Source organism: Thermobia domestica, chromosome 3 (genome assembly GCF_964235325.1).
Source record: "Thermobia domestica chromosome 3, izTheDome1.hap1.1, whole genome shotgun sequence".
Taxonomy (NCBI): Eukaryota; Metazoa; Arthropoda; class Insecta; order Zygentoma; family Lepismatidae; genus Thermobia; species Thermobia domestica.
Genome location: NC_137456.1, coordinates 300,551,730 through 300,623,818, shown reverse-complemented (window position 1 = coordinate 300,623,818; position 72,089 = coordinate 300,551,730).

The following is a 72,089-nucleotide window of genomic DNA, read 5'->3' as shown; positions in this document are numbered from 1 at the left end:
TTTATTATTATTACTACTTGCATGCAATGCTTATTACTTACGCTTTATACTTATGACGCTTTATACTTATGAATGTAAAGATAAGGTTATATCTTAAATTTATGATTAAGGAAGAATGTTAGGAAAAATTTACGATCCTTGTAATTGTAAAACGGCTGGAAGAAATGAGATCTCTAGGAACGTAAATTTTTCATAGTGCATTTTGTTATGTCCTAATTCACACTAGCGTGAAACAAGTTAACGAAGAGGGAACCTTATCTTTTCCCATTATCTTAGCATGAACGAATAGGTGACTCATAGGCCAGTTAACAGAGCGAATCGGTCACTCATAGGCCAGTTAACAGTTCCTATCTCACATGAGACTGTCGCAAGTAGGATTATACCTTCAGCATATAGTTAGAGGATTGGTTAATGTAAATGTTGACCATTTTACCATTCTCAACTTGGTCTGCAATCCCTCTGCATATGCATTTTTTTAGTGTTCAATTTTATTTGTTAAAATCAGTTTCATAGATAAATGCGTATTATATCCTCATAGTTATAGAAGTTGTTTATAAAGTTTAGACAGCACGATCTTTTAACCACTGTAATAGAAAAGGCTCCTTTTTTTCAAGCTGCATATAATAATTTTCAGTTTGATTAAACTGATAATTCAATAATCACATTAGTTATTTATAATGTACTCATAGTTGTAGATTATCTTTCTAAGGTTCACGTGAGATAGTCTTTTGATTACCGTAGAAAAAGCTTTCTTTCTGGAAGCCACACTTACTGATTTGCCTGGCGTGACTGTTTGTTTACTGGCATCATTCTTTTCAAATGATTTGGTGTGTAAATACGAGACGTTCCTATTATAAGAATTGGAATTGAAGAAAGTGGTGTAAGCGATTATCCACAATTTCATATATGAGAACGAGGTTCCAGTCCCATGACCGGCAGTCCCGACACACTATTCTGCACAGTCGGTAGCTTACCTCGACATGCCACTCAACGATCAGCATAGCGTTTCATGAAAATTGGCTCCGTAGTGGTCAATTTGCTTCTACATTTTACGTGAATCTTTTGCTCATTGTATACGTTTGGAATAGGGCAAACAGCTATTTTACTTTTGTCATTTTATTATGTATACATGCAGTATTTTATGTCTTGAATTCAATTTGTTTGCTTAAGTAAGTGCTCACATTTGTGGATTTTTTTTAGTTTACATAAATGGCCTTTTGACTACCTTAACAAATAAGGTTCTATTTTTTCGACACTATGTCCGTTGCATTTTGCATAGGCTTTGAGGATTATTACCGTAGTCACAAGGAGTCTACTTCACGTTTAATAGCTTAGTCTGCATATATGAACATTCTTTATGTATTAGGTTTGATTATACTTACTAAATTAAGTTACTTTAAGTGATGGACGTATATAATAAGTCACCTGACGTGACTGTTTGTGATTGTCTAAAGACCGATTTTCACATAATTATGTACCGTATTCTTTTTAAATTGGTTAGTTGATCAAGTAGAAGTTGGAGTTTCATTCAGCAGCGATACTATATAGGAGGTGGGGGGCCGCAGTGGCTCAGTGGTAGAGCGTTTACTTCCGGTGCATGGGCGCTCAGGTTCAAACCCTGCTCCCGCCAAGTTAACCTTGTGGTGGACAAACACCGTGTGCATGGTTTCCTCGGGATTCCCCTGATTCCTCCCACTTTATTCATTCCACTATTTCATTCATTATTCATCATTACTGTCTCCTTAAGCTTAGCCGGCATAACCATGGGACGCTAAACTCAAAAATTTCATTTCATTTCATTTTTATATAGGATGTGGACCTGCAGCTTGACGTGGGATCTGAACCACATAAGCTTTCACCACAAATCTAACCAGATCTCCGCTGTCAAAGACGCCTACACTAACCATATAACAACGAGAAAGTGGATGGAATTGACAAAAAATATTAGATTGATTTGAGAAGTTATCTTCTTGAAGATTAACCATATGTAGTGTGGTAGAGTGGACTATTCGAAACCTTGAACGCTCGAAACCCATGACGGGTGGTGTTGTCCACAAGACGAAGTTTCGGGATGTTTATTCTTGGAATAGTGTCGTAAAAGTGCTGTTTCGTCACTAAAATTCCGTCTCGTCTCATCTTCTCTCCTCTCATAAGCAATACATGTAACCGCAAATCATAAGAATTTTTTCACCACATAATGCATTTACCTTATCAAGGCAATACCGGAAGTATATCAAATAATAAGGTCATTATAGCTTCCTCTTCATCTCTGGCCGTCTTTAATAGAAAAAATTAATTACTCTTATTAGTTGCTGATGAAAATTCTTCAAGGCTAAGACGCTGAAAACAGGAACTTCAATAAAATATTTCGTTCTCATCTACAGTGGTGCCATACTAATTTTATTATTATTATTTATTAAGGTTTTTTCTTTATTCTAGGTACGTTAAGTGCAAAACTAAATCCAAATTCCTTGTATTGATAATGGAAAAGGCAGCTACATGTCCCCTACTTAAGATTTCAATACATCTTCCCTTATGTATTGTCTCTAGAGAAACGTTATTCTTTATTGTGAAACTTTGGTTGTCAACCTCAGAGACGTAAGAATATTAACCACTTTAGTTAACTTCAGAGAAAAAGTAATGGACCGACTTTCTCTCCATAGTCTTAGAAAACAAGGAAAGGAAGTTGTTTATTGCTAGAAATGGTGATTACTCGTTTCACTTCCAAGCTAGCAGATAAGACATAGGACAAATTTTATTCCGTTAGAGCAGAGATTCTCAACCTATGGTAAGCGTAACACTGGTGGTACGCGAGTCGATGTTGAGGGCACGTACGACATATGGTAGTATTGAGTAATGATATGCTTTCGTGGTACGCCGATGGAAAAGGTTGAGAAGCCCTGCGTTAGAAGATTTAGCAGCAAGCTTTATGATTTGAAGAACCTACGGCTTCAAAGAAGCAGAAACATAAGACCACCTCTATTTCCTATGCAGTACTATGTCTTTGTTATCTTTCATTCGATACAAATATGGTAAATGTGTAATGGACACCATTATATCGACAGATATAAGATAAATATTTTACTAAATAGTGCTATGGCACTTTTTTCAAACATGAAACTAGATAAAAATACTCCATACACTATTCCATAAATTGAAATTTTACTTATGATTAGTATGGTGAACAAGGGCATCCCTAGAGATCCTTTGTAGCTATATGGTTAGCTTATGCATCATTGCTACTATGCGTAAGCTAACCATACTATGATTATTACTATATTACAGTATGGCAATATTTTTAAGCAGCAAAATCGTATGTGAACAGACCATTTCATATTTTTTGATAAGATTACCATTAGGCATACACGGACAATTAATTCGGAAACGATAATACGGCATATATGTAAATTAATAATAATAATAATAATAATAATAATAATAATAATAATAATAATAATAATAATAATAATAATAATAATAATAATAATGAGCTTACGTTAAGAAGACGTTCTTAGAAACTGCTCTAATCAAAGATAAAAGATTGTAAGTACTGCAGGATATTTTTTTTAAATACTACACGCAATGACATTAGCAATGTGTGATTACCAAGTTTCGGAAAAAGTTGTAAATAGAAATCTACTAAGATTAAGTAGACTGCCAGACCTAGTTCTGCATTAGATATCACAACCTTTCAAGAAAAAACAATCTAGACACTTGGACTTGTTTTGTAAATTGCCTGTTTCTAATTGGATGTATTGTTCTGTGAACACAATATCCTTGTGTTCTTTTCAATTCCGATTAATTTCAAACTTTTATGGGGTTTTAGGAACTGCCAGCCAATTTAAACGTTTCAATGACAATATGCCATATGCAATGAGTGTTCTCCTTATCTCAAAATTCAGAAGTGAGGTAGAAGATGTGCCACAAAGCGCCTTAGGCTAAGAAAGGAGATTTCTTCTGTAAGATAATCGTGAACAGTATCGCAAATCGTGTTAAGCTATGAATCACTTCTTGCTAGGAACCAAGTATTAAATACTATGACTTACAAAGAACATCATTAACAAGGCAACCGACTAAGCAAGTGTTTAGTATATGTCCTCCAGTTGTTTGACATCGTGTTTTGTTTATATTGAATATACTTTTCCTTAAAATATATATATATTATATTGAATATACTTTTCCTGAAATCTTAATCTGAAGTCCGTTTAAAACTTGTGTCATATCATCTTAATCTTTGTCCACCTCTATTTGCTAAAAACGTTCATATCATTAACCAAATATATTTTCTATTAATTTTCAGTTCTTGAAAGTTCAGTTTTCGAAATTAAAACGATATTAGAACATAACTGCCGTTATTGTAACTATATACAGAGGTGACCATCAAACATGTCAACAGAATATTTTCCATGGAATTGTGAAAAACCTAGCGTGAATGGATAGGCCAAACGCTCGACAAAAAAAAAAAAAAAAAACTACAATTTAGGTTTGAAAATATGGAACTGCCTATGAAGATTATCCCATTTTAGATTTCCATGTGGGACATTGTTCTTTCTGTGGCAGGTCATGGCATGATAAGATCAAGCTAAAATTCAAGCTAAAATTCAGGAACTTTTAAATCAAACTAATACCAAGTTGAAAATAGCATTGTTGTATCAAGCGAGTGTAGTCAAGCGTAAAATAATAGTAAGTTATCAAGATAAAAAAAAATAAGTTTGACATATTACAACGAGATAATTTGTATAAATTGATAATTACTTGTATTTTTGGGCAGAAAGTGCTTCTACCTAAAGCACTATACCAGATATAATGTTAATTTAAAAATAACAAAAGAAGAATATTTTTAATATATGTAAGAAACATTACATTATTATATAATTCGTTGCTATGTAGTTGTTTATAGTTACCTAACAAACATGTACGATTGGAAGACAGTCTATGTGCATATTCGTACAAAGAGAATCAACGAATAAAACTGTTTAATACGTATCATCGTTTTGTAATTTCAGGGTAAAAGGTGAGGATACTAATAAATGTACTCACAGAAGATATTTTGAGGTGTGAATAATTACTACCACAAAAACTTGACTTAAATTATTAGCCGAACCAGGTTAACGATTACCTTGAGTGAATCGTTGTAAAAATTTTGGTGCCTTCATACCGGGATTAGTTAAAAATTTTGGTTTACCTCACCCGGGAACTTGTAAATTCAATTCCCGAAGTAAAGTAAGGGTGAATTTACTTCTGCAAAAAAGTTAATGACTACGAACTTGACAAGACTGAGAAGTGGTAGAATAATCTCAAGAAATATGAACGGTGAGACAATGGAGAAAGAAACCAGTGATAGTGATAACGGTGAACAAAGTGCAGCACTAGGAATGTCACTAGAAGACCGAATCTTACTACTCTTACAACGGCAAGAACAAAGCCGAAAAGAAGATATGGAACGGCTAGAACAAAGCCGAAAAGAAGATATGGAACGGCAAGAAGCCATGAAGCAGGAATTAAAGCAGACGATAGAGCAGATGTCCGAGGAATCCAACAGACGATTGGAGCAGAAGTCAGATGAGACGAAACAATTTATTATTCAGGCGATGAATGATATCACCTCGCAATTTGATGACAAGTTAAAAAGAATATCTGAGGAGTGTCAAGATAGTCACAGCCATCTAATCCAAGAAGTCAGTGGTGTAAAAAGGGATTTAGAAGTAATAGAATCTTCTGTACGTCAACAAAAGATCCAGGTCACAGATAACTCCAATCAGATACGTGCGAATACGCAGTTGATAGCTACTTTACAAGAAGAAATTAGGACACTACAGATCAAGGACAACACATACCACAACAACATGATTAACGATCGTGTGGAATTCCCTTGTTCACAAGAGATGACCTCGCCTTCACCCGTATCTGATGAGGACATTATTTTGGAAGAAAATCATCCGAGGAGTTCAGATGGGCGGAAAAGAGACGGTGCAACTACACATCACGCCATAGGTAGGAATTGTCACTCAACAAGAACACGGAATGATAAAAGGAAGGTAAAGTTAAGCGTAAAGATGAGTGAAATACGTGCCATGAGTAAGTTCAGTGGTAAGTGTAATGAGAATGCTACTTCTTTCCTAAAAAAATTTCAGGACTAGTGCAATATAATGTGCATAGATAGATCACAATATATGAAACTAATCCCTCATTTATTACTCCCACCATGTTCTTTATGGTTTAAAGCAGTACGAGATCACGTTAGTACGTATGAGGAGTTCAAAGCAGCGTTAATCGCAAATTACGAAAATGACTTTTTGCTTGCAAATAGAGACGCCACGATTAGAAACCAACATTTCAATCCTCGTTTGCACAAATCTGTTGTCGAATTTGTTGTAAATACATACAACGAATTAAAAGTCGTAAATCCCTTGCAATCAGAATCTAGAATCATAGCATCAATTCGAAATTTGCTACCGTTTAAGTTACAACAGATCCTATTTTCTACACAGTGTATGAGTTTCAACCACTTATTAATGCTTGTTCAATGTTATGAAACTCAATACCATGCTCTGAATCAACAAGCAGGAGTAGGTAAAAGTAAAAATAATTCAGATCATTTTGTACCTATTCGGAATCTAAATATCCGTAGTGTGAACGATACGGAACACAACCTAAACCGAGTAAATTCAAGCAATCAGAACGAGCAAAATAGGCAAAACTATGTTGGGAATCGACTTAACCTAACCAATCGTGCCCATAATTATGTCAGATCCTTCAACCGAAGTAGACACAAAAACAATAGGAATACATGGCGAAATTCTAGAAATGCTACAAATCCTATGTATAGACATAATTGTTGTTCAAGAGATGGCACTTCTTATCAAAATCAGAATCACGACGCAATACATGTACAAAATAGTACGGAACCTAATCATGATTGTGCAGTACAATGTACTTTATTAGAATCATATGCAAGTACAAATTTAAACTGACTCCAGTTAATGGAGTAAGGCTAAATCCATACCAGCTATAGATTCTTACGAATATTTATTTTTAAGTTTATGTGTTAATATCAATAATGAAAACAATTCTTATGATTTTGAAATACAAGCACTATACTTGATAGAATTAGTTAATGGGCTCATAAATATTTTATCATATTTATTTCAACAAATGATAATTTTCAAATGATTTTAATTCTTTCTTGTTAATATGAAGAATTATAATTCGATTCATTAAAAGCAAAGGTTATTTATAGTATATTTGATTTGTGTTGAAACTTTATTGTCAAAGATTATGTTAAGTATAATGTTCATTATATTAAGCTAATTATCCGATAACTGTCTTCATGCAACATCTTATATGCTACTGGAATAATATTCTTCTATACTCTGACGCCTAATGAATACAATGCATACTGTAAAATATCATTTTAAGTAATTACTATATAATGCGCCCTTGATCATGGTGACTCATGTTTTAAAATGTAATTGCTTCTTACTATTTTGAATTCGTACCCAGTTATATAAATAAGCGACGACGTTTTAATAATAATAAAATATATATATTAATGTAATAAAGGATAAATGATAAAGAAATGAAAGATTTATTATAAATATATTTATATGAATGAAAATAAATAATGTTATATATATGCGAGGGTCGATCAAAATGTAAAGGACGTAATTATGGAATATCGTTCTTATAAACGGACCAGTAGTTCTTAAATATAAAAGCCAAGCTTCCTTGTAACTTTTATATTCAGTCCCATCGTCGGGAGACATTTTATACAACGAGATAATTTGTATAAATTGATAATAACTTGTATTTTTGGGCAGAAAGTGCTTCTACCTAAAGCACTATACCAGATATAATGTTAATTTAAAAATAACAAAAGAAGAATGTTTTTAATATATGTAAGAAACATTACATTATTATATAATTCGTTGCTATGTAGTTGTTTATAGTTACCTAACAAACATGTACGATTGGAAGACAGTCTATGTGCATATTCGCACAAAGAGAATCAACGAATAAAACTGTTTAATACGTATCATCGTTTTGTAATTTCAGGGTAAAAGGTGAGGATACTAATAAATGTACTCACAGAAGATATTTTGAGGTGTGAATAATTACTACCACCAAAACTTGACTTAAATTATTAGCCGAACCAGGTTAACGATTACCTTGAGTGAATCGTTGTAATATCAGGCAACTTAAAATCAAACATATTCAGACATAAACAAATATACTATTTGTGATATATTGAATAGCTGTTTATTCAATCCATGTTAAACGTTTTGTTATTAAGGTCGTTTCTATCGTTTTCGATCATAATCATTGCTGCGTAAAATAAAACACGATGAAATTCGGCGCAAAGTAATACTAAAACTATTTATCGTATTCAGTGCAAAATTTCTCCAGACGCTAGACTCAATACTGCACGTTCATTTTTTTTCAAGTTTTAAACTAGTGTTCATAGTACATAGTATTATTTTAGATAAAGAAATATGACCTCGCTAGAGATAATATACGCAGCATTTGGTGAATGAATGACGTGTCCTTTCTTGACCGGTGGGGGGTACAGCAGGTACAAAATTGATCCTCACAGAGAAATCAAAAGCGGAGCAACAACCACTGCCTCCTACATCCGCTTCATCGAGGAGGCGGTGGCAAGAACACATCGTATACCTAATAATTCGAAGTATGCATACTTTCAAAGTGACAATAGCTTAGTTCCCAGGCATGAGAAGACCGTGAGGCAAGATTTCGAAGAGAAAAGGTTGGGGGAGACAAGACTGATTGCTATCAGAAGTAACAAGAAGTTTAATTTTTCAAACATTTTTCAACCTCTTTTACCGTAACGTAATTAAACGTTTGTTAAACTGTGGTTTGCAGATCTCAAGTAGTTCTCGAGGTCCCCTTAGTTGAATACTAGCACCAAAAAGAAAGAGAAAATAAAATGCAGATCAGTTGTATTACTATAATTGGGAATCTCAAACAGGCATAGATTATACATTGAACTAATAATATGGACGCCAAAAGGGAATGAATACTTGTCCATAAATAGTAGCTACCCGTTAAAGGGAGGTTACAAAAATTTAAATTACTCACAGCTCATGCGGAAATTTGTAAAAAATGAAAATGAAATGAAATGAAATCTTTAGTTTTATGTCCCACGATTATGCCGGTTAGGCTAAAGGAGACGGTGATGATCAGAAATGAATGAAATGAAGAAAGTGAGAGGAAACGGGAGAACCCCGAGAAAAACCACGATCAGGGTGTTTGTCCACCACAAAGTCCACACGGGGCGAGCTGGGATCGAACCAGGGACTCCAAGCACCGGAGGTGAACGCTCTACCACTTTTTTTAACAACTTTTTTATTAACTATAGAGTTGGATACATACGATCGTTAACACAACTGCAGAACAATATAAGTATATACAGCTAATAATGCACAATGTAACTCAAGGGAAGAAAAAAACTGCTTATGGAGCATAGATACAAGTTGTACATTTTGCGCATTTTTTTTTAAAGAACGTATGTAGCATATACACAAGTGTTACAAATGACTAAAAACTCATTGCAATAACAAAGGAGTACAATTTAATTACGCATATATGGTATTGTCGAGAAAACGAGCAAAAGTACAAGTTTTCATAATGGAGCTCATTTTGTCATAATGAGTTTGAAGATATTCAATATAAAACGAAGAATTACCTGCAGTTTCCACTGAGAGTACATACGTAATTGTTTGCGCTATAAGCCAGGTAACAGCATTGTGTTTCGTTTTGGGATACAGAGAATATTCCGGTCGTAACAGGAGATTGACCTCGATTGAGCGACGAGGTTGGCGCATAATAAGACCCAAAAATCGCTGCAATTGGTACCAGATTTGTTTGCTGTTCACACAAGTTGTTAATCTATGACTCAAGGAATCAGCAGCACCGCAGAAAGAACATATTATATCAGCACTAAACCCACATTTATTTCGTTTTACTTTCGTATCTACAATGTCATTCACTACTATGTACCAAAAGGATTTATTTACTGCTGTTAAATATTTTGAGTGTATATTACGAAATATTATATGCCAATTATATTCTGGTTCTCTTTCTATTAATTTGCATGGTGATAACTGTTGTAGGTGATGCATGTACCATTGTTTACTTGTTAAAGTCAAACATCGGGAGTTCGCTGACATTGATAGATATAGGCACACAAGACATTAGTTAAGTAAGAGCAACTGGAGGGGAGGGAAGCGATCGCCAACGGCAGTGTTGGATCGATCGTATCCAATAAATATCGCAGCAAGTGTCTAGTGGGAGAGGGTACATCTTCAACTAAGGCAGTCAAGTTACGTCTTATAAACAAACTCTGAGCCTTGAACTGCACGTGAGTCATGTTAATGCCTCCGTTCGCTACCGATAAACAGATGTCATTATAGCGAACACGAAACACACAATTGTTCCACAAAAACCAACCACAAACACTTTGTAGTTTTTTGCCTGCTGTAGAAGGCAGGGCAAAGACGTTAGCAACATACCACAGTTTACTCAAAATATAAACGTTGAGAAGTCGAGCACGAGACAATAAACATAGTGACCTACATTTATGCAAGAGACTTAAATGCCTGATTTTATTAATGACAAGGTCATAATTATATTTTACTGTTTCAACAAGATTACTCATAAATAATATTCCTAGTATTTTAATCCTCGATTGAAATGCAATGTCCTGAATTTTACTAAACTCCTCAGAATTATATATTATAAGACCGGTTGATTTTTTTCTATTCAAGAGAGCTCCAGACACTTGTTGATAATTAACAACACTTTGCATTAAAAGGTTATAGTCATAAACAGAATGCAGGAAAACATTGACATCATCAGCATATCCACACACACGTAGAGGACGTGCAATAACATCAAAACCCTGAATCTTGCAGGTTTACATCCTACAAGAAGGGTGCAATAGGCAAGGTAAATAATTGTAAGCTTATAGGATCTCCTTGTCGAATACTACGAACTACTTTGATGGGAAGGGTAAGATGACCATTAATATTTAATTTAGTCGCAGCGTCTTTATAGAAGAATTTAAACCATTGTATAATGCGAGCATTAAAACCAAAACCAGTCAAAACTCTCCACAAATATGAATGCTCAATGTTATCAAATGCAGTCTGAAAATCTAAATTAACAATAGCTGCGGTAATCTCACAATCTTGACATATTGTAATATAATCTCTAACATTCATTAAAATCTGATATATATTCTTACCCTTAACTGCAGCATATTGCAAATCACCCAGCAACTTATTCATATATGGAGCTAATCTAGAAGCCAAACAACGACTAATAATTTTAACATCAGTATTTAAAAGGGAAATAGGTCTGAAATGTTCAACCATTGTTGGTTGAGGCACTTTGGGTATAAAAATAGTGATAGCAGTATTGGGTCGACAGATATGTTCGGAAGCAAAAAACCAAGCATTGACCACATCAGTAAGTGTCTGACCTATGACAGGCCAAAGTTTTTGATACAATATACCCGATATTCCATCTTGTCCGGGCGATTTTCCTGGCTTTGCAGCAAATGTTGCCAACTTTACTTCTTCAAGTGTAAAGGGCGCCGTAAAAGACATATTATCATCATCTGTTATGACGTTAGGAATAACTTCAAAAATAAAATTGTCAACATCCAGTCCTCGTGATTCACCAAAAAGTTTTAAATAATGATCATAAAATACCTTCTGAATTGCAAAAACATTCTTGCAGCGATCTCCATCCGGAGTAAGAACCGTCTTAATCAGGCGCCGCTTGCCACGCCGGTTTTCTTGCAAAACATGAGTAAGAGAACACTGTTCAGTTTCATCAAACATAAGAGCCTTACTCCTAATTTTTACACCTTGAACTTGAGTCCTATGAAAATCTAAGAGTTTTGCTTTATATTTTTTAACAAGGGGCAACAATGTTCTGTCGGAAAGAGCATCTCGTTGAGCCTCTAATAAACACCCGTAATAAAAATTATACAATTTCAGGCGATCACGAGAGCGTTCACCAGAGTACCATTTACAGAAGCGTATTAGGTTAGGTTTACAATAGGTAGTCCACCATATGAGAATATTTGGATACCGTTTTGCTTGCTGTATCCAATAGTCCCATTTACTCTGAAACAATGTAAGAAATCCCTCATCTGTTAATAGTGTTTCATTCATATGATAGTAACCACGTCCACGCACAATTTTATCATGTGGAATCTTAACTTTCATCACTAAAGACAGATGATCACTAAAACAAACAGGATAACGGTATATATCAAAAAGCCGAGATTTAAGAGATTCCGTCAAATAGAATCTATCGATTCTCGAGGCACTATTCTGGCGAATCAGGGTGTACCCCAACAGATCACTGTTCCTTAGTTGCCATGCATCATACAAGGGATAATGAGAGATGAGTTCATCAAGAGAAGCACAATAATTAAACCCTGGTTCCATATCTGCTCTATTCAATACACAATTCATATCACCCCCCAAAATGACATGGTCTGAGGCACAACTAAACGATGTCGCAACATCAGTCGCAAAAAAGGTGTTGCGCGCACCACGATTATGACTTCCAGATGGCGAATACACATTGATCATAGTCATACCAAACAAATCACCTCGTATAATTCTACCACTGGGGTGACATTGTATACACGACTCCAAAAGTGCATTACCACCTGCAATTCTCGTTTTCCTGCAATAGCAGGCAACCCAAAAAGCTCAGCGGTTGGGTTGGTTCCGAATTCGAAAGGCGCTGGACCAAACCTCAATTTTGTAATAAATATATCAGTGTGGCAGACTGCAAATGAGGGAATAAAACAAATTGTTAAAAATGACAATAATATTATCATGACGGAGATGGATGACATCAAAAGTTACAAAATGATCTTACTTAAGCAGTTCAAAAAAGATGAATGGCAAAAGACACATATCAGAGGAAAACATTTCTCTCCTCACCTCCCAAAAAAAGAATCTCATAAAAAAGAAAAAGTTACATAAAGTTACGTAAGTTTTAATATAAAAGCCCCACTCTATATTGTGAAAGTTGACACCCGAAAGGCAAGAACAACTGAACCAAAGTCAATAAAATTGTGTACAGATATTGTAGACGTAAAAAGAGGGAATACGAGTTTCGTATTTTCCTGGAAAAAACGGTTGGGTGGGGCACGGACCCCTCCAAACCTTTTATCACGAAATATCAAAACTGCTAGTAACAGTATGTCAGAAGTCTGTAAAAGACATGAATAATTGCAACGGAACATTTTGTATTGAAAATACGCAAAAACTAAAGGAATACGGCCTTTTTAAATTTTCTGCGGAAAAACGGATTTAGGGGCAAAAGCTCCCACCCAAAATTTTGAAACTTGATGTCCGAAAGGCAAGAAGTGAACCGAAGTGAACGAAATTAAGCGCAGATATTGCAAACGTAACATGAGGATACGAGTTTCGTATTTTCCTCGAAAAAACGGTTAGGTGGGGCACGGAACGTGGCACGGAAAATCAAATGTGCTGGTAACAGCATGTCAGATGTGTGTAAAGGACATGAAGAATTTAATCAAACTGCGTCTATGGACAATACGCAAAAAATAAAGGAAAACATTTATTTAAATTTTCTGTGAAAAAAACAGTTTTAAGGGAAAAAAAGCTCAAACCCAAAATTTTGAAAGTTGATGCCCGAAAGGCAAAAGGAAGTGAACCGAAGTGAATGAAATTGTGCACAGATATTGTAGATATACAATGGGGGAATACGGTTTTAGTATTTTTCTGGAAGTAACGGTTCGGTGGGGCACTAACCCCTCCAAACCTTTGATCACGAAATATCAAAAGTGCTAGTAACCGTATCTGAGATGTGTGTAAAGGACATGAAGAATTGCAACGAAACTTTATGTGTGGACAAAAAAATAAATGAATATTGTTTTTTTTTATTTTCCGCGGAAAAACGGTTTTAGAGGGAAAAATTCCCACACAAAATTTTGGAAGTTGACGCCCGAAAGGCAGAAAAAAAATGAAATCTTTCAGTTTTACGTCTCACGGTTATGCCGGTTAGGCTAAAGGAGACAGACGTTGATGATGAGTAATGAATGAAATGGTGGAATGAAGAAAGTGGGAGGAAACGGAGAACCCCTAGAAAACCCACGCACACGGTGTTTGTCCACCACAAAGTTCACTTGGCGGGGGCTGAGATCGAACCCAGGACCCCAAGCACCAGAGGTGAATGCTCTACCACTGAGCCACGGCGGCCCCTGAAAAGCAGAAGTAAACCGAAGTGAATAAAAATTTTCACAGATATTGAATACGTAAAATGAGGATACGAATGTCGTATTTCCCTGGAAAAAACGGCCGCGTGGGGCACGGACCCCTCCAAACATTTGACCACGAAAAATAAAAGTTCTTGTAACAATATGTCAAATGTGTGTATAGGACATGAAGAATTGCAACGAAACTTTGTGTATGAACAATAGGCAAAAAATGAAAGAATACGTTTTCTTAATGTTCTGCAGGAAAACGGTTTTAGGGGGGCAAATGAACCCACCCCAAAAGTTTGAAATTTGACGCCGAAAAAGGAAGAAGTGAACCGAAGTGAATGAAATTTTTCACACATATTGTGAAAATTAAATGTGGGAATTCTAGTTCCGTATTTCCTGAAAAAACTGTTAGGTGGGGCACGGACCACTCCAAACATTTGCTCAGGAAATATCAAAAGTGCTAGTAACAGTATATCAGATTTGTGTAAAGGACATGAAGAATTCCAATGAAACTTTATGTACGGGCAATACGCAAAAAAAAATGGAGAAGGGTTTTTCTGCGGAATAACGGTTTTAGGGGCAAAAGCTCTCACACAAAATTATGAAAGTTGACGCCGGGAAGGCAAAAAGAAATGAACCGAAGTGAATCAAATTGTGCACCGACATTGTAGACATAAAATGAGGGAATATGGGTTTGCTATTTTCCTGGAAAAAAGGAAGTGGGTGCGGCACGGACACTCCCTAACGTTTGATCACAAAATATCAAAAGTGCTAGTATGTCAGATGTGTGTCAAGGACATGAAAAATTGCAACATAACTTTGTGTATGGACAATACGCAAAAAGTAAACGAATACGGGTTTTTCTAAGTTCTGCGGGAAAACGGTTTTAGGGGGCAAAAGCTCCCACCCTAAATTTTGAAAGTTGAACTCGAAAGGCAAACAGAAGTGAATCGAAAAAAAATGAAATGAAATCTTTAAGTTTTACGTTCCACGGTTATGCCGGTTAGGCTAAAGGACACGGTGATGATGAGTAATGAATGAAATGGTGGAATGAAGAAAGTGGGAGGAAACGGGAGAACCCCGAGAAAACCCACGCACACGGTGTTTGTCCACCACAAAGTTCACTTGGCGGGGGCTGGGATCGAACCCGGAACCCCAAGCACCAGAGGTGAACGCTCTACCACTGAGCCACCGCGGCCCCAAGAAGTGAATCGAAGTGAGTGCAAATGTGAACATATATTGTAGACATAAAATAAGGATACGGGTTTCATATTTTCCTGGAGAAAATAGTCGTGTGGGGCACGGACCCCTCCAAACCTTTGATACAAAAAATTAAAATGCTAATAACAGTATGTAGAAAGTGTATAAGGGACATGAAGAATTGCAATGAAACTTTTTGTATGGATAATACGCCAGAAATAAAGCAATACGGGTTCTTTTATGTTCTGTTGAAAAATGGTATTAGGGGGCAAAAGCTCCCACACAAAATTTTGAAAATTGACGCCCGGAAGGCAAAAAGAAGTGAACCGAAGTGAATGAATTTCTACACAGATATTGTAGACGTAAAATGAGGGAATACGGTTTTCTATTTTCCTGGAAACCAGGGTTGGGTGCTGCATGGACCCCTCCAAACCTGTGATCACGAAATATTAAAAGTGCTACCAACAGTATGTCAGATGTGTGCAAACAACTTGAAGAATTCCAACATAACTTTGTGTATTAACAATACGCAGAAAAATGAATACTTTTTTTTTGTTCTGCGGAAAAACGGTTTCAGGGGCAAAAGCCATCACCCGAAATTTTGAAAGTTGACGTTTGAAAGGCAAGAAGAAGTGAGCCGAAGTGAATGAAATTGTGCACAGATATTGCAGACGTGAAATGAGGGTACGAGTTTCGTACTTTCCTGGGAAAAACAGTAGGGTGGTGCACAGACCCCTCCAAACATTTGATCCCGAAAAATCAAAAGTAATAATAACAGTATGTCAGATGTGTGTAAAGGAAATAAAGAATTGCAACATAACTTTGTGTATGGACAATACGCAGAAAGTAAATGAATACGGGTTTTGTTATGTTCTGCGGGAAAACGGTTCTTGGGGGGCAAAACCTCCCAAACAAAATTTTGAATGTTGACTCCCGAAAGGCAAAAAGAACTGAACCAAAGGGAGTGAATTTGTGCACAGATATTGTAGACATAAAGTGAGTGAATACGAGTTTCGTATTTTCCTTTAGAAATCGGTTGGGTGGGGCACCGACCCCTCCAAAGCTTTGATCACAAAAAAATGAAAAATGCTAGTAACAATATGTTAGATGTGTGTAAAAGACATGAAGAATTGCAACAAAACTTTCTGTGTGGACAAAAAATAAAGAATATGTTTTTCTTTTTTGCGGAAAGACGGTTTTAGGGGCAAAAGAACCCAAAACCAAAATTTTGAAAGTTGACGCGCGAAAGGTAAGAAGAAGTGAACTGAAGTGAATGAAGTTTGGACAGATATTGTAGACACAAAATTAGGGAATAAGTTTCCTTATTTTCCTGGAAAAACGGCCAGGTGGAGCATGGATCCCTCCAAACCCTTCATCACGAAATATCAAAATATCTAGTAACAGTATATCAGATGCGTGTAACGGACATGAAGAATTGCATCAAACTGCGTGTATGGGTTGAGTTGAGTTGATTTTAGTTTAGCGTCCCTTTCAGCAGCGAGGCTATATGAGACGAGGACCTACTGATTAACGTGGAATCCGAACCACATGAGCTCCCGCCGGGAATCGAACCCGGGTCTCCCACGCCAAAGGCCCGTACGCTAACCGCTTAGCCACGGAGGAGCTCTGCGAGTATGGGCAATACGCAAAAAATAATCGAATACATTTTCTAATTTTGGTTAAAAACGGTTTTGGTTGGCAAAAGCCCCCGTCTACAATTTTGGAATTTGACCCCAAAATACAAGAAGAAGTGGACCGAAGTGAATGAAATGTCCACTAATATTGTAGAGGTAAGGCGAGGGAATACGTGTTTCGTATTTTCCTGAAAGAAAAAAAATGTGAGTGAACCAAGGCGTTGAGTCGCGGGAGAAATGGACCGAAGCGAAAGCAATTGTATGTAGATATTGGATATGTAAAATATGGCCTCTCGTGTTTCACAAGTGTCCTGTCTCCATCCGATTTCTTCAAATTTGGCAGATCAAGTAACAGCAAACACAAACAGTATAGCGTATTTTATAGTATTTCAGGAGGCACCTTTAACCCCTGCAATGTTTTTTCAGCATAAAGAAAAACACGTGTCGATTTATTTCCAGTTTGCTATTGGTATGGCAAATTTGAAGCAAAGCGGATAGGAACACTTGAGAAACACAAGAGCCCATATTTTACATATAATGTCTACACACAATTTGATTTGCTTGGGTCCTCGTTTCTGAGCTATTACGGTAATATTTCCTTTTTTTTGGGATGGGACCTAGGCCCCAACACTGTTTTTCCGCAAAAATTAAAACACGTTTCATATACTGTTTTGCAAATAGTCCCTTTACAAAGTTTCGTTCCAATACTCCATATTCTTTAGGAACTTTTGCGTATGCTTATTTGCACTTTTGATATTCCGTAATCAACGGTTTAGAAGGTCCGTGCCTCACTCAACCGCTTTTCCCAGGAAAATACGAAACCCAATTATCTCGTTTTTCGTCTACAATATCTGCGCACAATTTCATTTAATTCGGTGCACTTCTTGCATTTTGGGCCTCAAATTTCAAAATTTGGGATGAGGTCTTTTGCCCCCTAAAACCGTTTTTCCGCAGAAAATAAAAGAAAAACCGTATTCGTTTATTTTTTGCGTATTGTCCCTACACAATGTGTCGTTCCAATTCGTCATGTCCTTCAAACACTTCTGTTATTAGCAGTTTTGATATTTCATGATCAAAGTTCTGGAGGTGTGTGTGTCCCACCTAAACGGTTTTCTTTTTTTTTCTCAGGAAAATGAGAAAAACGTATTCCCTCATTTTATGTCGACAATATCTGTGCACAATTTCATTCAGTTCGGTTCACTTCCTCTGGCCTTCCGGGCCTTAACTTTCAAAATTTTGGGTGATAGCTTTTGCCCCCTGAAATCGTTTCTCAGCACAAAATAAAAAAAAACCGTGTGCCTTTATTTTTTGGTATGTTGTTCATACACAAAGTTTCGTTGCAATTCTTTGTGTCCTTTACACACATTTGTCATATTGCTATTATGACTTTCGATATTTCGTGATGAAAGTTTTGGAGGGATCCGGTCCCCACCTAACCGTTTTTTCCAGGAAAATACGAAACACGTGTTCCCTCATTTTATATCTGCAATATGTGTGTACAATTTCGTTTACTTCGGTTTCCTTGGTTTTTGCCTTTGGGCGTCAACTTTCAAAATTGTGCGTGGGGTCTCTTGCCCCTTAAACCCTTTTCTCCGCAGAAAATAAGAAACACGTATTCGTTTATTTCATGTATAGTATCTACCTTCCAAATTTTATCAAGATCGGAGTGTTACACTTCAGAAGTGTTGCTTGTTAATAATAATATTTCTCTAAAATTTTATGAACAAATAGAGGGAATTAAAGCAAAAAATTGGGATCAATTGGAACTTCGGTTCCTACCAACATTGAAAGAAATGACAGCACAAGTATTTAGATGCAAGGTAGACATAAAATTTAGAACTGAGATTTACTATATTTCTGTCATGAACTTCGAAGTTCTTAAATGCTAATTAAGTCAGGATTTCACATCCAAATTAAGTTGCAACATAATAATTCTTGTTAGAAAACCCGAATCGGCAATGCGAATTTAAGATTAGCCGATACTTTAGATAGCATGGGAAAAAGGTGAAGAGTGTAACCTAAGTGTGCTGCCAAGTAAGTTGCGAGGCGGTTTAATAAATTGGATGTCTTCTACTCGGCAGAGTCCACTTCAAACGTTTAATTTTGTTTTAAAACAAAACATTTTTGTCATGAGTTACATTTAGGGATGCGCACGAGACAAATCGAGACAGGATTTTCCTGACAAAATTCGAGTCGAGACATGGCACTTCCAATAGAGAAATATACATTTCTCGAGTCGAGACATCACTTTTACAGCACATTTTCGAGACGAGACAGCCACAAATCTTGTCTCGTGCGCATCCCTAGTTATATTAGCACACACTACGTGAGTGACAATTTATATTATGATAGACTATACTATGAGCTTTAATAGAAAAAGTGTAACACTCGATAATTATTTTATGTAGTAAGATTTCAATAGATTCAGTGCTTGATCGTGCCGTGTATGAAGTTATGAAATATGAATTGGTTTCAACAGGCGCGGATCCAAGAGGAATTTTATAGGGGATAGGGATACAGCCCCCCCCCCCATGACGCTCAGGTGTACACTGGATAGAGTGGGTTTCAATCCTACTTTATTTACACTGGGTAAAGTTGGAAACTATGGTTTAGTCCAGCGTTTCGCAACCTTTTTCAACTTGCGGCACACTTCAGGGTAACTTGAATTCTCGCGGCACACATATTATTATTATTATTATTATTATTATTATTATTATTATTATTATTATTATTATTATTATTATTATTATTTGAAAATATGAAATACTGTCGTATTTTTTTCTGATTACTGACATCCTTCTCACAGAGAAGAAAGCTAGACCACTGTTTTTTCCCCGTGGTAAATCATTATGCTTATTTTTCATTTTAATTTAAAAATAGAAAACAATTACAATCAGATATAGGGCTCAAGTTGTTAAAAATACACTTTTTTTTTCTAAAACTGTATCCAACCTTTCATTAAGAAGGAGGATCACTAAATAACGAACGAACAAACGAATCTCTTTTACTTTTAAAACACAAATATAGGTAACCCGTGTGCCGCAGCACGGGGTAGGGGGAGCTATATATAATAATAATAATCGAAAATAACCAATATTAGTGCCTAATCCATAGTTTTCGGGATCATTCTGATGAACTGTGACATCTTCGATCCGGTTTAAATGCAAAATCAGCTCCGCCACTTGCGGGAAGGGGAGAAAGTGATATATAAAATGATCGATAATGGCCACTATCAGTGTCAAATTTATAGTTTTCTGGGTCACTTAGATGAGCAGTGGTACTTTCGATCATGTTTAAATTCAAATTCAACCCCACAACTTGGGGGAAAGGGAGGAAGAGATATTTAAAGATAATGGAGAATGACCGTTAATTAGTGCTGAATCCACATTTGTGGGGGGTCGCTGAGATGAACAGTGACACTTTCGTTGCCATGGCCCGCAACATAGGGGAGGAGGAAATATATATATAAATGACCGAAAATGACCATTATTGGTGTCGAATCCATGATTTTTGGGGTCGCCGAGTTGATCAATGATCTTTCCGATGCTGTTTAAATCGATGCCATTAAAAACGAAAACAGCATATTTCACGGGTACTAAACACATGAAATACGGAGTTGTGCTTTAAAATTTTCATTTTAACTTAGCAAAGCGGGTAATATATGCTAGTAATACTAATAAAGCTCAGGTACTGTCCTTTCTCTATTTCAAAACCACATATTTTTTTAAATCTCTTTGCTATAATATCTATTACTGGAGCTATCAGTATATTTTTGTTTTTCGTCTTTATACAACACCAAGGTTATAAAGGAAGGTCTTTTATATGTGGGTTCGGAACTTGAATCTGATAGGTCGTTCCCAACCATACTATCTCGCCTCCAGAAAAACTGGATTACAGGGCAGAGTCTAAAGCAAGAAATTTCTCTCTCTTTTGCTAAAAAAAAACTTTAGTTCGCATACTAGTCATAGCACATGTTTAGAGGTTATTCAACGAATCTGTATGAGACGAGACCTGCAAATGACACAATACTGAAAGTTGAGCTTACACCAGGAGTCGAATCTGGTATCATCCTAAAAAAAAAAATCCTAATGGCTGACTACTTTAACGCTCATAAATCATTCTAATGTAAAAAGTTTTGGTGAGCCCGGCCCCCTAGACTCCCCGTGGATACGAGCCTGTGTGACCCCCCACCCTCGAACACAATTTTCTGGAAGAAAGCCTCTATTCTTCCTTTTGTCTGTCTAGTTTACTGAAAACATGAAAAGCAAATTAGATCACAAAGCATAGAGTTGGAAATGATGGACATGTTGCATTGCAGACATATTTCGTACCGTTGATGATTTTGGGAGGTTTTCCAGGGACAAAATTCACCTCGGAGTTATATCTCCTATGGTGCTCAATATGAGTTGAGTTGATTTTGTCGTCCCTTTCAGCAGCGAGGCTATATAAGACGGGACCTACTGATTAATTTACAAACCCGAACTACATGAGCTCTCACCGGAACCGAACCCGGGTCTCTCACGCCAAAGGCACGTACGCTAACCACTTAGACACGAAGAAGCTCGGAGCTCATATTAGAAAAGAAGAAAGCACATTATGGGAATTTCAGTGCAGACAACTAAGTACGACGACTGTTAAAAGAATATTTTTCATCTTGAATATATTGTAATAATGGTCAATCTTATTCGATAATGTCATTTTTTAAAAAATAGCATTCTCTTTTCTGTAACTTACTACAGTATACAAGTTAAATTTCACACAGTGTGCAAAAGAGGGGAGGGATTACAACGTACGATGGGCTTCGTTCGCTTCCTATCCGATGGACAAAACCTTTCTTGTAAAATTCAGCGTTTCAAAGAACCTGTTTGGTTGCTGTTAGCTACACATAAATTGACAGAATTTTAGTACTGTCTGCCTGAAGCAAAGCCTTAATTTTAGTACTGAAGCTGCCTGAGGCAAAAAAGCAAGCACACCGCAGGCGTAGTGGCTTCTGTGCCTCGTAACATTGTGTTTAAAAAAACAGACACAAGGCCACTTGTCAGTTCTTGCAACTGTTAAGGCTTTTTTTCTTTTATACAAATCATATTGTTGTTTGAAGCTTCTTTATTCCTTTCAAAAACAATATAACCAGATTCATGGGAACCCACAGCAATTGTAATAAAAGTTGAAAAAATATCTGTATCATTCAGATACTTTATTATTATTATTATTATTATTATTATTATAACCACATAATATTTTTCGTTAGTCCTCACAGCAATTAATACTTAGCAGCAGGGGTTAAAGTGCGTGGGAACGCGGGGGACCCTATCCCCACCTCCAAAAAACTGTGTACGGCGTCCTCCCACTTCCTAAGCAATTACAATGGGCAAAGATAGGCATGGGGGACGGCGTGACGTCATGACGCTACCTACCGTACCCCTACCTTTTCAGATGATTCCATCCCATCTAGCTTAATCCCACCTCGCCTAACGATTTATCAGCCACTTATATCTCCAAAATAAGAACGTCTGCCATTTTAGGCGAGATGTGAATTTCCATCTTACTTAATCCCATCTCGCCTAAAATGGCGGTAGGATGCAAGGAGGGAATTTCTGTACTGAAGAGGGAATTCCTCTAATAGAATTTTAACCAGATATTTCAATCAATATTGGCAATCTCTGTCAATTACAATATAAATATATAATAAGTACTATACAAGAAGAAAGCATAGGGGGAAGGCGATTTAGTGAATTTAGTTCACTTTTGGTTTATTTTGGGAATACTGGAAATTGATTGGCAAAGAGAAGCTAATCAGAAACAGAATAGAAATATAGAGGGTGTTTCAAAACAACACTTACAACGTTTGAGAGCTCATTCCTGACACCGTGATAAGACAACCTGGTGCACAATGCTTCCTTTTGGCGCTATGACCAGCCAAAAACCAGTCGGAAAAATGCCCAAAACAGCCGTAACTCGAGAACAAAATGTCGGATCGAAGTCGGGGGAAAGGAAATGTATATTATTTTTAGCCATGGCTTCCATTAATGCACAACCCGATATGGTACAGAGGCAGCACAAAGGTCACCTCAAATAAATTGAAGAATTATGGGGATATTTTATGAAAGGGGGTTATAGCCCCACACAAGTTACTGGCACATGCAAGGAGCATTAGAATATTAATTCTGTGACATTTGTGAAAAATCTGACGCTCACTGGCATTTCCGGAACAAAATTTTGAATTTTTATAAAGGTACATCATCTAATGCTTCGTCCGCTGTGCCCCCCTAAGGCGGCGCGTTACCAAAATAGCATTCCATATTTCAAAAATGCATACTCTTTTGCTACAATGACGCCAAATTTCACACTAATTAGCAAAAACACCTTCTTCTCGTATGTCCCTACTAAGGATATTTCTGGTGATTTTCTTACTTTTGAAACGGGGCTGTAGCCCCATTATCAGTCACTCTTACATGTAAGGAGCATTGGAGCATTAATTATGTGACATTCGTGATTAATCTGACGTTTACTGGCACTCCGAAAATAAATTTTGGGATTTGGTAACACATTACCCACCCGTTTATACGGCCCTTGCCCCCCGAAGGGGGGCATTCCCAAATAATGTTTGAGACGGCTTTACTAGCTTTGTGAATGAGTGTTTTTGCATTTCGTAACAAATACAACTCATTTGCCCCAAAATCTTTACGAATAATTATTGGAGAAAACTGCTTCCAAAATTTAACATTGAACCTCCCATAGGGAAAATGAACTTCTGTGTTTACACTTCCAAAAGGGGGGCTAAACATTAATTTTCTGCTATTTCCTTTAGAAATTCGAAAAATTCAGATATTTCTCAATAAGAGTGCCAAATTTTATATTAATGGTGTGAAAACTTCATCTTCTCCCAGTGCTGTAGAAAATTACACGAATTGTATAACAGTCTGTATATATATATATATATATATATATATATATATATATATATATAAAATTCAAAATCACGTTTTCAGTCAAAAGAAAAAAAACATTTCATTTGTTTACCTTTGGAATACCAATATCTAATCTAAATGATCTAGACCCTCAAAAGTATTGTAATATTTATTTTGTATATTACTGTTACGCACACGCCTAAAATGCCATGATTGTTCTTTCATTTTAGTAGATATTTCTTTTAAAGTTATGTTTTTTAAGTAACATTCCGTATTTTGGAATGCAAAATATTGATGATAATGCTTCTACAATAACTTTGTTTTCCTTCTGTCGTATCTTCCTTTCTCACCTCGCAAAAGTCGATTTATGGTCAAAAATGGTTGGAAAATGAAAATAGGGATATTTCACCCTGTTTGACAAGTCTTGTTATAAAATACTGTACTTAGAAGGTAAATTCTGTACCACCAGACATGTCAACTCTGACGCGAAATCGTAGCAGTTATAGTAGTATTAACTGTGGTCGTAGTAGTAATAATAGAAGTAGTAGTAATATTAGTAGTATTACAGTACTTTGCAGTCTTGAATAAAGAGTCAGTTTCCCAAACACACTACGATTAACATAGACTGACAGTAAGACCGTACGAACACGGCAAAGGCAGGGGTAGTGGAGGACATTTAAGGGAAAAAATGACACCATTAGTTTCCAATCCGTCCTTGAGTGCCCGGTTCCAACCCGGAAATACGTGCGCCCGGTTCGGCCCTATAGCATTTGTGTCCGGGCCGAACAGGACACGCCCAGCCCGTGCAGGGCAGAGCCCTGCAAACCCAGGCCCGAAGACGGCCCGGCCCGACCCGAATGGATCTGAATTCTGTGCCCGGCTCGACCCGGCCCGGCCCGGCCCGAATCTCGAGCCGGGTTCTAACCGGGCCGGGCACATTTCGGGCCGAGCCGGGCCGAAACGGGCCGGGCACAAATCGGGCCGAAACGGGCCGGTCCGACTCGGCCCGACTCAGCCCGAACACTGTGAAAGACGGATCGAAAACTAATGTTGGCAGCCTGTGTTAATCGTAATGTGTTTGGCATGGGCGGCGATTAGGGGGGCAAAGGGGGGCAGTTGCCCCCGCACTTTTTTTAAGTAACCAATTAATGTATATAGTTTCGTTTGGAAATGTAACAATTGTGTATGTGTTACTGATTAATAGGAAAAAATGCTGCCATATAATATTTGCTGTTGCGTGAATACGTATTGGTTGTCTTCCCGTGGAGTAAAGAAAGCTACAGTAATTGCGTTTTAATCGCCACAGAAAATAACCCCAAAAAATAACCTATTGGAAAACAATTTCAGCATACTTTCATTTCTTCTTACAAGTGCTCGATATGTTAGTGAGCCGCTTTGAAGCTAATCGAAAGAACATTTTGCAAAAAAGTAGGGCCTATTTCACAAGTTATTCTTTAATTGCACAAAAATTGACAGTTCCTAAAATGTCTTTTCTTCTTTCTAAAGTAAGAAATATCGATTAAAAAGAGCGTGATAAGAAACAACTTCTACCTTTTCCATTGTTTTGTAGTGTAATATACGAGTGAAGTGTTGTGTTTAAGGATGTACGAGTGTATATACAATAAAATTTAGTAAATTGAACATAATTCTAGGTTTTAAGTTTATTTTGTATAACTGAAGTGTGGATTGTAAGTATTGTTGTGTTTTGATGTGTTCCAAGAAAGTAAAATCTGCACCTAATGGCAACGAACATATTTCAAGAAGTTGCAAAAGCAAATATTTCTTTAAATGTCGTAGCATATGCTTGTAGTATTTACTGTCTTTCATTTTCTAAGAGTAATAACATACATTTAATATCATGTTTGGAATTAAATATTAAGTTTTTCATTAATCCTCAGTTTCAATATAACTTTTACAAAACAAACATCATTATTCATTACTATGATTAATATTATCCTTTCTATTTATTTGTTTTGCGAATTTATTAAATAATCTGATCACACAATTTTCCAGACAGAATTTTAAGATGTTCATGAGCAAGGAATCAAATCTCTTCTTACACTTTCGTTCTTTAAGAGTACAAAGGGCTAGTATCTACTTGCGTTGTTCTTCTCAATTTACTTAATAAACTATTATATACGATATACGGTATTTTAACTGAAAATATAGTATCCTATTAGTTATACAACCTTTCGTCAAACAAAATGTTAGAAACAACCAGGAAAACTAACATTTATATACAAATATTCAGATCATGTCTTGCCCCCTCACTTTTAACGTCCAACCGCCGCCACTGGTGTTTGGAAAATTAACTCTTTATTCAAGACTGTAAAGTACTGTACTTCTACTACTCTTATTACTACTACTACTGCTACTGCTATTATTATTATTATTATTATTATTATTATTATTATTATTATTATTATTATTATTATTATTATTATTATTATTACTTCTACTACTACAACTGCTACGAGCGTCAGAGTTGACATGTCTGGTGGTACATACTTTACAATCTAAGTACAGAAAAAATCGAAGAAATACTAGTTATTATGGCCAGTCTGCGTAGTCTGGCCAGTAGAATGCATTCACATCTGGTGCTAGAGGTCGTCGGATCGATCCCTCCTCGTGTTATGTGAGCTTTGTTGTGGACAAAAATCGTGAGCGTGGGAGTTTTCGGATTAGACCGTTTTCGTCCACTGTCTTCATTCCACCAATTCATCCATCATCATTCATACGTCTTGAGCCGTAATTGCCTAAAGAACATATGAGAAACTCAAGTCCTTGACCTACTAATTAGAATTTGTTCCGCTACATTAGACCACGGAGGCCGAAACCATTAACTGGCGTGTTCATAAGATTAGCGCAATTTGTAGTAATGTTCAATTAGCACGGCAGATTCCAAATCATATTACATGTTCCTGTATTCTTTATAATTCGATGCTACAATAATAATAACAAAAAACAATGATCAAATAAATCACCCAGACCCCAGGATCGATGAAGTGTTCCTGGAACGGTGCGTAACAAGTAAATAACAGAGCTATATGACGGAATGCGAGGCAGTAAATCAAAACAAAATCCACACATATCATTGTTGATCAAAAAATACCTCAAAAGTCCCCTGAATGAAAAATGTATAGATATCAGCTATCAAAAATGCCTCTTAACATCACATATAATAGAAGGGATAGTTGATATTAAGAAAATGAAAATATAAGGTTTCCTAAGAAACCAATAGTGCAAAATGAACATCGCTTTACTGTATGTCCTTGTACGCATCGAATAGCACAGAAACAGATTCAACAGTTTCAGGCTTTAGAGCATTTCTCCGTTCCTGAGTACTAAAAGCTCTTTCAGTAGACGCACTAGAAGCAGGGATGACGAGATACTGACGCGTTAATTTACACAATTTTGGTAAAGTTTGTTCTTGTTGCTTCCACCACTGCAGTATATATAGTTCTCTTACACATGATGACATGTTGAGGTAGATGTCTACTTCATAATCAAATTCACCAGAGACTGAATGTCTATCTTCCCAATCCATTAGTTTATTCTTGTTGGTAGGTGGTTCCAAGTTATGCCAACTAGCCTAAAGGAGACGATGGTAAGAAATAAATGAAATAGTGGAGTAAATAAAGTGGAAGGAAACAGGAGAACGCTGCGAACCCCCCACACGGTGTTTGTCCACCACAAAGTTCACTTGGCGAGAGCTCGGATCAAACCAGGGACCCCATACACCAGAGGTGAACGCTCAGCCGCTGAGCCACCGTTCCAGGAACACCTAATCGACCCTGGCGATTTGGTGATTTATTTGATCATTATATTTTGTTATATTTGTAGCATCATACTATAAACAATACATGAACATGTAACACCATTCGATATTTGCCTTGCTAATTGAACATTACTACAAATTGCACTGATCTTATGAGCACGCCACTTTATGGTTTTGCCCTCCGTGGTCCAATGGTAGCATACCAAATTCTACTTACTAGGTCAAGTACTTGACTTTACCATACGTTCTTTAGGTAACTACGGCTCAGGCTGAATGGATGATGATGGGATAAATTGGTGGAAAGAAAACAGTGGGAGGAAGCGGGACCACCCCAGAAACTCCCATGCACACGATGTTTGTCCACAACAAAGCTCACATAGCATGAGCAGGGATTGATCCGACGACCTCTAGCACCAGATGTGAGTGTTTTTTCCATTGAGCCACTATTCTCCCTCGTAGATCAAGCATCGGTTCACATTCTACGCAGACCGGCCATAATAACTAGCATTTCTCAATTTTATTCTGTACTTAGAAGGTAAATTCGGTACCATCAGACATGTCAACTCTGACGCGAAGTCGTAGCACTTGTAGTAGTATTAGCAGTGGTCGTAGTAGTAATAGTAGAAGTAGTAATAGTAGTAGTAGAACTAGTAATAGTAATAGTATTACCAGTACATCACAGTCTTGAATAAAGAGTCAGTTTCCCAAACACATTACGATTAACATAGGCTGACAGTAAGACCGTACAAACACGGCAAAAATAGAGGTAGTGGAGGACATTAAAAAAACAAGTAGGCTGACAACATTAGTTTCCGAACCGTCTTTCAGACTATCGGGCCGAGCCGGGCCGGCCTGGCTCGGCCCGGTTCGGCCCGAAATGTGCCCGGCCCGGTTAGGGCCCGGTCCAGTTTGATATTACTTGAAACGGGTCGGGCCGGGCCCGTGCAGGGCTCTGGTGCAGGGCTCTGATTCATATTTACTGCAAACGCTGTTTTTGTTCCATTTTGACTTTTATTTTAGTACTCAGACGAGAATTGTGTTCTATGTCTTAATTTTCTGCATTCTTTCACATATGGAAAGATTCGTTTACGTATCTAAATGTTTCATTACGTATGGAGAGCTAAATGACAAACAGGCATGTGCTGATATTAATACAAAGTTTCGAAATATTGAATTATTAAGTATTTCAATCAATGTTGCTTTTTTATACAATTAATAACAAGTCTTATTATATTTAAAAGAAGAAACACACATCTGCAAAAATTTTTCTCGATTGCAAAGGTTGACTTCGAGGTTCGAACCTGGTTTACTTTTTCCCGAAGATACCCGAAGCTGGACTTAGAAATTTTTTTCCTTAAAACAGCAATAAAGAATGCCCTCGACCTTTGAGACAACATGTACCTTTCGGGAGTCAACTTTCAAAAGTTTGGTGTGGGTTCTTTTGCCCCATAAAACTGTTTTTCTGCAGAAAATAAAAAAGCATTCCTTTATTTTTTTGCGTATTTGTCCATACAAAAAGTTTCGTTGGAATTCTTCGTGGCCTTTACACACATATGACATACTGTTACCAGCATTTTTTATATTTCGTGATCAAAGGTTTGGAGGGGTCCGAGCTCCCTAGCCGTTTTTCTCAGAAAAATACGAAACCCGTTTGCCCTCAATTTAAACCTACAATATCTGTGCAATATTTGATTCAATTTGGTTCACTTCTTCGCGTCTTTCGGGCGTCAACTTTTAAAATTTTGGGTGGGTCTCTTGCCGCCTAAAACCGTTTTCCCGCAGATCATAAAAAACCCGTACTCCTTTATTTTTTGCGTATTGTCCATACAAAAGGTTGTGTTGCAATTCTTCATAACCTTTACACACATCTGACATACTAGCACTTTTCATATTTCGTGATCAAAGGTTTGGAGGGGTCGGCGCCCCACGCTTCCGTTTTCCCCAGGAAAATACGAAACTCGTATTCCCTCATTTTATGTCTACAATATCTGTGCACAATTTAATTCACTTCGCCTCACTTCTTCTTGCCTTTCGGGCATCAACTTTCAAAACTTTCGTGGGTTCTTTTGCCCCCTACAACTGTTTCTCCGCTGAAAATAAAAAAAAACGTATTCCTTTATTTTTTGCGTATTGTCCATACAGAAAGTTTCTTTGGAATTCTTGGTGGGCTTCACACACACCTGACAATCTGTTACTAGCACTCTTGATATTTCGTGATCAAAGGTCCAGAAGAGTCCGGGCCCCAACTAACCGTTTTTTTTAGGTAAATACGAAACTCGTATTCCCTCGTTTTATGTCTACAATATTTGTGCAAAATTTCATTCACTTCCGTTTACTTCTTCTTACTTTTTGGCGTCAAATTTCAAAATTTTGGGATGGGGTCTTTTGCACCATAAAACCGTTTTTCCTCAAAAATAAAAAAACCGTATTCCTTTGTTTTCAGTGCATTGTCCATAGAAAAGTTTCGGTGCAATTCTTCATGTCCTATACACACATTTGACATACTGTTAGTAGCACTTTTGATTTTTCGTTATCAAACGTTTGGAGGGGTCGGCGCTCCACCCGACTGTTTTCTCTAGAAAAATATGAAACCCATAACCTCATTTTCTGTCTGCAATATCTGTGCAAATTTCATTTACTTCGGCTCATTTCTTCTTTTCTTTCGGGTGTCAAATTCAAAATTTTGGGTGAGAGATTTTGACCCCTAAAACAGTTTTCCGCAGAAAATAAGAAACCAGTATTCATTTATTTATTTGGTTATTTTGCATACACAATGTTTCGTTGCAATTCTTCATGTTCTTTACACACATCTGACATTCTGTTACTAGCGCTTTTGATATTTCGTGATCAAAGGTTTGGAGGGGTCGGTGCCTCACCCAACCTTTTTCTTCAGCAAAATACGAAACTCATATCCTCATTTTACGTCTGTAATATCTGTGCAGAATTTCATTTACCTCGGCTAATGTCTTTTTACCTTTCGGGCGTCAACTTTTAAAATTTTGGATGGGGTCTTTTCCCCCTAAAACCGTTTCTCGCAGAACATTAGAAACTCATATTCCTTTATTTTTTGCGTATTGTCCATACAAAAAGTTATGTTGCAATTCTTCGTGTCCTTTACACATATTTATAATACTGTTACTAGTACTTTTGATATTTCGTGATCAAAATGTTTGAAGGAGTCCGTGCCTCACCCAACCCCTTTTTCCAGGAAAATACGAAACCAGTATTCCCTCGTTTTAAGCCTTCAATATCTGTGCAATATTTCACTCACTTCGGTTCACTTGTTCTGACCTTTCCAGCTTCAAATTTAAAATTTTGGGGTGGGTTGTTTTGCCCCATAAAACAGTCTTTCCGCAGAAAATAATAAACGAGTATTCCTTTATTTTTTGCGTATTGTCCATACAAAAAGATATGTTGCAATTCTTCATGTCCTTTACACACATCTCAGATACTGTTACTAGTACTTTTGATATTTGGTTTGGAGGGGTTGCCGCACTACGGAACCGTTTTCCCCAGGACAATACGAAACCCGTATCCTCATTTTACGTCTGCAGTATCTGTGCACAATTTAATTCACTTCGGCTCACTTCTTCTTGCCTTTCGGGCTTCAACTTTCAAAAGTTTGGGTGGGGCTATAGCCTTTAAAACCGTTTTCCCGCAGAACATAAAAAGCCCATATTCCTTTATTTTTTGCGTATTGTCGATACGAAATGTTTCTTTGGAATTCTTCATGTCCTTTACACACATCTGACATACTATTAATAGTACTTTCGATATTTCGTGATCAAAGGTTTGGAGGGGTCGGCACCCCACGCTTCCGTTTTCTCAAGGAAAATACGAAACCCATACTCCCCCATTTTATGCCTACAATATCTGTGCACAATTTCGTTCACTTCGGCTCAATTCTTCTTACCTTTCGGGCATCAACTTTCAAAATTTTGGGGTGGGTTCTTTTGCCCACAAAATAATTTTTCCGCATAAAATAAGAAACAAGTAATCATTTTCTTTTTGCGTATTCTACATACACAATGTTTCGTTGCAATTCTTCATGTCCTTTACAGACATCTGACATACTGTTACTAGCGCTTATGAAATTTCGTGATCAAAGATTCGGAGGAGTCCGTGCCACACTTAACCGGTTTTTTTAGGTAAATGCGAAACCCGTATACCCTCATTTTATGTCCACAATATCTGCGCAAAATTTTATTCACTTCGGTTCACTTTTTCTTCCCTTTCGGTGCCAAATTTCAAAATTTTGGGGTGGGGCCTTTTGCCCCATAAAACCATTTTTCCGCAAAAAATGAAACACACGTATTTTTTTGTTTTCAGCACATTTCCCCACACAAAAAGTTTCGTTGAAAGTCTTCATGTCCTTTACACACATCTCACATACTATTAATATTATTTTTGATTTTTTGTTATCAAACGTTGGGAAGGGTCGGCGCCCCACCTAACTGTTTTCTCTAGGAAAATATAAAACCCTTATCCTCATTTTACGTCTGCAGTACTTGTGCAAATTTCATTCACTTCGGCTCATTTCTTCTTGTCTTTCGGGTGTCTACTTTCAAAATTTTGGGTAGGAGCCTTTGACCCCTAAAACAGTTTCTCCGCAGGAAATAAGAAACTCGTATTGATTTATTTTATGGTTATTTTCCATACAAAATGTTTCGTTGCAATTCTTCATTTCCTTTACACACACCTCACTGTTACTAGTACTTTTGATATTTCGTGATCAAAACTTTGGAAGGGTTCGTGCCCTTTCCAACAGTTTTTTCCAGGAAAATACGAAACCCGTATTCACTCATTTTACGTTTACAATATGTGTGCACAACTTCATTCATTTCGATTCACTTGTCCTTGCTTTTCGTTCGTCAACTTTCAAAATTTTGGGTGGGTGCTTTTCCCCGTAAAACCATTTTTACGCAGAAAATAAAAAAAAAGTATTCGTATGTTTTTCGCATATTATCCATACATTAAGTTTCGTTGCAATTCTTCATGTTCTTTAGACACATCTCACATACTGTTACTAGCACTTTTGATATTTCGTGATCAAATGTTTGGAGGGGTCCGTGCCTCACCGAACCTTTTTCTGCAGGAAAATACGAAACCCGTATTTCCTCATTTTAAACCTACGACATCTTTGCAATATTTCACTCACTTCGGTTCACTTCTTCTTATCTTTCTCGCGTCAACTTTAAAATTTTGGGGTTGGTTCTTTTACCCTATAAAACTGTCTTTCCGCAGAAAATAAAAAAACGTATTCCTTTATTTTCTGCGTATTGTCCATACAAAAAGTTTCGTTGTAATTCGTCATGTTCTTTACACCCATCTGACATTTGTTACTAGTACTTTTGATATTTCATGATCAAATGTTTGGAGGAGTCCGCGCCCTACCCAGCCGTTTTTTTAAAGGAAAATAAGGAACCCGTATTCCCTCATTTTATGTTTATAATATCTGTGCAGAATTTCATTCAGTTCGGTTCACTTCTTCTTACCTTTCGGACGTCAAATTTCAAAATTTTTCGTGGGGGCTCTTGCCCCCTAAAACTGTTTTCCGCAGAACATTAAACCTCGTATTCCTTTATTTTTTACGTGTTGTCCATAGAAAAAGTTTCGTTACAATTCTTCGTGTCCTTTACACACATCTGACATACTGTTACAAGCATTTTTGATATCTCGTGATCAAGGGTTTGGAGGGGTCCGTGCACCACCCTACCGTTTTCTTTTCAAGAAAATATGAAGCCTGTATTCCCACATTTTACGTCTGCAATATCTGTGCACAATTTTATTCACTTGGGTTCAGTTATTCTTGCCTTTCGCGTGTCAATTTTCAAAATTTTGAGTGAGTCTTTTATATTAAACCTTTACTTTATGTAACTTTTTCTTTTTTAAAATTCTTTTTTTTGGGGGGGGTGAGAAGGAGAGAAATGTTTTTTTCTGATATGTGTCTTTTGCCATTCATCTTTTTTGAACTGCTTAAGTAAGATCATTTTGTAACTTTTGATGTCATCCAACTCCGTCACGATAATAAAATTGTCATTCTTAACAATTTGTTTTATTTCCTTATTTTTCAGTTTGCCACACTGATATATTTTTAACAAAATTGAGATTTGGTCCAACGCCTTTCGAATTCGGAACCAACCCAACCGCCGAGCTTTTTGGGTTGCCTGCTATTGCAGGAAAACGAGAATTGCAGGTGGTAATGCACTTTTGGAGTCGTGTATACATTCGTAAACGGTAACCCATCTTTAACCAATATCGCAGTACCAAGACGATTATACGTGGAATTGTTATAAACGTGATATGAATCATGCACATTCACCACTTCCGGACCTACCTCTTGCAGAAAAGCCACCTCAATTTCAGATTTTAACAAAAAGTCAGACAGAGCGTGATACTGTGTGGGTAAAGATATTCCATTTAGATTAATACTAGCAATGGTAAGGACAATTGCCATGAAGAGGTAGGGTAGGAGACAGATTTGATAGAACATGATGAGATGACGTAGATACGAAGTGGGAGGACTAACTCGGAAACACACTAGAAAACATATCATGGCACACACACAAGAATCACTAGGTGACAGTTACACCAGAAAGTGGAGACTCTACAGATCCAGAAGCACTGTCTTCTACCGAAGGTGTTACAGCAAGCTGCAATTGTTTGCCAACATTAGCACTAGTTATCCTGTACAAAGCATCACTAGCTGGTTTATCAGGTTTTCGAACAGATGAAGAAATTGTACAGTCTTTCACCGTTTTCCGTCTCTTCTTATCTTGAGAGGAGCGCTCTTTAGAACTACTTTGCGAGGGAACTGAGGCTAAAAGGAAGGTATGATTATAAGATGAAATGGATTTGTCACTCTCAGATGGACCACTGTCAATAGTAATAGGAACATCTGCCACCTCACTTATATCGTCAGGAACACAGTCAGCAGCGTCAGCAATAGAAACCGCTGGAGGTATCGAGTCGGATACACTAATTACAACTGGAGATGAAACAGAACCTGTTGCGGGAGGTAAAGAAACCTCGACAGGTGGCTGAATATCTGGAGTATGCTTAAGCACTGGATTAGATCTGCATTCAGAGGTAGCCGAAGCTACCGATGGAACAATAGCAGTGTCATCATTCACTATCTCCGCACAAGAAGGTAACACAGCTTTATCACTGTCACTAGTTAATGGGGGAAAATCCGTGTCACTAAAAGACGAAGGTAATGAAACAACAGGTTGTACACTCGTAACCGAATTAGGTGTCCGGACTAGGTTAACTTCGGTTGAAGGTTGCACTCTAGGTTTAGAGTTTACATTACGTCTATCACACTGGTCATATCGATGATTAGGGCTATTGCAAGCAAAACAGGTACGTTCCTGACCAAAATAAGATACTAAGTATCGCTGACCTTGGATTTCAATAGACGATGGAATTGCCTTATCTAACTGTATGTACACCAATTTCCGCCCAGTACGCACTCGGTATCGATGACTATTATCATAAAACTCGTCCTTGATATTTTTGACACTACCATATGGGGTCAACACTTTTAGTATTTCTTCATCGTCCAATTCACTTGGCACTAAAGATAATTTAACTAAAGTAACAGGCTTATCTGCAACTTCCACACTCACATCATACACTCCATTTTCATCAGTATATCGTAATCCAGTACTATTATCTCGAATTATCTGTTCACACTAAAGCTGGGATATTAACTTAACAAACACACAACGTCGGTAATTGTCTACTTCTATACTCACAACTTGGTCATTGCTTAACTTGAAATTGTCAAATATGAATTCATGTATTCTATAAGTAACTGGACGAGTAGGCACATTACTAAAGTTTACACGCAAAGTATTAACTCGTTTCACTACCATTTAGACGATCAGAAGAATTCTAACTTCAAGTATAAAGGTATGCCGTATAAACAAGCAACAGCGCATTCCGCAGGTCTGCTCGCCACCGCTGCTACAACACGACTGTCCACTGAGCCACGCGCCCCCGTGCGGAAATTTGTATAGTATACAGTAAATGCATTGTTGTAAATACAAGCCAATATCGAAATGCAGAAACAAAAGTATCATTTTAATTTATTAGGCTTACTGAAATAAATGCAGTTAGTGCGTTTCAAACATCAGTGTAATAAGATAAACACCGATGGGATATCAAAAGTCTTTACTGAAATGCAACATTATAGTGGAGTGTGCTATGTCTGAAATTGCATATCCGTGTGCATTTCTTTTTAAAATTGAACTAACACTTGATTTTTGTACTTTAGGTGATGCTTTAAAATTCTGACACGGTTGCCATTGTTTCGTTCATCCAATCCAATATGGCGGCTATCAAAGGTGGCCGCCTTCGCGAATGCACAGCGCTGTCTTTAAAAGCCTATATATCACCCAAACTACTTGACCAATCTTCATGCAACAAACACCAAACGACGTAGAAAATAATATTTAAAAAAAAAAACTTCACAAGAATTATCGCTTATCAATGCAAATAATATAGTGAGAAATAATTTTATTTCAAATTTTGAACAGTTTATGATGTTTTCTTTATATATGTATATTTTTTTAAATAACAAGCAAGGAACTATATGAAGCAATTTGAAGCTATGCTGCCCTACATTCGGGCCACAAAGGAGGTCAACTAGTCCCTTCATCTTCCTGCTCAAGATGACCTCATAAAATATTTTTTGCAAATGATCAACTAAGCTACGCCAGAATGACCACTCTGTATTGTGGAGAAATGGGAAATCTGCAGAAAAGCAAGCCTGCAGTACTATTTGAAAACTTGAAAGAAGAAAACTTTTGCTTCAAAAAGTCCAGTCACCCTTTTACATCGATTGACTCTGATCACGGGATAGAACATCAGCTTCGATCACTGAAAGGGTTGCGGGAACTTTGCGACCGGGAAATTTGCACCCTATCCCAAACAGCGGGGAAAATGTGCCCGCTATAATTTTTATCGGGATGTTTGCGCCCTACAATTCGTTTTTATATCGTGTAAAGTAGCTTCCCCTCACACATGAACCAGACTTTGGTCTATCAGAAAAGTGAACCAAACCTGTTGTTCCTTTTTCTGGCGTGTTTAAAAGCTCAAGCAGGAAACTCTTTCCCTTGTCATTTCTTTATTATTATTATTATTATTATTATTATTATTATTATTATTATTATTATTATTATTAGTAGTAGTAGTAGTAGTAGTAGTAGTAGTAGTAGTAGTATTCCTTGATAAAATTATGTAGGAAACTGTCCTTTATCATTGTTTGTTATTGTTTATTCAATTATTTCCCTTTTCATCCTTGTTACTCTGTGTTTATATTGCTTCCTCGTTTTCACTTCAATTCTTTGAATGTAAGCTAGACTTCTCAGACATTGAACAATATCTTTGAGTGAACTTGTTTTATATCTGTGCAGTTTTATTTTTCAAGTCTGTTGTCTAGTCGTACTCGTACATATGCCTTTTTCCTTCCCCCCTTCCAAATCGAGACAAATCCTATCATAATGTAAAGCACTGTGTTCAGCTTCCTGTTTCAGTGTTTTAAGCACATAGAAATTCGGATGCTAGTTAATCCTGTTCTTGAGCTGGTTGTTCCACCCACCAACGGCATTATTTGCTCGATGCGTTTCACCTTCGCAGTTCCAGACGTAGATCAGTATATTCACATTTTGCATTCATTCGTTCACAAAGTAATCTATAAATGCTGTAACTTAATCTTCTATTGGCATAGTACTCAGCATTATTAGATAATCATCTTCAACGTATTCCCGGGAAATAATAACCAACGTGCTTCACATGCGGATAACTCTTCATTTTCATTTTCTTTGTACTCAGATGCCAAACCTAGTTCTTGCACTTTACGCCACAAGCATTGGCTCAAATGAAAATTGCAGCCCTTAATCGTTCAATCCGGTAAGTTGGAAACAAGCGGAAAAATACACACCTCTTCCAAATCAAGCATGATCTTTTGTGGAGCCCAACCCGGTAAACACTCATTTGATTTATTGAAAAGGAAGTCGTAAGTTCTCTTTTATTGTTCAGCAGGAAGGCAAAAGCTACCGAGATGATATTTATTTCATTCTTCATACTACCAACATCTACGTAAAACGTATACAGATGGGCGAAATGCTTGCTGCACAATTTGAAAGTTCCATCCAAAAAGAAGTTTTTTTTTTTTTGGTTAATGCAATCGTGCCCTTTATTCAGCAAAAGAAAGCTTGAATTTTCCAGCAAAAGAAGGAAGAAAGAATTGGGAAAGGAAGGAAGCAGCCTGGGATTATTATGCTATCCTGGCATTTGCCTAGTGTGAATGAGGGAAATCCAGGAAAAACCTCACTCAGGATGGCTGGCCTGAAAAAGCTGTTACACATTTTCGACCGAGTGTCCCCACCGGGAATCGAGACAGGGACCGCTCGGATCAAGGCCGAGAGCGTTAGCGACTACAGTCTTGAATCTGGGTCTTGAACGTCTCCTCGCTCTTGTCGTCTCACATATAAGTCATGTTTCTATTGAAGCTGTTGTACTCGGGAACTTCCGTCACGAAATCCAATCCACGATTAAACAGTGTACCCATTTCTTCGTGGTAGATGTTCGATAGAGGTTCGTCACTTTCTCTAGCTCTCTTCTTTGTTGCCATCCGTTGAACTCGAAATTCTGCTTCAGCGACGTCTGGTTGACATTTGCGTTCCGTTGACTTCTTCCGTTGACTTCTGAAACATGATACTTGAATCTTTAATACGCCGCACAGGGCTTGCCTTTCGTCGTCTCAGAAGTTGTCACTTCATCCATTATAAAATCCGAACTAAACGATAATAATAATAATAATAATAATAATAATAATAATAATAATAATAATAATAATAATAATAATAATAATAATAACAATAATAATAATAATAATAATATAAATTTTAGTTCACTAAAGGGCAATCCATATGAATACAGTTTTTCATTATACTACAATATATACCATAAAAGTGTACTTAATGATATATAAAAATTAATATACGTGTATTAAAATTATTAACTAAACTAATCATGCGAGTGTAATTTAATCTACACAAGGCTGTTTGGCACTTCCCAGATATCTGTCCACAATCTCTAGGAGTTGTTTGGCTTTTTAGGATACAAAATATAGAAAAGTAAATGTAAAGTAAATGTAAAATTATTTCTGTGATATTCTCAAGAAAGTAGACCTATATACAATATGTTTACTTCCTGGCGTTATTCACTTCAAACACACCGTTGCATTAATCCGTTATGTTCATTGGGTTTATAATTGAGGTTTATTCTCCTCTTATGTAGTCCCAAGCTATCACAATCAGCCAATAAAAATAAATCACAGGTGGCACGGTGGTTGGAACTTCAAAAACTCGACTGCTGCAAAATGGAAGCGAGTAAAGAACGATTTTAATTCACTATGGTAATCCTTTTGCTGGAACAGGAGAGCTTGTAAACATCACAACCAAAGCAGTTGTTCCCGAGTAAATAAAAACTGATATTCTTCTCTGTGATGATAAGGAGACAGAGCAAGCAAACCAATTCGTGAAATCTCAACTTCACGGTTTCGCGCAGACAGTGTTTGACAAAATGAGGAAGCTTAATTTGGGGTCCTTCAAACATCTGTCGAAGAAGCTAACAAAACTGTAGCCGGTAAAATCATGAAATTGAAGGAAGAGACAAGTTTGTTAGCGCGTTTTGTAATCATCTGTCGTACACGCAATGACATAAAAAGGTGATTGGAGAGTTTGAATTATCTACAATCCCTCGAGCACTCTTTGCTGCAGATGGTTCGCTCCTATTGGGCATAGTTAAAGTCACTATTATTCGCACTTTGGAAGGAATGCTAGATTCACACAACAGTACCGAGCCAGAAATTGATGAAAACTCGAACAGGAGTGTTCAAAATAAAAATTATCATGATAATAGATGGAATGTCAGTTGTACAAAGCATGAAGAAGACCCCGACGGTGAAAACGTGCGGTGATTTTGCAACCAAATTTGTAAAAAAAAAAAAAAAAAAAAAAAAAAAAAAAAAAGTGGTTCTCACGATCATTAGACGAAATTCGCATTATATTCGAGAAGTACGTAGAAAATTTCTTGAAAAAAAAAGTGAGCTAAGCTAAGTGGAGGTACATCATTCGAGTTCCGTGTGGATGCTTCCACAAACATCATTAATGTATCAGTGAGCTATTTTCTTCCACATTCTAGCACAAAACGACATTTAACAGCATTCTTAGCGAAAGAGACCATCGATTACTTCCGAAATATGTCTTCACAGAAGCAGGTCACCATTGTGTGGGAGGATTGCGCAGAAGCAGCATCAGGTTTGCTAGAAGACGAGTTGAAAAATCACAGTCATGAAAAAGCGGATACACTCATTCTCCATTCAATCCATGCTCGAAGAAAATACTCTGACGCTCACATGACAATATATTCACCAGATACAGACGTAGCACTGCTTCTGTTACATTACTTTGAAGACATTGGCCCGCAAGTCATTTTTGTCGGTGATCTCCAGGGAAGACGCGTAATTTACCTTTGGGATCTCTATTCAGCTCTCGGAACTGATTTGTGTAGAGGACTATAAGGCTTCCATGCATTCACTGGGAAAAATGTTTCTGAAAAATTGCTGAAAGATAAAAAAAAAACAGCATTTAAAATCTATCGAAACAGCGACAAAAAAATATTAGAGTCCTTTGCCTCTTTAGGACAGACTGTGGACCTACCAACCGAGGAAGCATGCAGTAATTTAGAGCGATTTATTTGTGGTATGTACTCAACAGGCACTGACTCCAATAGTGACCTCTCATAGTTGCGATGGCAACTCTTCTCATGGAAAAATACCGAAGGGGAACGACTTCCACCAACATGCGCAAGTTTAAAATCTCACATCTGGAGAGCCCGTTACGTGTGCCTTGTGTGGAGAAATGGTCACCTTTTCCATCCTGAAGTTCCAATCCCCAACAAACTATGGATGAAGAGAAGAACAAGATCCTTTACAGCCTATTCTGTGTTTGCAGCCACCGGCGCCGGTTCACTGTGTCTGTAATACTGCATGCAATGCGTGCCGTTGCAAAAAAACGCAAAGTACCTTGCACGGAATTGTGTCAGTGTGGAGATGAGTGTGAAAATTCAGCAGATCATGTGTTAGACTATAAAGGAAGTAATTATGAAGGAGAATCAGTTTAACTATAAAACAGTTTCACACTGTTTGAAGGGAAAAAAATCCAGAGAGTCTTTGATAAATACTACGGTCACAAACATTCGCTACTCTACATTTAAGTCTCCACATTCATGTATTTTGCATTTTAAAATATTTTTTTTATAATTAGACAGCGTTGTGAATCAAGTAAATTGGCGGTATTTTTATAAATAAACATATTGATGCATATCCTACGTGCGCAATTTTTTTTCTCTTTGGAAACAACAAATGGTGCTTATTCCTCGTGATGCATGTTACCATATTGCTCATAACGGCTGTTGTATAACGCTGTCCAAAATACTTTCTATTTCAGCGTTATCTTAACAAAATATAATTATAATATACAATTTAATTATGATATACAATTTAACTATAATATACAATTTAATTTATATTAAAATTTCCCTATTTATGAAATTTGAGCAGAAAACTGTTCTATATTTAGGGCTGGGTTCATCCAGTTAAGCAGAGAGTACAAAGTGGATGATTAGTTAGGTTGTATTAATTATTTTAGCATGTTGATGTGAAGTTCCATTTTCTTAAATTCTATTATAAACATTATTAATTTGATGTAATTATAATAAAAATAAATTTGCTGTAAGTTTAATAAACATAAAACAGACTAACACCCAACTGGGGAGAAAGGAGTTTATTTTGGGTAAGCCATCATGTGCCTCACGTGACATAACCTGTGTTTTTAACTTTACCTACTCGTATCAAGACTTAGGTCTCAAAAAAGTAGCATATTTGAAATATACTACTGCTACTACTACTACTACTATTACTATACTACTACTAATAATAATAATATGTACGCAAATAATTCTGCAATATGTGTGTATCCATCTGTTATTAATGCTTTCAAAATCTTGAAAGAACTTTTTTTTTGTGACAAGCCTGCATCTCGTAAAACATTCATGTCCCCTAGAATAACTTGCTGGATACATCTCTAAATGGCTATATTAGTATTGTGTATACGTATTGTGTCGTATATCATGTTTGTAGTTATTTGTTGATTTTCTTTTTCGTTTATACATGTCGATGTAGTAATTATACTGAATAAAATCTTCCTTTCAATTTTAAATTTACTGCGCTTCAAATGTATACATGCTTTCCTGCATAGACCCTATAGTGTGTATTTAATGTTTATTTCAGCTTCATTGCATTATGTTGAGTTCAATCTGGCAATCTTATAAAAGTCGGATCTCTCCTTCGTAATCACGACGTTGTATAAGGACCCAAACTCAGAAACTTAAAAAAAAAGAAAGAAAGAAAGCGCATGCATTACTTCTAAACTATTTCAATGGTTCGTACCTCAATACACCTTCCCCAACCACGGTTGGGACGTAATTAAAATGTGTTGTTCTTGAATTAATTAAACTTCTTTTAAACATATTTTTAAGTTTCTCATTCATTTCAATTAAGTTGCTTTTCAAATTTCCCCTATAATTTCAATGATGTGCTATGGGCTACGTTATAACCCATGAAGTCTTTGGGCACCCGTGCTACAAACTACAGACCTAAATATTTAAATAAGCATTTCATTAGTAAGTAGTTACCACAATACTGTTACGAAGGTAGTAATTCCAGCAGTAACAGCTATACGTATTAACGAACATGCCAACTATTTGTTACAGAAAGACTTGAATACAATAAATATATGTGTAAAAATAATGTACTTCAGCACAAAGAAAACAAAATTTATGACATATATAACTAAAACACAATATTATGTTAGTAAACACGAGGTCAATGGTGTGGAAATACCCCCCCCCAAAAAAAGTGAAGGATCTGTAATTCACATTTGACAGGAAGTTAAAATTTTGACAGCATATAAATGCTATCATACAAAGAGCAGGAAAGGACAATAGGCTTTATCTTTTTTCTATTTTTTTTCGAGCGATATAATGTGTACTCCTACAAATTACTTGTAAGACCTAAGCTAGAATTCGATTCTGTAATATGAAGCTGTACATCTAGAACTTTGACTAACAAATTGACAGTATTCCTGGCATGGACGCGATGGTAGCGCCACAATAGATTTTAGGTCTAGTGCCGTTTAGATCTTGTGCCACCAAATGATTTTTAGGTCTTATGCCGCCAAATGATTTTTAGATCTAGTGCCGTTTAGGTCTTGTGCCGTGAAAATAGTTTTAGGTCTTGTGCCGCGTCCCCAGTATCTCCCTATCATGGTATCTACTTTTAGAAACGTTTGTAATGTATCAATTGTGAACACCTCCTTCGCGCTCCCTCGGTATATGTAAAGATATTCTGCTACAGCATATGAACTTCAATACTTGATGCTAGTGTCACTCAGGGCTCGTGTATGTGGGATTATTGACTGAATACATTTTAGGACTTCTGCATGTTGATTGTTTTTTAGGATCTCTGAACTTTAATACTTGTGCTGTGAGGCTCAACACAGTTTTGATCTTGTACATTTTATAACTTCCGACATGACCACTATACATATTCACTTCCATATGTTCACCTCTGAACTACATCGAAGTGCTTCTTATTACAGACTTCATTATATCTACCTATCAGATTACTTCAATGAAAACTAAATTGATTTTAAAATTACATGGTTACAATATGTCAAATAAAATAATTAAATACCAATGATACAAATACCCTTCTGTCTGGGAGAAGCTGGGTTCAATTTCCGTTGAGGAGTTTATGTAGATCTTACTCCACGTTTAGTTGTGTGTCCACGTCTCATATAGCCTCGGTGCTGAAATGAATGCTAAATTCCAATTCAACCAATCCAAGACGATTATTTGGTGTAGAAAATTCCTCAAGCCTAAAATAAATTCGGTAGTTGGTAAATCTCTAGAGTCTGGTCTCACATATAGATAGCCCATAAGCATATGTTTTTTAAATGAGTTTGCTCCTCACTTTGGAGTCTGATAATGCACCATTATTACTCCCACTTTTTTTTTACATATTTTTCTTTCGATTGAATCATACAGTTCGAACGATTTGAATAAAACAAATACACGAATTACGAAACACAGACACGGAATTTCTGAATATCGCCAGCCAGCATCTGCTTCAAACTATACATATGGCTGTCTTCTCAGAGAAAATGCTTATATTGTATAGGAAAAGATATTTACAAATGAAAAACAGGTTTTGGTGTTACCAGCGGTCAAACAGACGGCACGTTCTTATTGTCATTGTTTTCAAGATAATGCGAAGCACTATCAGGAGGTCTTGCAGGTGGGGAAAGAAACCAAGAAATCTGCCTGTCTTGTTCGAGAAGGAACATCAATCATTCTGTTGGCAAATAGGGCCAAGTTTAAAACAGCTATCAAGCAGGAGGAAAATAATTTTTAACTATCATGCTCTAATATTACCCTAGCGAGAAAAAGTAAAAGTAAATAAAATATTTAATAAACACCTGGATGAATTTCGAAATGTAAAAATAAAACAAAACAAAATAAAATAAATAAATAAATAATTTCCGTAATACTTTCGAAAGACATCTGCCATGTTATTATATATGTAAGTTCTATCGTATTCTAGGTGCTGGACAAAGCCTGAAATAACCTTCATCAGATCAAAGTAATAATTTGAATCAGTGTAATAGTTTCAGCAGTTATCTCTGTTTTTGTCAGACATTTTCAGTTATCTCGGAATTTAATTTACATTTTAATAAACGTCTTTATTTTAGGCGATGACGGAACACAATTCTTTTTTATTTTTACTTTAATCTATTTAGGCTAATATTGATATAAGGGATCGTGAAGGTGGTGATTAGTGCTTTATTCTAAGGAAACATCCCAGCATTCCGCTGGTAGAACTGCGGTAAACATGAAAACCTGAGTCAGGATGATATGATTGAGATTTGAACTACGACCAACCTCCTGAATATAAACTAACGTTCTATTATCTGAAGACAAAAATAGAGAAGCAGATCACAGGGTTAGAAACAGAATACTCAATAATAGTAGAAGTTTATATCTGGCATTCGAGCGTTGGTCTCAGTGGTTTCGTGGTAGGGGCTCAGGTAGGCTTGGAACGGTGTCTTCCAACTTTGCCTAATTCTCATTTTGCCTAACACTTTATCAGCTGTCGATCACAGAAAAAGTACCATCCACCATTTTAGATGAAATGGCAATTCCCATTACGCCTAACGATCTTACCAGAAAGGAAATACCCCCATATGGAAGATCCGGCAGTGTTTCCATACTTATATAAATAAGTGATATAAACTTATATATAACCCTAACAGCACAAGATGTGCTAGGCATGTGCCATTTAGGTGCCCCAGCTACTTTTTTGGTACCCGACACTTGCTACATATTGTATTGATGTGCTAAGTATGTACTTCAGCTACCTAAAGTTTTTGGTGCTTGTTACACCTAATTTGATATTTGCGACTATATACCACAAATGTAGCATTTATATACCTGGCTCAGTTTCGCACTCTGATAGTCATTTGTTTTTATGTCGTCACTTGGGACACATATTTTTCATGTTCGGGGTATTTCCTTTAGGTGCATACTTTTTCAGATACTTATGGCACATAATTTATATCTGAAGCGACGCACGAATGACAGTCAGCGGTTTGCATTTGCTGATGCGCAGTAACATGCCATGGTTTCTCCAGCTTTCTGCTCCGATTTCTCTCCTAGTACACAATTGCTTAGAAAAAAGAAGCAACAAATGCATCTAATTTGGGAGATGAATTTAAAAGAAAGAAATGACATAACTGATTAATAAAAATTAAGATCAATCTTTCATACATATGTGAACAATTAATTATTTACGTAGTTAGGGATAAAGAATTGTATTTTTAAATGCCAACTGTCGCCGATCATTTAAAAGTGAATATGGAAGAACCATGAAATAAAGTAAAGAGACATGCGTCATTTTGTTACAAAATTACATGGCGAGCAGATTTTATTTGATCATAAACGGTTATCGTCGCATATACAGGGTTACAAGAGCACACTGATTAGCCAAATTTAAAAAAAAACAAAACAAAAAAAAACAAGAATTTATCCCTCTACAAGCGATGTTTTCCTCATCGCCTCCGTGGCCAAGTCGGAAGAGCACACGCCCAGTAATCAAAGGGTTGGTGGTTCGCGTACAACCCCGCCTACCTTTTTCTTTTTACTTGTTTTAGGTGTTGTTTATGACTCACCTTTATGTAAACAAATTATGCATAAAGGCGATTTAACATATTTTGGAGTTGTTTTCGTTTACGGTATGGGTAAAAACATACCTAGAACACACTAGATAAGTTCCCCAGGTACATGTCGGCATGTGCCTAGGGGTGGACATAGACTGTGACTATCACTTGCCATCCATGTGCTTTCTCTCTCATAGGTACATAAGGCACATACTGGGCACATTTCCATGTACCTGAGGGAACATGATAGGCATACGCCTGCTATGTAATTGTGCTGTTAGCGAAAAACCCTTGTTGACAAAAGCAGTGATTATCTATTTCATATGTACCCCCACGAAAAATAACTTACATCAAATAAATTACTACAATCACTAGAAGTAATTACTATGGAATTACTAGGACAACTTGCTGGCTACGCTTTATTTGTTTTGGCTTATATATTTTAACTGTATTACGACATAGTGGTACAATTTATAATGAAATAATTATACTAAATAAGTTGAATATCCTTTGAATTTTATATTTTTATCCCGTCGGCTTTTATCAGCGATTTTATCTTCGATTTTGTTTTTTGCAGCGTTACAGAACTTCACTTATATCTACACATGTTAATAGTTTGTGTAATTAATTGAACAAGCATATTAAATGCTAAAATGAGTACTTTAAGGATAAACATCTACTTCTTGTGATATGTAGGCTTTTTGCCATATATTTTATATTCTAAACCCACTTTGTTATCTGTTTGGATTGCAGCCGATGAACACTGAAATCAAAACCAGTTAACAAAGAATGAAAAAGAACTAAATAAAAGAATAACAGCGCCGTAACTTAAACACTTTTCTGGGAGGGGGACAAGTATTATTTGGGCCAACTTGAAAAAGTTGGTTTTCTAATTCTTGGGCACCCTCTTTTCATCTTTCTTTTACTATTTATGGGCCCCCGGAGCCTGTGGGGCCATTAGTTACACCTCTGCTCCCGTTCCATATATTACAAATTAATCAAGGGAACAATATTGACAAATATCAAAGCCGTACGAATAAATATTATTTCTAAGACCCCTAATACTAGGCATTTTTACTGAAATGAACCCACGACTCATGTTTGCTTTATTTACCTTTTGTGCGCTGTTTCGTTTATGTAATGTACTGAATCTGTTTGATGCTTCATTTATAATTTCATGTTCGTATCGTATATGGAATAAGAAAATTTTGTCTTAAAATACGCGCCCTTGAACGGTGGGGAGCTTCCTTGGGAGACAATTCCCTTACTCCCCACAAGTTGCGGCTCTAAAGAATAAATAAAAAAATCGCTTTTCTAGCTTCAATGGTTTCGCTAAAATAGTGAAAAAACTTAATTTGGAACGCTACCACAAATGTGAGTAAAATGTACGGTATAAGTATTGTATTTTGCTTTCTTACTCTGTCACTGTTCACTCATTGAAGCAGGGATGTACTGTATATTGTTCAGTAAAATTTGTGTTTTTTTCCTTTTTGCCACTTTTTCTCATCTTTTAACATGTACCTGCAACTGTAGGCACTGGCGACAATTGTGAAGTCTCTTGTTGCAGTTAGCGTTAAATTTGGTAGTCGTTTCTTCAATAGCTAGTATTGAAGTGAAAAAAAGAAAGAAGATAGAAAAGAAAAATGTCCAATGTTGAACCCGAAAAATATGTTACAGAAAAAAATTACAGTTATTCTTATGAAATACCAAGGTTACAACAAATATCTTGTTTCCCACACTCTTCGTCTCCACCTTGGAGAGCAGTCTCATAGCTTTTCAGAATACGTTAAAATTGGCGCCAACCCTACAATTTTAAATGTTGCTTATGAAATACCTAGGTTACAATTAATATCTCAAGTTTTCGTTTGTGTCGGTGCATTCTCCTGCATTCCTATACCATCTTCTCCAGTCACTAAGCACAGTGCAAGAGCAGATGATTTTTTTTTAAATTTGGAAATAAAAAGAAATCTCTACACGTGCTCTCATGCATGGTGTTTAGGTACACCTTGTGTAAAATTTCGTTGTTCTAGGTTCAATGGTTTCGTTAAAATGGTGAAAAAACATAATTTGGGCGTAACCGCAACCAGAAATGTGAGCAAAACGTACAAGTATGGTAGTTTGCTTTCTTAATCTATTATTGTTCACTCATTCAAATAAGAATATATATTGTTGAGTAAACCTTGTATTATTTTCCTTTTACCACTTTCACTCATCTAACTTATGTATGTCAGCAACTTTGGACACTGACGACAATTAAGAAGTCTCCTGTTATAGCCTGAGCTAAATTTTGCAGCTGTTCCTTCGATAGTTTTGGAGTGGAAAAAGAAAGAGAAAAATGTGCAATGTTGATGTCTCAAAATGCAAGATAAGTTAAAATTGGCGTCAACTGGAAAAAAATACACTTATTCTTATCAAATACTATAGCTATGTTACAAATGATATCTCACGTTTTTCATTGTGTTAATGCACTCTCCCATATTTCCATTCCACCAATTCCATATCCTTTTATTTAACACAATGCAGCAGTGCTCCCATCTAATACAAAGGGTATCAGAATTAATCACCTCTAATATGTCCCCAAGTTGGGAATCGTGGGGTGCTGCAAAAAGGAAAATGGAAAAGGTTGAATGACAGGATCAATGGGTTGAAAGACAAATTACGAAACGAGGAAATTTCTTTATTTTCTTATATAGACGTTATAGGAATTAGATTTCTGGGCTATCGGCATCTAAGGCCATTTAGCCCGTCACGTGTATGAGGGATGACGTCCCTCGGCGAGCACACTATCCGATGAAATCGAAGAAAGAAATGAGGAAGGAAGGAAGCGGAATGGGATCATTATGGTTGATACCCTCCCGGCATTTGCCTGGTGTGAATGAGGAAAACCCATTAAATAACTAACTTAAGATTGCTGGCCTGAAAAATCTGTTTTTACGCTTTTTCGATGGAGTGTCCCTACTGGGAATCGAACCCTTGACCGCTCGCATCAAAGACGATAGCGCTAGCGACTACGCCATGCAGGGCCACTTATATAGATGTTATATCCTATTATGTGTATATGTGTGATTCAGAAGCGCTCACCGCGTAGAAGTGAATGTAATATATCGTAAATTGGTGATGTTATGTTTTTGACAATGGCTAACTACTGTTATGTCTGCTGTTATAAGACTGTGTGTGTGTATTTACATCGTAGAGTTACAATATTGTATATTTGAAATATATCTTGTTATAGTTATTTGAAATGAGTATACTCTTTTTTTTTAGCAAACTTAATTTTTAATGTGACTAGTAATTTGATTGATGTAGTCTAAATTATTTTTTGCATATTTGAAATATTTTAGGATAGAGTTATTTGAAATATATGTGGTATTTTTATGTAAGCTTCCGTCACTCATTTATGTATGAATATGGAATCACTGCCAGATCTTCTATATACGGAGTGTTTCCTTCTTGAGATCATCATTAGGCGTAATAGAATTAGGTCAAATGGGATTGACATTTCACCTAAAATCGCGGTTGTGATTTTTTTCTGTGATTGACAGCTGATAAAGTGTTAGGCAATATGTAAATTAGGGCAAATGACGAGTAAATCGCTTGGAACATCATGCTGGATTCATGCTCAATGTTAACTACGTTATTTTTTCTTTCGATCTTTTTTTAGGACTTCTACCAGTACATTGATGTTCAATTTCCTAAGAAACGAAAATAAATTAGTACTCAAATTTGGGAACAATATTGACTGAACGTTGTTTCTCAAAAGTAAGAGGAATTGAATTTAGTAAAGGGAAGTTGAGAAAAAGAATACACTTGGTATACATAGAAATGATGCTTTCAATTTTGAGAAATGTAATTTCATTCATACTCGCGGAGTACTCTTGCCCACTTCACATTTATTTCATTTATCTCTCTCTCTCTGCTTTTGTATTTTTAGAAAACGTTGGTTTTAAATATTTGAGAAAAAATATATTCTGAGAAATTATTATTTTATTTTCTCATAATAAAATATTTTCTTGCAATAATAATAATAATAATAATAATAATAATAATAATAATAATGAACATCTTGAAATTTTAGAGCAGAATTTGGGATGATGATAAGTTTGCGTCTATAAAATATTTTTTCACAATACAACTTTCCTTTGGAAAGAAACGAAAGAAAGAAATTAGGAGCTTGTAAAATGTGTGATTTTATAGGTTACTACATTTATTATCCCTGATTTAAAGAGGAGCTTGTTTCCAAAATGTACTATATCACACTTGGGATTTTCTTCACGAAACAGACAAAAAATAATATGATCATTAAATTTTGCTGTAGAATAGTGATTCAATTTCATTTAGGTAAAATATTTTATAATTTATTTTACTGATACATAATTCGGTGCATACATGTACTTAGTAATCTTTAATAAAATATTTTAAATTTTAGAAATTATGGATATAGTACCTTTTGGGTTTATATGTGGATATAGTATGTTTTGGCACTAAGTAGAATTGATATAGTATGTTTTGGTACTAAATAAAATGAATATAGTGTCTTGAAACTAAAATTATAGAAGAGAGTATTGCAAGATTATATTTTAAAAATACTTTTTTACTAAATAGTACACTAAAACCATATACTGTGACATTAATTTTTATTACACGAGATAAAGGCATAGAAGTTCACAATCTATTTGTGTCGTTTCCATGAATGTTCTGGTTGTGTTTCAGTACAATAGTCCCAACCGTCTTGATCACTATATTCTTCTTCACTCGATAACCCTAGTAACAAAGATAACTTGCAAACTGCTTGCTGTAAGCTTGAATTGCAAGTCTGTCAAGCTTCCATCCAGCTTGATTGGAAAACGTGCAAGCATACCGCAAACTGGATTCCAGTAGTGAAGTTACGTGGGGGCAACCTTGCATTCAATGTTCCAATCAAGCTTGACGCAAGCGTTTTTCAAGTCGTCAAGTCAATAGCTAATGAACGAACAGAGATGCTGTAACTCTCTGCGAAGGGTCTAAAGCATCGCTTGCAAATACAAAAAAGGCAGATTGTATGAAAGCATGCATTTCAAGTGCAAGAGTAGAAACCCAGAAGCCACGCACGCGCCAACTGGCCGAGAACTTTCTTGCTACAAGGGAAGATTATGATATTTATTAAACTAGCTTCAAACAACAAACATATTACAGAAACAACTCGAAAAGTGTAATGTTTGACTTAAACTAACGTTCAAAACTAGTTAAAAGCCAGCACTGCTAGCAATAGGAGTGACATCAACCATAAATACTAACAATAATGTTTACTGCGTGTTGTAAGGACGTTACTAAATGCAACATTGCCAAATAAAAGCATGAATCCTTTCAGTACAATTTACAAATGCAATACTGTCACATTTCCTACTCAGAATACTTAAAAAGGAGCCTAGAAGAACTGTTTGGCTGTTTTAGTTGGATATAGTACATTTTGAGATGAAAACGAAGACATAGGTATTAAAACAATACAGGATACAGTACATTATGGAATGAAGAAAGGATATAGTATGTTTTGAAAAATGCAATTGCTGGATATAGTACATATTGGAACAAATGTGTTTCTAAAGTTCGTTTTTAACACGGTTTCAGAGCGTTCTGATACAAATTCTCATCATATTTATACAGAAGTATCACTAATCTTTCTGTTCCCAATAAAATTTTAAATTCTGAAAAGAATGGATATAGTATCTTTTGGAAACAAGCTTCTTTTTATTGCAAAATAGAATCAACGTAATGCCTCTTTTCATAAATATACTTAAATTGTATAAACAAGTAGGCCTACATTCATAAAAGTGTGTAGTTTAATATTAACTGATTAACTAAAACTCAAATAGACCGTCAATCGCCTGATACTCAGAGGTCCTGGGATCGATTCGTGCGACCAAACATCCTGACTGGGGAGTCGGAGAATATCATTAATATCTACGCCCTGGCTACCACATTTATTATCCCGACCTAATCCGTAGACAACTAGAGATCTAAAATAAATCAAAGAAGAAAAAGAAAAAGAAAAGAAAGAAACTAAAATGAACACATCCACAGAAATCACCGACAAAATTTTCCATACTGATGTTTTCCATATGTTCGATTTTTCACTGGAACGTTTGTATGGTTCTTTCAATTAGGGCAAGACCTATTTACCCTAATCCTTTTCCCTTTTATAACTTATGCTGTAGAATAAGAAATTCTAAATATTGAAAATAGTAGGCACCAAGCAGGTTGCTTTCAGTCTGAGGTAAAACTAACCCGAACCCTGTTCCCTTCTGTGTACAGACCTGCTTCTCAAACAGAATAGTTTAAAACTGGTATTCTCAACCCATTCAAGATTGAAATAAAACCCACAAGTAATACCAAGTACGCTAGCACAATGAAATTGAACTATATTAATTAATAAAGACATATACTTTCAAAATATAAGATTAACCAGATTTTTATTTTGAATGTTACTTTGAATTCCAGTGATATTATACAGATGAAAGGCGCTTGTATCTACGCTCAAATATCACTCGTGATCGTGCTTTGTTCTTAAAATATTTCGTAACTGAAAATGCTTATTAGGATAGTTTCCGCCGAATATAGGCCCTAGCCTATGTGATTTAAAAGGAACACTCCACACTACAGTATTTGGAAACCTTTTGTGCTTTCCGCAGCCCCAAATACTTTGTACTAGCAGAATACCTGTTCTTTGCACGGGCGTCCCAAATGCTTTGTACTAGCAGAATATCCGTTCTTTGCACGGGAAGTATAGTTTCATTTTGGACATAAAGGACACCGTAACTGTCACCAATCAACTTAAGCACCCAAAAACTATGAATTCGACACTAATATTGGCCATTTCAATTTTTTACATGTCGCCATCCTCCCCTTAGGGATATTAATGGAGGTTGAATTTGGGTTTAAACAGTATCAGAAGTATCAATGTTCATCTCTGGAACCTCATAAACTACGAATTTGATATTAATGTCGGTCATTTTATGTCTTCCCCTCCCCAAAGTTTCACCGTCAGGTTGAAATGATAACCAGGCCCGAACCTAATCCACAATGAAAAATTGATGTTGATCGCTCGGGTGCTTCAACAGGTATTAGTTCACATTGTAACTTTCATTTATATATACTTAGTAGTTCGTATTTTACAACAATTGTTTCAGCGTGAACGAGGACTGAATGTTTATGTTTTCCCGTTCAATACCAGCAGCCAGTTTAATATAATCTTCAATTCACTTGATTTTTAGTTAAGTTCAGATTGGATAGAAAAAGATGTTAAGTAACTTCATTTTCTTTAAAAACACGGGAACGTCCTTCAAATTCGAAGATTTTGAATTTCCAACTAAGTACTTTTAAGACAATCACACTTGACTTAGCTAAGACTCCTGAAGTGTGTGCAATTTGTGATAAATGATGCAGTAAATTTCTACTTGCAGTTGAAAGACATCTTTCTAAGTGTAACCGAAATGAAAATTTAATTTGTTTCATGTCAAAAGTTGTGTTTTATTCTGTCTGGAGTTGTTTATTAAGTTCTTTTAGAAACTGAAAGAGGACTACTTGTGAAAACAATATTAATCTTGGGATCGTCATAAAATAATACATAGAAGCTTTCTGAAGATATATGTGCCTTGATTGCTTCGAACACTTTCCAGACCGTTGTGAAAGCCAAGACTTAACCAACGAATATCCACAAAACGATGAGTTCTGGATATGATGCTGATAAATCATGCAAGAAAATTTTTAGCAATCGTTCGTTAAGAGGTCTTAAAATAAGAAAGGTTTTTAATTTAGCAATGACATTAAAATGTTCTGAAATTTCATGAACATATTTTATTTGATTGGCTAGGTTTTCAATATGAATTAAGCAATGACAGTGAATGAAAGGAGAAAACCGTTTATCATGTTTCAAAGGACTGACAAATCCTCTGTGTTTACTCACCATATGTACCAATACGCACAGGCGTCGTATATTAATGTCGTTTTTTAATTAAAAAATTGGTAATTCCTGTTTATATTCTTTCACCAGAAACTGGATCTGAGTCCATTAACACTGCTAGATGTAAATTATCCATAGTTTCTTGGCCATTGACAGATTGCAGAAGTCCCTCTATTCGATCACCAATACCAACTATATTGATTTATGTTTCCTTTTTTATATTCACTTTCATCAGACTAATGCCAGAATAATAATAACAATACAGTTGCAGGTTACTACATCCCAAGGATGCTCCTGTTTCCTCCCATATTCTCATTTCACCAATTCTTAAACTATCATTAACTTGCCTTAGTTAGCCGTTTCCCTTAGCCTAAAAGGCATAATTATGGGACGTTAAACAAATATTTCATTTTAAATTTTCATTTTTTACTATTTCGAATCTATAAATAAAACATATAATTATAGACAGAATTCATTTCTATTTAAGTCAAACTAGCATCTATGGTGCATGCTGTGAAGAAGAAATGGTGAAAGCTAGCGCTTATAGCCATTTTAGTATATGAATTATCCTGTCATTCTCCTGGCGGTACTGAAGATAACCGAAGTCGAAATGAAAGGATCAGGATTTCAAAATGGACCTTCAGATCGGGAAGTAACGCTCTACCAATTCAGTTATGCCCGCTTGGTTGAAGCCTAGAATGCTTTAATAAGTCCTGAAGGATAAATGCTGAAATATAGTAGATCTATTTCACAAGTATTATTTCACATCCTACGAAGGAAACCGAGCGGTCGTTGCTCAGTTGGTAGATTCCTGATTTCACACTTGGGAGCACCTGGTTCAAATCTGGTCCGGATATTACGAATGGGGTATTCCAGGATTTTCCTTAGTCCCTCCAGTTGAATACCGGTACCTGCAGTAAAATGGCACTGTCTTACCTCCCTCAACCATTTTCCACGGCATAAACTATAGATGACAGTGTTTAAAATAAAGAATAAATTCAATTCGTACAAATGAGCTAATTTTTTAAAAATATAATCTCTGGAGCGCTCGTTAGCACTTTTTAGTACATACAGAGGTCAAATAGTTGTGAATATATGGGTTAGAATAATGAGTTGCAGTCTTGTGCCAAAACATGTTATCTTGCCTTTTCCCACTAAGATTATTTTAATGACACCACTATTCGCCAGAGCCTGAGGAATCACTTCCTCCATCGAAGGAATCCACAGGAAAAGCGAGCTTGCAAACAGCCAAAGCCACTTCCAATTCTTAGCCGTGATCCGGGCAAAAGAGGGACGGAGGTCATACAGTATCAATTTCGTCTTGAGACCTCATAAGGATTAATAATGACTTACCAGTTCCACGCTCCGTACAATTTCTTTGATAATTAATTTCGTCCCTTGATAATTGATAATTGCAGTGCCATCAATGCGAAGGTCATTTTAAATGTAGCAATTTGAGCATAGCATGTAATAAAATACAGATGGGCACAATTAGTCCCTCTAAGCTCTCTTTTCCTCCAAATTAAAATAGCCTAATGCTTACGTACAGAGACTGATTGCATATATGTTATGAGGACGTGCTGCCAGGGTATACAATTTAGAAACAAATAGTTTACACAAGTTGAAGCCTACTTCCTCTGACGACAGAAGATGAAAATGATTTGCAGAAATTATAATGAATGTTGTGTAAATGTGAATAATTATAATTCAATAGCATTTACTGACTTGAGGATTTGGACTACCTCTAATTTTAATATATAAGCGTTCTAATGAAAAGAAAAATGCACAAACCATTCCTTTTTTGAAATTGCATTGATTTTACACATTTTGTTCCCTGTAAACTTTAATTCTGTATCTGTATATGTTAAGGACCTAGTCAATACCTTAAATCAAGTTGTTTCTTTATAAAGAGACAGAGTATACAGAAACAAATCATTGATAAAATAAACGTATAATTGTACTAGCTGAAATGCCCGTTCTTCTCATGGGAAGAAAAGTTTATGGGAAACGTCTTAATCACTTCCCCCTTAGAATACCATATCTATTTCAATGAAAGTGTAATCATAAATATAAAATTGTTTGTTTGGCATACATTATAAAACACCCTACACTACAGATTATACCTTTAGTATAATTTAAATGATTAACAACCCGCTTTGAAGTTGGTACTAGCTTTAAAGTACTTCCAAAATACTTTAAACAGGTCAACATTTATCCGACACCGAAAACTATAATTTGACAAAATCTGTTATTTTTTTCATTTTACTATTCGCCTCTTCTACCACCTTGTGCCAATGAAGATGATATTAGACTTAAATAGCATAGTGAGCGCCACTGTTCATTTCAGCGTCCCCGAAAACTATCGATTTCACTTCAAAATAAGTGAGTTTGCATTAATTTTACATGTCAATCCTTCGAACTTCCACCCCTTGAGTGTCTTATGCAAGATTATTTTGTCTATTGTTATTGAAAGGCATTTGTCTACCAATTTTGGTTAAAATTGCTCCAGAAGTTTCACAGTCCTGTTAGAATATACATTTATACTGTAATACACCATTTCCGAACATACATAGATGTGCGCGCAACGCTTTTGGCACTTCCCTTGTAAATTCCCAATGCAGTTGAAATGCTCATTCATGCCTAAACTTGGGATTAAATGTCATCACGATTGCAATCTAATACCTTGATGAACCCAACCTATAGATTCGACTCAAATCTGTCATTTAAGACATTTTATGTTTCACCCATTTTCACCTTGAACTTAAACGCTTCCAGGTAATTATCAATTTCAGCAACATCGAGAATAATGGATTCGACACTAAGGTAGACCGTTTTCAATAATGTTCACATATCAACCTCTTCCTACCATCCCAGGCGTACTAACGGGAGTTAAACATAGATTTAAATGGTATAGGGATTGTCGACAACCTTTTAGGGGCTTCAGAAGCTATGAATTTGATACTAATAGGAGTCGTTTATTGTTATTTCTCCTCATATGCATCTGAGGAGTAGTAATCTATTTTAACTTAGACTTAAACGGCATCGAAAGTGTTATTCATCTCTATTACATTCCCGAAGCTTGGACTGTAAAATAATACCCGTCGTTATCGACCATTGTGTGTTACTCTCCATCGATTCTCCTAGGTTTGACAGGTGTCTTACCCTTACTGGTGGCTGAACTCAAAGATCACCAGAATTGCTACCTATCAATTTCGAAAGCTATGGAATAGATATTAACATCAGTCATCAGTATTTTTCCATTCACAATTTCACCCCTCCTCCAGGGTGCTAATAATGGCTAAAAGTGAACTTAAATAGCCTCTGGAGCGTCACTCTTTATCCAAGTGACCCGAGAAACTATAGATTCAACATTAATATCAGTAGTTTTCTTATCACTTTCATATCCCCTCGACTCCCCGTAGAAGGACTAAGTTGGTTATGCTATCACTATGGTGGACCTAAACGGCATTGCAAATGCAACAAATCGGAACTAATGATCAGCAACAATGCAGCTAATGATTCGATACTAATATCAGTTAATTTCGATCGTTTTTATGTCTCTCCTAGGAGTGATAGAGTATGTCCCCTTCTGACATCAGAACGTTCACTTAGAGAGCACCAAAACTGTTACCATTCAACTTATGGATGCATAAAACAATGGATTCGACACCAATATATTTTATTTTCAATTATGTTTATATGTCACAGCCCTCCACTAAGGAATGCTAATGAATTTGGATTTGGACGCCATCGTAAGTGTTCATCTCAACGACTCCGAAAAATATGGATTCGACACCAATATCGACAGTTTTCATTTGTTTATACGTCAGTCATCCTACTGAAATTGCACTTCCATTTAAAAAGGACGCACAATTGGAAAACGACGATTAGGAAGACCTAGGCGCAAATGGGAGTAGAATATTAAAACGATCTCCCAGAAATAGAAATACAAAGTAGAAACTGAAACGAGTTCGCTTGGGATAGAAGTCAATGAAAGCTTTTGTGAACTCGGTATTAAATATTCGAATTCCATAGAGTACATAGTTAGTTTACTCCTGCTACTCCCTATGTGTGCTACGGGATATTACTTTCACTGGAAGATGTACTTGGACATTAGGTTCATGGGAACTGTTACCAATGGACTCCAAAAACAATGCATTCACCACTAATATTCTTTTCCGATCATTTATATTTAACTCCCTTCCCACTCCCCCAAGGTGTGTACGGGGGTCTAACCGCGGGAGTACTTTCCTCCATACTGTAAGCACTATATGTATCAAGCTTGGTTGAAACTGCTCTAAAGTTTCCAAAATTATGCTGGAGGTACACACACATACACACACACATAAACATCACCACACACCCCACACACATACGTACATTTATACATACATTTATATATATAGATATATAACGATAAATCATGAAAACGCAAGGAAAATTGTTTTTTTCTGTGCAGCAGGACTGCCATCAATGTGACTGTGTACTAGCACACATTGAAATCGACTTCCTTCTCTAGAAAACTGATTGCCAAATTTGGCAACGTTGCAGGACGTCAAAATGGTGGTTTTCCTATCAAGTATATTATCACTGGACGCCGAATGACGGTGTATATGCACCGGAAGCCAAATTGTAGAAGTTTTAAAATGAAGTCAAAATGATAGAATTCTGTATTGAAGAAAAAATTATTTTGTTTTGGAGTATACTTATGAGTTTCGTGATGTACATAGTTGATTAACAGTATATACTCCAAACGAAATAGAGCTAAACATGATATATCAAGTACAGTACTGCATTAAAAAGGGACGTCAAATGACGTTGTTTTGAAAGGACGTCAAAATGATAGAATTCTGTATATATATATATATATAAGTTATTATCTTAGCCCTAACTGCTGGTTTAATAACTAGCGCATAAGCCTTTTCTATATGAGAACTCGGGTTCGAATTCCACTTTACAGTGTAGATGTTCCACCTACGTCTCATATAATCTCGGTTCTCAAGAACAAAACGAAAATTCAAGTTTTGTTTGATTTGGTTTCGACTCTCTCCCAATTACATAGGGCTGATCTCGAAACAGATTTGTAGTACTGTCTTCAATTACCATGAAGAAACATATAAGTTAGCAGATTATTTCTTCTGAATCGAAACCAGAAACTACTTTACAAGACAAGAGGAGACGGGAAAACTTTTTTAGATAATCGAGACGAAAGAGAAATAATTATTCGTCTCGAGAGGTTTACTAAGAGTGTAATATATCAACATTTAAATAATATTTATTATTGAAGTATATTATGTAATATCTTATATATCTTAAAATGTTGATAAATACTCTTCATTTAGCAACAGCCGATACCGGGAGCAGATGCAGTGATTTTTAGAGAAGGTTTGGAAAATAAATGTGAGATATTTTTCGATATTTGGTTCGCCAACTAAAAATGTGGAGAGCAATCCTTCATAATACGTATTTATCGTTGCTCTTCTTGAGACAGCATTGAGGAAAGCCATGTTGTTCAACACAATAGAATCCAAAATTGCTATGAAAACTGTTTTGATTACCATCTTTTTATTACAAACTACAAACTAGCTAGCTATAAATCCAGGGAACAGCTTACTGAACGAGTTTCTGGACTCCGATTTTTTTATTTCAATTAAAGTGTCTATTGCTGGATTTTTCGGTAAAATATATTTTTACTTTTGCATAGATTTCAGGCAGAACATGTAACGTCAACATTTCATTAGCAAATGTAGCAACTGATCAAATTGAATAATGTCAAAAATAACCTACTTTGCATGCTAGAATATATTTTTGGTAGAAGTTCCTGCATTTTTTTTGTTTAGGTGGTTTTATACTTCGGAAGGTTTTACTGAATGCTTGTCATGCATATACAACCATATACAAATATATATGGTTATTATAATGTATGTTATTAATTGTAGTAGTTGGTTTGATTTTAGCGTCCCATTCAGCAGCGAAACTACATGACTTACAGCTTAACTTCGGATTCGAAACACATAAGCTTCTGCCGAAAATCGAACTCCGTTTTCTAAAAAAGTATCTGACCACAGTCAGTTCTTTCCCGTTGGGGTTGGAACAGACCCAATTGTTGTGCTGGTACTAGGAATCATTGAGGAAACATGTTAAGAATTTCGTGATCTGTAAGCAGTCAGATTCGTGTCCCGGTATAACCGGAACAAACCTGGAGAGGACGAAACGTCATCACACACACGGAAAATTCGTATGATACTGTTAAAAACATACTGTATATACTTTCTGCTGGTTTAGTAGCTAGCGGGCCCGTTTCCGTTTCTAGTCTTGGGTTCGATTCCAATTAAGGGTCATACAAAATGTTACTTTAACTTGAATTTATTTTCATTAATGATACATCTCCTTTAGCATAAAAGACTTAAACGTTGAGAAAAGTATATGAAAAACGTACGATTATATATGGAAAAGTCAGGTGTCAGTGTTTTGTAAGGTATTGACAAAATAATAGAAACAAAGGAAAGAAAATCTTATAACGAATTTTTGTTGCAAACGTTATCTTTGACGATAAATAATAATGAAATCTGTTGACTTAAACGCTTGAAACAGTATTGGTGAAAATTTCACGAGCAGCACGCAATAGATGACTAGGGTATTTAACGTATAGACAATTACGATAGCGGAGATACCACACCTGTGATTTTTTGAATTGAAATGTATAACAAGTATATGTAGCGACATAATACGGAAAACTCATATAAATGCTGTTTACCATTTTTTGTGTTATTGTGTATGCAGAAATTAGTGTTGCCGATGTAATTGGACAAGACAACCAGTAGGAATTGGTAAATCATTTGTAAAATGAAACTGAATTTTCACGATACTTTACAAGACCAGAGAGTCCGAAATCTCATTTCGTGCGCAACACTAGCAAAAATCACGAAGTTTACGTTATGACCAAGTTGAATATCCTCATTACTATATTGTAGCGTACTCGTCTTGAACGCAGGAGACCTGGCATTGATTTCAGGTGGAGGATTATGTGGTTCGGATTCCACGTTATAATGTAGATCCACGTCTCAAATCGGCTCGGCTCTAAAAGAAGACTAAACTCCGAATTAACCCACCAACCAAACAATTAACTTCAGAATCAGCAGCGCCTTTCCCTGTCATAATTGGGATATGGTGTCTCAATGCTGGAGCACTCTCCTCTTGTTTCAAGGTCATAGGTTCGATTAAAGTATATCTCATGTAAGTTTGTGTTGAACAGCCTCATGTCCGTTGATTTCTAAAAAAATCCTTTTTTTTTTTCATTTCATTTCTCAGTTTCATTTTCTTCAATCGTCATACATTTCCTTTAGCCTTCAGAACACTCGCGTGATGTTAAAAATTACACACTATGAATTCCATAGTATGAATTTTATTTCATAATATTAAAACGGTAATGCAATCTGCAATTTCCAAAATTACTTTCACACAACTCAATTTACAAGTAGAACATGAGTAAGTATTTCGATATTTAAATTAACAGACAAGGTACCCTCATATTATCAAACTTTTGGTTCCCAAGTGAACAGCGCATGGAACCGAAAAACTACTCCAGTTTCACTTCTCCGATCTCGATGAAAATTTTCATACTGATAGAATTTGACTTGTTCTACAAGCTTTACTGGTTTCGCAAGTTTCTGGTTCCCTATCTCCTTTATAAATCTCTGCCATCCGATATTGTAAACAAATAACTAATTTTGTTTATGAAGTACTCTTATATGGACTCAACACTTGTGAACAAATTAGATTCATTTGGAAATGTCTTGCGGCAATGTTCTCGATCGCTTAGCCTGGATTCAATGTGGATCACTTCACAGTTATTATTTTCTGCTATTTGATCTTGTTGAGTAGATTTTTCATTTTAGTGTTTAACACTTCGATAAAAACATGAGTTCAAATTGTTATTAAATTATATACTTAATGCTCCCGTATGAAAATATCTATTAACATAAATTTGTTACTATATAGAACTTTTACAAGTAGATTAAATAATAGTGAAGATATGACAATGGACCAATTAACGTTTGTAATGTTTAACGCTCTCACGAAATGCACGTTTATATATATATTTTCATATAAGAATATACGAATATGAAAAATTAAAATATAATATGAATAATAATATGAAATAATGAATAATTATAAGAATATAAATGAGAAAAATTTACATGTCGTTTCAGTACAAACTAAATATGCTATAGTTATCCACTATTCAATTGAAATAATTCTATATTTAATTTTGTTGTAATTAATAATACACTTACAACAATCACGATGAGAAGCAAGCATATACAGAAACAAGCTATTAGTAATAATATTATTGCTGGTATGGGCAGATAACATGAAAATACATTTATATTTTTATTTAGTTTTTGTCTTTTCTGCGATGAGTAAGGTTCTTCCTCTATCCAGAAGAAATATAATCCATTTGTTATCCGTGAATAAACAAGCTATAATATTACTCAGTTTCGTTGCTTAGTAATCGTTTTATGTATCCTGTGTCATGTAGGACATCAAAGTATCGGTAACGCATAGTGTGAAGTGACTGTGAAGTACCTGTGAACTAACACGTAGTTGCGTGTATTTCGGTATTAATTAGTTCAATTTAATTTTAATTATTTAATCAGATTTATTTCTTCTACGGCTGAATTTTAAAAGAATCTTTGACGTCTTTGATTCTATCACGACAGAACTTTTACTTATGATGTACAATCTCAGACAATTTGAATAATCATGTATTTCATAACTGCAAAAGATACCAATAAATGCAAGAATGGTTTTCCTTCCTGTGCTCGTGTAGTACCCTCCGCCTAGCCTGATGCTCTCTACTTCATTGTTTGCAAGGGTCGTCGCTTTCTTTCGAACAAATTTACGAAGACCAAGCAAAATGAAATGAAATGAAATCCTTGAGTTTTACGTCGCACGCGTATGCCGGTTAGGCTAAAGGAGACGGTGATGATGAGAGATGAGTGAAATGGTGGAATAAAGAAAGTGGGAGGAAACGGTAGAACCCCGAGAAAACCCACGAGCACGGTGTTTGTCCACCACAAAGTTCACTTGGCGGGAGCTGGGATCGAACCCGGGACCCAAGCACCAGAGGTGAACGCTCTACCACTGAGCCACCACGCCCCCCACGAAGACCAAGCACACAAAGGGTATTCCTAATGAAGATTTGAGGAGTGTCACATCGAGTATAGACGGGATCATTCCATTGGAGCAGCCTATCTCTATTGAATACCATTCTCTATTGTGGATCTCAGCCGCTCCATATCATCTGTTAGCGACTAGTGGAACTACGTCCGGCTTAGGGACGAACACGTTGGCTTCGCGCCAGTTCCTTCTATCGCGAACCGGCATTCGGGAGCTTTCTAGACCTAATGGCAGTCACGTTTTTTTATTAACGTGACACCCCAAGTTTGCCTCACGACTCTGGGCGGACGCACCGTCCGGGAATCGAAAGCAGGACCACGAGGACATAAATCTAACACTCTTACTACTGGACTACTGCGTCCTGGTCATTCACTTATTTTAGTTATTAATTCAAAACAATCAATTTAATTGATCTCATGTGTCTCCTATGGAGGAAATTAAATCTTACTTTGTTAGGTATCGAAATGAAATACTCTGTCAGTTTAGTGAAAAAAATAGTTTGTTGCCACTCGCGATGATGTTATTGAGTATTGGCAGAACTGGACTGAACAGAGTGCTACTCGGGATACGGACAAAACCTCGACGCCGAAAACCTCCTATTGTCAAAACCCCGCGGACAACCGTTGCGTGACCAAAATTTCACCCCCAAAAGCCTTCGCGGGACAAAATGTCGCTTGAACAAAATCTTGACTTGCCAAAATCTCGCCGTCGAAAACCTTGCGGACCAAAATCTCGCTTGGCCAAAACCTTTGGAATGAAACCTTTCCATAATGAGTATCTTCATATGCAATTCCATATTACAAATAATAATAATAATAATAATAATAATAATAATAATATTAATAATAATAATAATAATAATAATAATAATAATAATAATAATAACAGACTTAAGTAACATGTTTATTTTAGACATTAATAGCGGAAAAATATTGACAGGTTTAAAATGAATGGAAATATGCATGCATAAAGATCTTACAATCTCTAATTCCTGAACTTGATGTCCGTCAGAAATTAGGAGTTTCTTAACTCTCTCCTTTTTGACATTGCTCCGAGATCTGGGCAATGATAAAACATATTAAGCATCATTCCCTCTCCCCATCATGACCAGTGGTAGTGAAACACAGTCGCATTTGGAACATATGGTCCAAGGACAATATTTGCACGTATATTTTTTTCGGAGATTGGGCGAATGCAAAAAGAACATCAATACCATTCCTACCCTCCCTTAACACATACATTGCACCAAACGTTATCTTATTTTACGATGCAAAAGAATAATATTTATAAAAATTTCAAACTTCTACGCCTATTTGTTTCTACGACTAACAATTTCACTGTTTATAATTGAATCATTGATCGAGTCAGTGGGTGTATATTTTTATTATAATACACACCCAGTGGAAGACTGTTAAAAGTCTAAAATACACATTTGTAGAGAAAAAAAAACCTCTTAAAGTATGTTATTCTATCAAAATTCTTCCTTCGAATACGGGTATTTCTGCCGTCTAGGAGTTATTTTTTTCAGTTACGCTTATGCGTAAATGTCAAAAGGTACAGGTCGAAGAAGAGCGTTGTGACGAAGTTTTATACTGACGACATATTTTCCTAGGCCAGGCTACTTCTCGCGTAGTTTAGGCCACGCGAGATTCTGTGTCATTAGATTTTGGCCCACGAGAGTTTGGTGGTGAGGTTTTGGCCGTGAAATTCCAACAACGAGGTTTGGTACCCAAACCGTTTGTCATCTTCTGTCTTTTAAATATTATATTATGACGTAGACATCGGTTGTATGATTATTTTTTCTCTATATCCAAAGTATTGTAGTGTTATGTGAATATACTCCAGCAGTACGTACGACCCAAGAACCGATCACTTCGTATCTTACGAAGTGCGTTCAGCATGAATGTGTAAAATTTGCCCTTGATAGATTGAGCACTACAAATCTGAATTATGATCAATTTTAAGATTTGGGACAAAGGTAGCTACATCTAGGGAATTCGATCTTCAAAATAAGTTTCTTCATGGCTAAGCGGTTAGCGCAGTGGTGTGAGTTAGTTTGGTGTGAGAGACCCCGGGTTCGATTCCCGGCGGGAGTGATGTGATTCGGATTCCACGTTAATCAGTAGGTCCCGTCTCATATATCCCCTTTGCTGATACGGACCTTATACTCAAAATCAACTTATTTTTAACATAGTGTAAAGAAATAACTTTTCTGACTGGCGACTTTGTTTTCCTATTTTCTTAAATTACGCGTTGACGACCTACATAGAATTGCATCGAGGAGCTACTTACAATTCTGATGTTAGAGCGTGTTCTTTTATAATCGAACACTATTTGTCTGTAATCATTTTCATCTATCTTTTCTTTGTCTATTTGTTAGCATTAGCGCAAGCGATAACGAGTTTGACAAGTGTCTAGAATTATCCTTCCTCCATAATCCCTCTTGGTTTTTTGCTACTGCTTTCTTTCTAACGCTACGTAACACAGTCTTAACAGCCTGGGTATTACTTCTTGAAGTATGGAGTACTAGATTGAGACCTCTGTAGGCTTCTAATTTTAGTATAATTAAAAAATCTAAAATGGAAATAAAATCTGGAAAAAGCTAATACTTGTTCTGCGTCATAGTTTTGGCAATTCATCATTGTCTTCATCAGAGACGTTATATCACGCATGATATACTGCCAAAATTGTAACACAGACTAATACTACTAAAAGTTATCTCTCGTTTAGCGTCTTTTTGGGAAAAGGTTACAGCAACATTGATCCTGTTCAAACATATTACAATAAATATGATTTTATGCACTTAGGCTCTATGGTAATCCATTGAAACGAAAATTTTTCATTTTAATACAACTCATTGCACTTACAATTTATTATGAATTTAAAGCAGCAAAGCAAAATAATATTACATATTTTAAAACTTCAGTGATTTACAGTATTTAACATAAACGGCCTGCAAGTGAAGTAATCTAAGATACAAATATATAGCATAATAGTTCGAAAAAGACCCTTCGTGTATGTACAAAATATTGACTATAAACTGTCACAATTTCCAATAAACTATATTACATACATTCCAGGAATTCGGAATAAAACAAGTGTCCCCATAAAAAGCGCAGAAAGCCCACGCATCTAAATTATTATTTTCTAATCCATATAAATATCCGACCAATAGTTTATGTCATTGCTGTTCATGTGTGGGTAATCTTAGATCGAAAATACGTATATTATTCATAAACTTAGTTGGGGATAGAAATAATATCCAGTAGTCTGAAAGTCATGCGAGTGAATATATAACTAGATAAATAGATTTTTTGGCGTATTTCATAATATTTTCCATATGTATATGTGTGTCTGTATTATACTGTCATGTAATTGGTTAGATATCACGTGGTTCAAGTAACTGAAGTCCTATTATTGATGATAACATATTAACTTCAAATCGAGTACCGTCTGAAGGAGAATACGGCGCATTAACGTGAAGCAGAGACAGGGACAAGCCAGCGAGCTAACTCTACTCCTTCATCAGAACACAAAGGTAAGTGATACAATTTTTGGTTACTATACTCTATTGTCTATATTATATAATTGTAACTTACTATGTTTGTGACATTGCCTAAGAAGAGATTGTATCATGAGGGACTCCCTAAAGGGTATGGTGGCGGGAAAGAGAGGGAGGGGGCAAAGGAGACTACAATTAATGGACGATATAAAAACAGAAAGATCATACGCGAACACGAAGAAGTTAGCGGAGAACCGTGGAGCATGGAAGCTTCTTAGCTGCGGCAAGTGACCTGCCAATAAAGGCAGAATACCTATGATGATGATGATGATGATGATGATGATGATGATGATGATGATGTTTGTGACTCCTAATCTCTTAAACCCTCCGATTGGTCTGGACTTAATTTTCAACATAGATGAGCATCTGTCCTTGAAACGCTTTTATCATTTTACTTTGACGATAAAACTTACCGTGGGATTGGAGGGGAGTTATAAGAAAGTAAATAAAACTAAATAACTGTGGAACCAAACGACCAATCTCGATAAAAATTTTGGCATAGATGATGTTCAGGTCTGGGATGCTTTTTTTTATATACGGGCGAGATAGGGAAGATAAATTTAAAAATGATCGGAAATGACCTATATTTGTGTGTAATTTATTATTTTTTGGGGTCGCTGAGATTAACAGTCACACTTTCGATACGTATAAAAAATGAAATGAAATGAAATATTTGAGTTTTACGTCCCGCGGTTCGGCCAGTTAGGCTAAAGGAGACGGTGATGATGAGTAATGAATGAAATGGTGGAATGAAGAAAGTGAGAGGAAACGGGAGAACCCCGAGAAAACCCACGGACACGGACCGATACATATAAATCCAAAATTCAGTCTCGCAGCTTCGGAAGACGAGGAGGAGACATATATAAAAATGATCGAAAATGGCGAATATTAGTATCGAATTGATAAATTTTGGGGTTACAGTTTTGAACATTTCTGATCCCATTTAGTCGAAATTCAGCCCTGGAACTTGGGGAAGGTGGAGAGGAAGATATATATATATATATATATATATATATATATATATATATATATATATATATATATATATATATATATATTGGCGGATCTAGGATATGATCAAGGGAGGGGCTACACGATAGTTTGCCGCTTTATGCAGTTGAAGCCCATTTTGTCCAACGTATATCTGAGCGTCAAGGGGGTGTTCTATAGCCCCTATTGGCCTCCCCTTGGATTCGCGCTTTTATATATATATATATATATATATATATATATATATATATATATATATATATATATATATATATATATATATATATATATATATAATTATAAAAAGTACCGATATTAGTGCAGAATCCATAGCTTTGGGGGTCGCTGAGATTAACAATGACACTATTAATGCCGTTCAGATCTAAATTCAGCACTCAACATGGGGAAGGAAGAGAGGAGAGAAATATGAATATCAGTGAAAATGACCGATTATTCCAGAGAGGGTTTTAGTAATAGTAACAATTGACTGATTAACGGTACATATTACTATTTTTTATGAATTTAACGCAAGGAAGCGGGTATTTAATATTTGCTTGCTTAATTTTATAGCAATTAGAACAAAGTGAGCTTTTATTTCTTCACCTTTAAAATTATTTTTCTTTTTTTTTTAATTACTGCCGCAAGATTATAAGAAAGTAGTAATTGGGGGTTAGACTTTATTTGATAATAAATAAACCTTAAAGAAATGTATATTCTTTATATCCATGGAAAATGATCGAAATAAGAAAAGACAAATCCGTAAGAGGGTAGCAACTAAAACAAAATTGCATGTCTACCTGTCATGAACTACACAAAGATAAAATTTTATATTACTTATCGTATGTTTGTACATACACAAAAATATGCTTAAGTTTCATCTACGAAACACTGCTACGTTGGCATAGAGAATATTATAACAAGCAAGAGAAATCACTAAATACAGAATAAAAGCGTATTTTTTATGCTTTTTAAGTAACGGAATATATTCTTAGTTCCAGGATTACAGTTATATCTATATCTATAGCTTCAACCAGTCGCTTCGTCCCAAAGTAGAAGATAAAAAAAAAATATATATTTACGTCAACTTTTCTCATCTCTTAGCTTAATAAATTGTTTTCTTTCAAGTGAAAGAAAACATGTATAAAGAACCGTGAGTTTGTTGTTGAAATGTACCCCAAATTTTCATTGATTTTTTTTTTTTTGGCAAAATACTGATTAATTAGTTAATTAATATGAATGTTTTGTTGCGGGAAGTTCATTTTAGGGTGTTATTATTGCACTAAGTGTTATCGATTCACAAATATAAAAGTTGAGTTTCTTTCAGAAGTGAAGTCTAGATTGGTTTGTACACCTTACGTGGGCTTCTCGCACTAAGTCAAAAATGATAAAAAATCAACTTTAAAATCTTACTGCGGGGAAGCTATTTGTTATTTTTTTAACCATATTTGAAGAATATGCTTGGGTTTTACACAAAGAACCTTAGAAAAAAATGCGCTCTATTCCGTTAATAATAACGTGTTTTTTTTAAAGTATACTTTTCAAAAAAATATCAAGGCCTAAGAGTCCCCTAAAATGAAACATATAGCTTATATTTCAAAAACTACTGTCTTTAGTGCATCTAGGTTTAAATAAGTTGGGTATCTGAACTTGCTTTTAATATCACTAAAGTTTGTTTTATTATTTACATCCAAAATGAATGAATTACAAATAATTTTATCTTATTTTTGCAACCAGTCACCTCTCGACATTTAAGTGTTTCCAATTGCTGGGTATTACCCAATATGTTCTCAACCAATCTATTAATTCTATTTGGTTGTGCGACGAAAGGGCGTTTAACAACTTCTAAATTTATATATGGCAATATTGAAATTATGTTTAAAAATAATAACCACTCTGAGAGCTACCAACATTTTAAGAATATATTCTTATGACAGTAGCGAATGAAAATCCTGGCGGGATAACGATTTTATATAAGGAGAGACGATTCAGTTCAAGGTCATAGAATTATAGGGTGCAATTGTGCAAAAACAATGAAGAAGAGAAGCGGGAATCGAATCTTACGGTAGCTCCACGCAGGGCAGGAGTTGTCTAGCATACATAATGTTCGCGTGCCAGAGAGATAGAGGAAGGGAATGAGTGAGACAGAGAGATAGAGAGAGAGAGAGAGAGAGAGAAAGAAAGAGAACGTATCATGTGGTCAGTGAAATGAATCAATTGAACCGTTTGCGCTTCATTGGGTACAAAATAGTTTTCTTTGTAAACACCTTTCATGGAAGTTGTTTCAATGTGTTGATTATTTTTCATTAAATGCGAATCTTTAAAGAATAATGTAAGCATTTGTTAATACAGGTATCCTTCTGCTTATAAAAAGAACCTATATAACGTGTCTAGTTACACACAGAACCACAGACGCGTTAGTTGGCACAAAAAAAATGCATAACTTTTGTTATTATAATTTTGAATCCTTTTGTTTAAACTATCTGCATAAATGAAAATAAGCTTTCGAATATATGAATTACTAAAAAAAGTACAACTCTAAACTGATCATGTGTAACGTATGACTAACATTCTTCCTCAGTTTAAAAGTATGCAGTGAAACTATGTGATTAATAATAAATTGATGCATTTTGATACAAATATGCTTCCTAAGACCTGACTGCAACTGCAGGGCCCAGTCCCCATTTATTTTGTGATAATACGTTTCTCGAATAGCAACGGGCCTTCAACAAGGACTGCAAGCTTATTTTTTTTTATAGAAAATGTACATCGACATTTTTTTGCACTAAAGAATTTGAAGGGGGAAAGATATAGCAAAAAATTGTATAATTGAACTATACCAATAACCAAAATACACAAGAACGCAGCTTAAGGTCACAAATATATTTTAAATGAACTTGTTGGTTAGTTAATTAAAAGTTTAGGTTTCCTTTTGACATCGAGGCTGTATGAGACATGGACTCAGATCCTAAGGTGGAAACCACATGAGCTCCCACCGGGAGTCGCACCCAAGTCTCCTGCACAGAACATGTAGGCACGAGGAAGTTCACGAAACTCCATACATAAACAATGTGTATAAAGATAATGAATAGGCCTGTATACACTTTGATTCCATACTGAAAACAATATGAACGTCGAAATGTTCTGCAAAGACATTTTTCAATAACAGTAATATTGAAGGGAGAACATAAGGATTTCAAGTTAAACTAATAACACACACAGCAATATAGCTGGCATTTTTTTTCAATGGAAGCAGGACTTCTTTTACAAGGGGTGAATATTTTACACTAAAAGTAAACCAAGTTTGGTTCATATTTATTATTTATTCTCTACTTTATTGAAATACGGGTCCTGAGACTATGTAAAAAAACACATAGAGTGTAGATATGTCAGTTTATAAGGAAACAAAAAAAAAATGTTCATCGAAGTCCATTTATTTGACTTTGCATTTTCATAGATATTAAGAACAAGAACATAATATAGCAAAATTCAGTAATAAATTCGCAACTGAGTGCATTCAATTAGTCAAATAAGATTAACTAAGTGGGAGCAGTGGCGACTCGTGAGGGAAGCCACATCGGTAAAAAAAATAAAGTTTATCATTACAAGTCTTGTAACTAAAATTTTAAAAACGCATAAAACACATATTAAGTTCAAATTGTATTTCTCTCGAACAAATGTAAATATCAATGAAATTATAGTATCTAAATATTGCGATTTTAATAATTAAATTCTCTACTTTAGCACATTTCACTTTTACCTTACTGAGGTGTCTATTTCCTCTTATACCAACTGTTCAAACCAAATAGTTACTCCTTAACACTGGCGCAAATCCCAGGGGGGACGAGGGGGACATGTTCCCCCCAACGTTGGACCTGGGGGACAGTCCCCCCAATAATCTGACTTAAAAAGTGCTTTTTGGGATAAGCTTGATAAGATTTGGGATAAGATGAAATTGATTTCTCTTGGCTTTTCCATTTTTAAAAAAGAATCGTAATCTGTAGTATTTTAAACTGAACTTTATGCTGTAGTGCGTTTAGTAGTCTCATCAACAGGGTCCGGATCTTGTTGACAAGTCAACTTTTTTCTGTTACGCATAAGACAAGGCAACTTCAAATAAAAACGTTATCCTTCAACTCAAGGTTCTAAAAGTATATTGTTTTAGGGTCAACTTTTGGTCACTTTTTGCCTTTTTGAAGTTTCAGGTCATTTTTTAAGATTTTAAGGTAACTTTCAGGTCACTTATGGTCTTTTTAATCTTTCTTCTTCTACATAGGAA